This window comes from Lutra lutra, chromosome 2, assembly GCF_902655055.1.
Source record: "Lutra lutra chromosome 2, mLutLut1.2, whole genome shotgun sequence".
Taxonomy (NCBI): Eukaryota; Metazoa; Chordata; class Mammalia; order Carnivora; family Mustelidae; genus Lutra; species Lutra lutra.
Genome location: NC_062279.1, coordinates 133,607,407 through 133,679,495, shown reverse-complemented (window position 1 = coordinate 133,679,495; position 72,089 = coordinate 133,607,407).

The window sequence follows — 72,089 nt, the reverse complement described above, 5'->3', positions numbered from 1 at the left end:
TTCATATTTCTATTTACTCATATATGTATTTTTCTTTCTTTATTCATATATTTAAAATAATGTACTACATATTTATCTTTTCTCAAATTGAAATAATACTTGAAAAATTAATAAAAGCCTTTGTTCTCTCCTCAAGGAAATTATAGTTTATTGAATAAAACCAATGAATAGATGATGAATCACAGAGCAACTTACAAAACTAATGAATAATACAGTATTTATGTGTTATTGAAGTTGCAAATAATATGGAATAATAGATCTACTTTGGGAAATTGAGAAAGAGTGCAGAGGAATTGGCATCACCCTGTCAATAAAAACTTAAGTCCCTGTTTGAGAATGAAAAATGAACTGGAGATATGTCCCCCTTTTAGAAGGGACAACACTAAATTAAGGAAAGCTTTGTTGACTGTTTCCTTTGCTGTGCAGAAGCTTTTGATCTTGATGAAGTCCCAAAAGTTCATTTTCACTTTTGATTCCTTTGCCTTTCGAGACATATCTTGAAAGAAGTTGCTGTGGTTGATATTGAAGAGGTTACTGCCTATGTTCTCCTCTAGGATTCTGATGGATTCCTGTCTCACGTTGAGGTCTTTTATCCATTTCAAGTTTATCTTTGTGTATGGTGTAAGAGAATGGTCGAGTTTCATCCTTCTACATATAGCTGTCCAGTTTTCCCAGCACGATTTATTGAAGAGACTGTTTTTTTTTTTTTTTTTTTTCCCCACTGTATATTCTTTCCTGTTTTGTCAAAGATTATTTGACCATAGAGTTGAGGGTCCAGATCTGGGCTCTCTACTCTGTTCCACTGGTCTATGTGTCTGTTTTTATGCCAGTACCATGCTGTCTTGGTGATCACAGCTTTGTAGTAAAGCCTGAAATCAGGTAACGTGATATCCCCAGTTTTATTTTTGTTTTTCAACATTTCCTTAGCAATTTGGGGTCTCTTCTGATTCCATACAAATTTTAGGATTATTTGCTCCAACAAAACAAAGAGGCAACCCACGGAATGGGAGAAGATATTTGTAAATGACAGTACATACAAAAGGTTGATATCCAGGGTCTATAAAGAACTCCTCAAACTCAACACACACAAAACAGATAATCATATCAAAAAATGGGCAGAAGATATGAACAGACACTTCTCCAATGAAGACATACAAATGGCTAACAGACACATGAAAAAATGTTCATCATCACTAGCCATCAGGGAGATTCAAATTAAAACCACATTGAGATATCACCTTTCACCAGTTAGAATAGCCAAAATTAGCAAGACAGGAAACAACATGTGTTGGAGAGGATGTGGAGAAAGGGGAACCCTCTTACACTGTTGGTGGGAATGCAAGTTGGTGCAGCCACTTTGGAGAACAGTGTGGTGATTCCTCAAGAAATTAAAAATAGAGCTTCCCTATGTCCCTGCAATTGCACTACTGGGTATTTACCCCAAAGATACAGATGTAGTGAAAAGAAGGGCCATCAGTGCCCCAATGTTTATAGCAGCAATGGCCACGGTCGCCAAACTGTGGAAAGAACCAAGATGCCCTTCAACGGACGAATGGATAAGGAAGATGTGGTCCATATACACTATGGAGTATTATGCCTCCATCAGAAAGGATGAATACCCAACTTTTGTAGCAACATGGACAGGACTGGAAGAGATTATGCTGAGTGAAATAAATCAAGCAGAGAGAGTCAATTATCATATGGTTTCACTTATTTGTGGAGCATAAGAAATAACATGGAGGACATGGGGAGATGGAGAGGAGAAGGGAGTTGGGGGAAATTGGAAGGGGAGGTGAACCATGAGAGACTATGGACTCTGAAAAACAACCTGAGGGTCTTGAAGGGGCGGGGGTGGGAGGTTGGGGGAACAAGGTGTTGGGTCTTAGGGAGGGCACGTATTGCATGGAGCACTGGGTGTGGTGCAAAAACAATGAATACTGTTACACTGAAAAGAAATTAAAAAAATGCAGAAGACATAAAATAATTAAGGAAAGCTATCACGAAGTACTCTTTTGAAACTTATATCATCTTTATTTATTAAAGAAAAGTATTTAACTTCCTTCTGTGAGCTAAAAAAGGCATTTATTACATTATAGGAAATACAGTTTCAATAATCAGTTTAAGAAAGTTTCTCTATGAGATTATATTTCATTAAACTCTTTTCTCTGTCATAAAGGACACATTTTGGTATTTCTATGCCTGAGTTTACTTTCCCTTCAATAGAAATGAATAAGAACTCTTGTTGTTGACTACTTTTATTACAGTGATTGACTTGTCTAGATTGTAAACATTTATATTTTTATGAATGTCAGAGCTTGTAAAATAAATTTTAATAGTTGTGGAATGCCATAAACCATGAAAAATGCAGTAAATAGTGACAGTTTATAAATGTAAACATTGTTACTCACTTCAAGTATAAATGAACTTGAAATGATTATTTTTTTTTTAGATGTTAGCACCTTACATTGAATTATTTTCCTACAGACATTATTAAAAGTCCCAAAGTGATTTATGGCATTTAAAACAGCTGCCCTTTCCTAAATTCCTTCTACACTGTTAAAAATAAATGGTCTTTGGGAAGTGTCAAAATCCAATTATGGATTTATATTTGTTTAAGTGCTTACTTGTTTTGCAATAGCCTCTTCCAAAAAAAAAAAAAAATTCTTAGCATAGACTAAGGGAGAAATAGATATAATATTAAAAACAACCCAGTCTCATCAGGTCCCTGGGTGGCTCAGTTGATAGTTGATTGAGCATCTGCCTTCAGATCAGCTCATAATCTCAGGGTCCTGGGATTGAACCCCATATCCAGCTCTCTACTTAGTGGGGAGCCTGCTCCTCCCTCTCTCTCTGTCTGTTTCTCTGCTTACTTATGATCTCTCTCTGTTTGTCAAATAAATAAATAAAATCTTTTAAAAAAAAGGAAAGAAAAACCTAATCTTTTTTTTTTTAAGATTTTATTTATTTATTTAACAGAGAGAGAGAGAGAGAGATCACAAGTAGGCAGAGAGGCAGGCAGAGAGAGAGGGGGGAAGCAGGCTCCCTGCTGAGCAGAGAGCCCGATGCGGGGCTCGATCCCAGGACCCTGGGATCATGACCTGAGCTGAAAGCAGAGGCTTTAACCCACTGAGCCACCCAGGCACCCCAAGAAAAACCTAATCTTAAGTGCTTTAAGAAGAATATGTTTGGCATGCAATGGTTGTAAGGAAATTAAGGAAATATATAATTCTTCCTTAATTTTTTTTTCTGAATTCATGGTAATATTCTTCTGTTTACTACTTAGAAACATCTTCAGTGAAGGGAACTGACTGCTCCTTGTAAGCTTGCAAATAGAGACATTAATTAAAGTCTATGAAAAGAACCCATGTCACTAGTTGAGCCCCTCAACTCCTTTTCTTTCCAGAGCCTGAGTTACTCAACTGCCTTGGTAGGTATCTGTGGACCTTAGTTTAGATAATGACCAAAAGATTTTAGCTTTAGCCTCATCTTTTTACAACTAATACTAACTCATTTTTGGATAACTTGACCATGACTGGGTAAAATGATATTGGTAACTCCTCTACTTGTTTCTTTAACCCCAGTCACCCATGATGAATTTATTCTTGTAATTGGGAGTTGGATTTGCATTTACTCATTTACATTTCTAAAATTGATAAAACTACATAAGTCACACTACATAAGATTGTGCCTTGTATATATTTTTTACTGCATACTTTGGCAACTTTCCTATTTTGCACTACTCACTGGTTAGACTGCTTTAATATCATCTTGATTTATACGAAGAACCATCATCTTACACCTAAGGGTAGCACTCCTGTCTAGGTTCCCAATGTCTTGAAGGTGAGAACCATATACCTTCTTCAACAAAGACTGTAGTACTTTTCTGGAAACTAGTGACTTCTGGACTCTTTAGTTCATACTATCTATTTGGCTTGGGATCACTTTCATGCACTTTGTCCCAGAATCCCTATTGTAATGTGCTGTTGAGATATCTTGTTGGTTTATGTTTAATTTTCCATAACAGATGATGTCTCTGAAAACTGACTAGAGTTCATGGCAACCATTAGACAAAGTGCTTTTCTATCACATTAAATGTAAAAAATGAATTAAATACAGATTATTTAATATGGAACAAAATAAAAAATGAAACTTGGAGCAATTTTTTTTATAAAAAAAAATTTACTCTCAGAAGTTCTTGAATCTAATCTATCATTTCTATGGTTAGGATTTGTGTGAAGTTCTCATATCCTAAAAACTAACATGTCCCTACTATAAATAACTGGCTAACCTGTCAAATCAGAAGGAATAATGATAGGATTTGGGCTAAAATCACAAAACAACATATGAAAAATAAACATGTAATTTTTATTTAAAAATAATATTTCAGAAGTTGTTCTATGTCCTAAACCTAACAAAGACTTCATTTATGTATTCCAATTATTATGTTAAATGCACATAAAATTTTAAAGTGGAATCATTAAAAACAAACAAAGAACCTTGTCTTTGAGAGATGCGACTAGTAAATACTAAAATAATATAATTCACTAAGCCAGCAGCTCATAAAAGCAAGAATTATAATGATGGGATAAATTATTTTCAAGAGCCAAGTAAATTTTTATATGTTACATTTAAGACACTGGCTGTTTGGAAACAGATGGAAAATTTACGTGTGTTGAAGTAGAAGTGATTATTCTTTTATAAATCTTATAGCTGGGTATTTTCCCAATCTCTCTTATTTTTCTGATAATGTGTGTCTTGAGTTTTCCTATCATAGCTATCATATTTTCCTGGAAAAATTATATTCCTTTTATGTCCTTTCTAATCTTTATGCCATTAATTTATTCTCCTTGTTTATTATGCTAACAGTAATATCAGTACAATGGTATAAAAATAAGCTGTTGTGAGGATCTTTGCATTATTCCTTATTTTAAAAGAATTTTCCCAAGATTTCTCAGTTTTTCAAGATTGATGTTATTCTATAAGAGTTTTGTAAGTAATCTTTTTTTTTTTCTTTTTAAGATTTATTTCTTTGTTTTAGAGAAAGACAGAGAGACAGAGAGCATAGGCATGAAGGGCAAAGGGAAAAGGAGAGAGATTCTCAAGCAGATTCCATGCTGAGTACAGGGCCGACCATGGGACTGATACTCAAGACCCGGAAATCAGGACCTGAGCCAAAACTGAGAATTGGGCACTTAACCAACTGTGCCACCCAGGTACCCCTGTATTAATCTTCAACATATTACAGAAATTCTTTGTTTTCTGTTTTTATAAGTTTTTTTTTATTATAAAGACATCAGATGTTGCTACTTATTCTGAATCTGTCATGTGTGCTCTTTATTATTCTTATTCCCTTAATATACTGATTAGTATTTATAGATTTGATTAGTGCATCTGCCTTTGCACATTCCTAGGATAAAATCAATGTTTCATGTTGAATTAAATATGACCAATATTGATAGAACTTAACATGAATAGCTTGTTAAAGATTTTGGAACTTTTCCTCAGGAAGAAATTGTAATATTTCCATCAGATGATATTTCTGTCTCTTTCAGAATGAAGGTAATCTGCCTCCATTGAATGACATGGAGAGTATTTCCTCTTTACATTGTCTTAAAAGCTTTGGATACCATTGGAAAGGTATGATCCAGAAAAATCTTGTAACTTTTAACTTTAACAATCACCTGGGCCTTTTGTTTCATTTGTTAGTTTCATAATGAATCTTTCAATATTCCAATTTATTTAGAATTTATAGGAAGATTCAGACATTTTGTGATTCAGAAATCTTGGTATTTCATCAAAATCCCCAATATATTACTATAATAGTTATTTTCATAAGTGGCTGTCTCTGTGGTATTATTGTTATTATCTTTATGCCTGACCATTCCTCTTTTTTTCTTGCTCAATTTAGACAGATTTTTCTTTTACTTTAATTTTTTAAGAACAAACATTGCATTTATGTTTCTTCTTTATTATGTTTGTTTTTCTGTATATTACATTTGTTTTCTATGTTTTTGCTTTCTAATTTTATCTGTATGATCTCTTTTGTTCTTTGTCTTTCTGAGATAAATTATTTCCAGATACTGCAAATACATCACTCAGTATACTAATTCTTTCTTTGCCAATACAATTCTAGAATAAAGTAAAAATATATTTTATTTCTAGAAAGTCTATTTTTAGCTCAAATTTGTCTTTTTATATCTAAAAATCCTTGTCAATTGGTGAATTCTGTGATTGTATTATGTACTTTATTTACACTTGTTTAATTAAATTAATTATAATTTTATTTACAGTATTACTTTCTTGGATTTTTTTACCTCATTATTCAGCCTTTATTAGCATATAAATATAAATATACATATAAATATATGTATATTTATTCCCTTTAAATATGAATATTTCATATTAAGAATGTACTCCAGCCTATCGAGATTATTTTGGATTATGGGTTTCTCTTATTTATTTATGTATGTATGTATGCTTGTATTTATTTATTTTAGAGAGAGAGAGAGCAGGGGGAGAGGAAGAAGGAGAAGGAGAGAATATTAAGCAGACTCCATGCTGAAATCAGGACCTGACCCAAAACCAAGATTTAGTTGTTTAACTGACTGAGCCATCCAGGCAATCCTGGATTATGGGTCTCTTATCCAGAGTATAAAATTTTTGATATCTGGGTACTGACTAAAATGTCCCTTAAAATGGGGCACCTGGGTGGCTCACTGGGTTAAGACTCTGCCTCCAGCTCAGGTCATGATCTCAGGGTCCTCGAATCGAGCCCCACATCGGGCTCTCTGCTCACTGGGGAGCCCGCTTCCTCCCACCTCCACTCTGCCTGCCTCTCTGCCTACTTGTGATCTCTGCCTATCAAATAAATAAATAAATAATCTTTTTTAAAAAGTCCTTTAAATTATTGATAATAATTTAAGAAGTATAAAAGTGAAGAAAAAGTTTTTACAAATGCTAAAGACATCAATTCTTTTATTTTTTATGTATGGTCACTCAATAACATTACATATAACTCATATTTCTCTTCAGAAGTTACCTCAAAAACATTCAAAGTTGATTCTAGAATACTATTGTTTTAAGAAAATCAGTGTGAGTGGTATATGTATGTGTACATGGGGTAGAGAGAGAGTTAATACATTTCCAGAGTTGTTATTGAAAACTATAGGAACTATTAATCATCTACTTTGATTTTTTACAATTGCATATTAGAAATTCATAACTCACGCTTTTTTAAAGATTTTATTTATTTATTTGATAGATCATAAATAGGCAGAGAGGCGACAGAGGTGGGGGGGCGGTGAAGCAGGCTCCCTGCTGAGCAGAGAGCCCGAGGTGTGGCTCAATCCCAGGACCCTGAGATCATGACCTGAGCTGGAGGCAGAGACTTTACCCACTGAGCCAGTTGCCCCAATAATTCACAACTTTTAATTTCATCTAGTTATTTTATAATGTTTGAAAAGTTTAAAGAAAAATAAATAGTATACTCTTTACAAATATCACAATCATTTTATCATTTTATCTCTATTCAATTCCTTTATATCTGTCACTTTACATTTCTTCAAATATCTGCTGAATACCGCTTATAAAGGTAAGGTCATATCCCAAGAAGAGATACAGTGAGAGAATGAGAGAATGTATTGTCCACCTCGCTCTGTGAGTGTAAAGATGTGACTTCTAACTACTTGTTCAAATAAGCATTTGTGATATTCCTGAAGTTAGAATGACTGGATGAATTATCAAAAGGAAAAATATTACTTAAGGTTAAAGAAGAGGAAAAACACAAGATTTAAGTGGAGGAAAAAGAATTAACTTTACTATAAAGGCACAAACCGTTGCTGTCTCTTGAGTGTGTGTGTACCTCTGTGTGTGTGTATATGCATAATTTTAGGATAAATGATGGGAATTTGAAATATTTTAAATGCAAACATAGTGAAGGCAAATGTAATTTATTCCAGTGAAATAACTGATTATTGATAGAAGGCAATTATTTTCTTAGTAAACTATTTATTAAAATATATAATTTTTCAAAATAAATTAATAAACCCTGGTTATGCATTTCTTGTTGCAACATAAATGTGGATAGTAATGAGAAATGGTAAAAATGTGTCTGTCACTACTAGTAGATTTGAACTTTCTTCCTGGTTAATTTGGTTCTTTATTGTTGTTAGCAAATTTCCTTAAGGTTGACTTTGTGTTTATGCATTTCAAAATATAACTTTGACTAATTTAAATGGAGCAGAAGAACAGTGCACTCACCTACATTAAACTGACATTAAATAGCAATAGTAAGAGTAAGCCCTAATAGTATTTGCCTCTAATCCACTGAATGGTTTGACCCTAATGGCCAAGAGCATTTCAATTAAGTTTCATTGTTCTTCATTACATTTCCTCAATATATGTCTCTGATGTGATCGTTTCTGCTCCCTCACAAGACAAGGAAACTTTTTATAAGGGTTAGGGGTAAATTCGGTTTTTATATCATTTAATTCTAATGGGATATCTCTTTAGAGTTTTTAGAAATAGCAATTCAGCGGTATTATTCCTTCTTTGAATTATTATTGTTTCCCAGTCTTGCATAGAATACTCAATTAATTTAATTGTTCATTTTACTCTCTATGGTAGCTATGTTTCTATAACTCAGGAATGTACAATGATTGCTTTTTGTGACAAAAACAGAGAAAGAGAAATGGCAGAGACCCAGATTAATAAGGTTATATTCAAATGGTCTCTCATATCTTATGAAGATTTTTGTGCTAAAGCTTTCTAAGATTCAATTAGAGAGAAATATATTTATTTCATATATATCAGAGGTTTTGAGACTTAGAAATAAATCCTCAAGGCAAATGTTATTGGTGAGCAGATATTATACTATATGTTACATTGTACAACAGAGGGGCCAGATGATGAAGATTTAAAAGACATACACATATTCTGGAGCACCTGGATGGCTCAGTCATTTGAGTGCCCTGCTCTCAATTTTAGCTCAGGTCATGATCTCAGGGTGGTGGGATTGAGTCCCACATCAGGCTCCACACTCAGTGGGGAATCTGCTTGAGATTCTGTCTCTCTCTGCCCCTGCCCCATTCTCTCTTTTCTCTACCTCTCAAATAAACAAATAAATAAATCTTTTAAAAAACACATATTCCTGCCCGATAGTGATAAAAATGTCAGCAACAAGAATAGAGATGAACAGCTGGTGTAAATGACGTCAATGTGCACACACATATACACACACACAAATCAAAACCTTCAGAAGTAATGCACATCTTGGTAAATAATGCTTTTAGATGCTATGGCACAATGTTAAATACCAGGAGATAGGTAGGGAACTATATTAGTCCCTTGTGAGGAACCCAAAACAGTAATTGGGTAGGTTACTGACTGTTTCTAGGTTGTAGAATCAAGCTCAAGTGACTCTATTAATGAGTACAAGCAGGGACTAGAATTTTCATTAAATATTATGTGATTTATTTTTAACATGCCACATGTAGTAGAAACTAGAAAAGATGTAGAGAAATATAAAATGTTCATTTATATGTAGTTATAAAGTAACATAACTTCATAGAATTACCATTTTACATATTATATGTTTTTTTCTCAACTAGTTTTTAAATTTTTATGCAAAAATTATTTTTAAGACTCATTTATGTTGATAAGAATAGTTCCAGTTACAGAGGAATGTAATAAAATATAAAGAAATGCAAGAGGAGAGTACAAAACCAAAATTTTAAACACCTCTGTGTTGAAGAGGAATATAGTCAGTGAAAGTTTATAGGGAAGATTTAACTTACTTAAATTTTGTTTATTAGTAGTAGCAGTAGAATATTTTTATATTCTTTATATATACATATATATATACATATGTATATATGTATATATAATATATATAAAATATATGTGTACATATATGTACATATATATATACATATGTGTGTATATATATGTATATATAAAATACTTCAAAATGAATGTAAGCTTTCTCCAAAATTTTTGACAATGTGACCTAAGTGGTATATTTCATAGTTACTTGAGGATAGAAATGGAGCAGGAATACCATTAAGTAGAATTTGAGAAGGATCTGATAGACCTGAGGGCCCTGAACCATGCCTGCATACAGCTTTGCCTATATTGAGTATTTTTTCCTTCCATCTTGGTCAGAGCCCAAATCTTTCACAATAAGATTTTCACAATGAAAAGTACCTGAACTGAGAAGGTTCAACATCAATGTATGTTAAATAAATGTTAGTAATGTACGTATTCTAGTAATTTTTACACCAAAACTTCTCTCACAGGTCTTTCATGATTTTTCAGTGCAGCTGAATGTGTATTTGTATAAGCCTTCCAAATACAAAAGTATGTATTTAGTTATTATGTGTATAGGATTGTGTAAACAAACATACTTCTGCCACTTGGTTTTGTGCATGCTTGATTTATATCTCCTTCTGAATTAATGGCTTTACTTTTTTTAACCCAATTATCTCTAATAAATAGAGGTCCAGAATAGAATGTCACTATGTTTTATTGTCCTTGTGAAGAAAATAGAGTATGAGGTGGCTTTTAGATTACAATGTACTATAATTTTGTGTACATTTGGGGCAGTCTATAAGGACAATTCAGTGTGTGGTGGAAAAAGCACTTAACTTGAATCAGATCAAGATTTAAATCCTTCCTCCATTATCTGTGTCATTTTGGAAACTTCTGTTAATTTCCTTGGTCTTTATGTTTTATGCTTCCTTATGGTATGAATATTTTATCATCAATTCTTATCAATAAAGATGATTGAAAAGAAAATGATAAAGTTAGTAGGAGATATAAAGATTTGGTTATCATATGATATTGAGGCAGCATTCTTAATTTTTCCCATTATTCTTACTTACATAGTTACCAAATTAAAATCCATGTAATTAATACACAATTTTTGGTTAAAATTAAATAAAGTATGAACTTCCAAACTCCATTCTTCAAAGTTATCAGTACATATCCTTTAATTTTTAAATGCATTGCTGAGGGAGACACAAATGTTCCTTTCAAAGTTTGAGATACAATATTTAAGTGAATTTTCTGTCAACCAATTTGCAGCTATGTAACCAGAGTTAGGTTAGTCAGATAAAAATTCCACCATAGATTACTGCTGTCATTACTAAAACCCAGCCTAACTGGATGAAGCAATAAGACCCTGAGTGTGAAAATCTTAAAGAAAAAGTTATCAGTCCAAGGACTACCTAGTTTAGTTTAACTTTAGTATAAATTAGCAAATATTTATTTTTCTGCCTCCATTATATTACATGTGCATGCGTCCACAATTTCTGGATGCTTAGTACTTTAAATGCTTCTGAAGAAAAATATATTTAGTTGAAAACCAGCAAGGAATTTACCATCTGTTTTCAGAGCAGCAATGTCAAGGAAAAGTGCTAATCTGCGGTACATGTCCAAAACCCTAACAAAAATATTCAAAGTGCATATGCTTGCAAATGTGGTTTTAAAATCAGAAGTCAATTAGTGTGTTCAATGTTTCCAAACCCAATCTGAGTTTGCATTACTTACAAATAAAGAAACTGTACTCTCAAAGAATTAAAAATAATTACTTCAAGGTAGAACCCAGCACTTGTTCTTAATAATAGTAAGCACATTCATTAACACCTACAAATTTTAAGGGTCAGATCTCCCTTTAAAGCATTAGTCGTGGGTTAGGTTTTTTGCTAGTTATAACACTTTTTTATTTATCTCTATCTTGAGTTGTTGAAAGGATTAAACTTATAATAATGAACTAGGAGTTTCTCAGCACATATTATAAACTCAATGAAAAGATCATTATTATTGCATATTATTGATATTATTACTTATCTGGTCTAGGATATAGATCCTGGCACTTAATAAAAGTAATAAACCAATTGTCAAAACTCAGTGAAATTGAAATTTCTGTCAGGCATTCAGCTAAGTACTTAACTTTTATTAACTCATTTAAATCTATATCCTTATGGATATGCATTATTAGTATACCCATTTCAGAGATGAGGGAATTGAGGTTGAGAGATCTTAAGTAAATGGTTCAAGAGACTGCAGCTAGTGAGCGCTAAACCTGGGGTTGAATCCTGAGTCTGGCAGACTCCAGGACTTCTTCTCAGAAGTATTAAATATACAGCCATGGAAGTAGAATATCACTTTAGAAATTCAGTAACTGAAAAAATCAGTGTTAAACAATTTTCAGTTCTTGCCTTCCTGGGGACTTAATTATATCTAGTTTTTAATATTTTGCTGATGCTGTCTTCACTCTATGATATGTAAGAGATCCTATCTTCTTTTCCACTTCCCATTTTCCCAGGTGTTAGGGTTAGAACAGTACAGTTTCTCTCCTATAAGTACATCTGAAGAACCCCAAACTAGTTCTAGATCCAAGTGAGCCCAGGATTCAACCTCCACTTACTTGGGATTGCCTGCCTTTTGTCTGTGACCTTTAGCCATGTGCATCACTGCCAATTACTGATAGCTCTCAGCTTCTAGGTTTTCTTAAGAAAACAGAAAACTTATAGTTATCCAATGTTTACAAGGCCAAATTGACTTTCAAGTGTGAGAGAATGAAACACTCATCACAGAGAGGTTTTAGTGTAAGTATTTTCATATATGAATACACATGTATACATGTATAAACATACATGTATACATACATATGTATATATTTTTAAATTTTGACCATATTTTAGTATAGTGAATAAAACTAAAACAATAAAAATTGAAAATTCTATTCAAACTTGTGAACATCCTGTTACACATGCCTTATTTCAAAGCAGTAAGAAAAAACCTGTTAGATTGTTGAAAATAAAAATCAATCATATTATTATGTATTATATTTCCCTGGAATTAAAAAAAAATCTTTTTAGCATATAAACATTGGAAAGAAATAAATTAATGTCATTTTCTTTGACATTATGCTTATGTTTTCAATTTATACATGAAAGTTTGAAAACAGAGAAATAAATTATGTGGCTGCCTCATATTAGTGTGAAAACTCCTCTGACACTGTAAAAATAACAACAGCATTAAGTTACTTAAATAATTTGTGGTGTTTGAAGAAAGCTCATTAGCACTTTGTAAATGTTCACATAGCCCGTGTTATAACTTCATTTTCAGAAGAGCTATCATAGCACAAAAACAAATCCCATGTGCAGTTAATAACTGGAAGATTCTCTGAATAGAAGACACTACATAATAGGGAATAAATTCTTAACTTGGTATGTAGGGCTGAAACATTTATATTAAGAGTTATACAAGTGGAAGTTATTCTTCCCTTTTCTTTTTCCAATCTGTCTATCCACTTGTGAAGATACATTCTATACTTGAATTTCTACAATTTAGTAGACAATTCTATTGGAAGTAAAGTCAGATTATTTATGATTTGGTATCATTTTCTTCTAAAAATTCAATGCATTATTTTTCTGCAAATATGGATTTTTGCTAGTTTATTCTTTGACATAACTACTATAAAAGAGTATTTCAAGACTCAATATATGCCATCAATAGTATAATTCAAAATTCAACAGATAAATGAGTTTATTGGGAAGAGAAGGAATTTCTTTTACTTATGTAACTACACTTTTACTCATGTAAACACAGGCTGAGCAGAATTTCTGCTGTGGAAGTTAGGACCCAGAGCTAATAGCAAGAGATGATGTGCCTCCACTTCTAAAGAAGACCCTTAAGAACTTGCAAGGAGGGGCACCTGGGTGGCTCAGTCCTTAGCGTCTGCCTTGGGCTCAGGTCATGATCCCAGGGTCCAGGGATCAAGCCCCTCATCTGGGTTCCTGCTCAGCAAGAAGCCTGCTCCTCCTTCTACCACTCTCCCTGCTTGTGTTCTCTCTCTCGCTGTCTCTCTCTCTGTCAAATAAATAAATAAAAGTCTTAAAAAAATAACAAGGAGACAACATAATTTATCTCTATGACAACCACCATTTCACAGATCTGGCTCTCCAGTGCTCATGGCCACACTTCATAGAAGATGGCTGGGAGGTAGAGTGGGAGTCAGAGCCAAGAGCCACTGGCATTGGCATCGTAGCACTTTTGGGGGGACACACTTGGAAAGCTACTCTCATGCAGACAAGCCAGGGGACCTCAAAAGTGCAATTCACAGAGAATAGAGATGTTGAGATCTTGCTCCCCCCCATCACCTTGCCTATCTGCAGAATCTTCAGGACTACCCTCCCACCACATTCACTGCTGAAAATAGTTTGGTGAGAGAAAACTTGGAAAGACATGGCATATGTCTATGGGGTTTGAATGTATATGTGAAAAGAGACACTAATGATTTCTAATCCATTTCAGGGGGATTTTAGATTAAAAAGTGGTTGGAACACAATAAAGTCTCTGGATTATATAGAAGAGTATCAATTTGACCTCTAATCAAAGATTCTTGAATAGAACTTAAAAAGTGATATATCACAATGAGTGAATCACAATTACTTATATATATATATATATATATATATATATATATATATTTATATATATATACACATACACACATATACATGTATATAATATATGTAATATGTATACACACATATAATTGAATATGCAATACTACTGCATATATATATATACATACATATATATAATTATATAATATTATACACACACATATATGAGAAATCAAAAAGAAAAATCTTGTAGTGGAATAAGATATTCTTAACATGTAAACTAATAGGAGGCTTATACTCAGAATATGTAAAAACCTGCTCCAAATCAATAGGGAAAAGACAGATGATTCAATAGAAGTAAATTAACAAATTTTTAAGAGAATTGTATCAGCAAGAACTGTGCCAACTTTGCCTGAAAGAAACCGTGAAAACTGAAAAGAGGTCTTTGGAAAGCTAAACTTCACAGAGTAAAAGTAGGTGAGAAAATGACTTGGTTGCAAATATAGGCTATGTTACGAGATTAGGAAGGATGACTCAGGGTGAAATCAGGAATTCTGAAATCCAGAGAGCAAAGCCAAAAATCATGGAGATTCTCATTAGTCCACGATATGTATATGACTGAGTCTTGAAAGAAGACATTGCAACATTTGCCTGGCAGGATTTCAGAAATATGAGGACAGTGTAATTCCTGTGTGCCTCTCACCTCTCACACCCCTTTACAAGGAAATGTTTGTAATGGTATCCTAGGACTGTTTCATTAGAATGTATTGTATGTATTCTAGGGGAGACAGAGAGGTTGTCTCTTTAATTCACAGGTCTTAAGATTGAGAAGAATTTTACTAGAAGGGCTATATCTAAAACCTAATGTGGATGATAAGATTCTAGAATTTTTATGGGATGAGACTTTTCAAGGCTTGAGAAAGGGTGAATATGGTTGGCATATGGAATGTATTTTGCACATAAATCTTTGGCGATCAAGGGTCAGTGCTGTAGCTGGCTTCTGAGGTGGCTCCCAGTGGCTACCCCTTCCTGGTACGCAGCAAAGAAATTGAATCAGTAATGAAAAGTCTCCCAACAGGGATGCCTACGGGGCTCAGTCAATTAAGTGTCTGCCTTTGGCTCTGGTCAAGATTCCAGGATCCTGGAATGGAGTCCCACATCGGGCTCCTTGCTCTTCCAATGAATAGGGTTGACTTATATGGTCAATAGGATATTGCAAGATTTACAAAGTATGAATGCTCATAGTTTCATGAAAGTCCTGAATTGTTCCTATCCCACAAAAAAATGAGGACATATAAAGAGGGTTTTTGAAGAGGATTTCTTATATAGGTGCTATGAAACCTTATCCTTCCTCACTGGCAAGATTCATCTTCACACAAAAGAGAAATTTCTTATAGAGATCACTTGAAGAGCTCAATAAAATACAATGAAGTTTAGACGACAAAGTGAATTGGTATCTAATTCATGAATAATAATCAAAATGTTAAGTAAGAGATGAACAAAAATCCAGGAATACCTGGATTTTCAGTCAGAACAAAAATTCATGAGTTTTCCCATGCACCAGATGTAGGCTGTAACACACATACAATATTGACTGTGTTGTTTTAAGACCTCTCCAACAGAACCTCCTTAAGTGTGAACAAATTGTAACAACAAAAAAGAAGATATAAGCCCAGATTTCTAGGGGCTGCTGAAGTAATGAGTGGGCAGCCAGAATAGAAATGCATTCTTCTTCCTCAATGAAATTGTAAGTTAAATATTGCCAGTGATGTGGAATAGCAAGGGAAGCAAGGAATTTTAAATAAAAACTCCAAGCCTAGTGAGTACTGATGCTAAAACTCCACCACCAGTTCATGGCATTGTCAACCAGGTAAGACATTTATTGACTCAGTTTGCTGTTCTTCTTCCTACATGCCAATCCAGGAATGGTCAGAATATTCAATTAACAGAAATAGCAACACCGTGCAAGAAAGAGAGGAGGGGCTCTTGGGTGGTTCAGTCTGTTAAGCATCTGCCTTTGGCTCAGGTCATGATCTCAGGGTCCTGGAATCCAGCCCCACATTAGGCTCTCAGCTCAGCAGAGAACCTGCATTTTGCAGAGAGCCTGCATCTCCCTCTTACTCCCACTTGTGCTCTCTTCTCTTTCTGTCAAAAAAAAAAAAAAAAAAAGAGAGAGAGAGAGAGAGAGAAGAAGCCAATCACATAGTCTCCCCTGGCAGTACCTTTTTTCCCTACAACATGCCTGTTTTGGGTGAGGGTCCATTTTAAATCAAATTTGGAATTCTTAATATTTTAATACTGTAATTGTTTTCCGAAGTAGCAGTAGTGTTTTGTTGTTGTTATTCTTAGTTTTGGCTTAAGAACAGGAAAATTTATAAGGAGCACCTAAGATTTCATTTATCAGCTGTGAAAATCTGATATGCACTGAGTAAATTTCTAAAAAGGCAAAAATAAAATTATTTTATGATAATGTTCTTACAACTGTGGTTTTTCAAAATGCTGGTTCAAACAGCAGCTTCTTTCTCTACATGAGCTAAAACATTGTGCTGTGGTACTCATTGGGAATCAGATACTTCAAACATCCCAATTCCTTCATATATGTCCCTGTCCATTTCTTCCCCGACACTCATCTTCATCACTTGAAGGAATATCTGTTTCTTCAGCCAAAAGATAAAATTATAAAATAAGCACGGTAAAATTCAATTTTATCTCTTATGATGCCAAATTAGGTAATAAGGTTTTGGGATGGGGTGGGGGTGTTTTTACCCATTGGGTTCTATAGCTTATGCACTCTGGATATGCCCTGGCTGTAACAATGTGATAGAAACCAAATCCATGTGATGTGGAATGAATGTAAAATACAATTACCCATTTTGGGGGTGATCATTTTAAAACTGTGATAGGAAGGAACAATTGTCTAGTTCTTTCTTTCAAACATGGTTTTAAGGGCTTTATCTATATTGACACATTTAATCTTCATAGACACAATAATCTTCATTGTCTCTATATGGTAGGTAATATTAACTATTCTGTGATAGGAAATTGAAGAATATAGAGTTAAGTAAATTGAAGTTTCAGAAGTAGTAAGTGACAGAGGTCAATTGTAAACCCAGGTATTATGGCTTTATAATCTGTGTCATTATCCACTACACTGTATCACCTCTAATTCTAAAATTATACTTTGTAAGTCTAATTTGAGCCAAGCTATATCTTTTTTCTAATATATTTTATTTATTTATTAATTTATTTATTTACTTATTTATTTATTTATTTGACAGACAGAGATCACAAGTAGGCAGAGAGGCAGGCAGAGAGAGAGGAGGAAGCAGGCTTCCTGCTGAGCAGAGAGCCCGATGCGGGGCTGGATCCCAGGACTCTGGGATCATGACCTGAGCCAAAGGCAGAGGTTTTAACCCACAGAGCCACCCAGGTGCCCCGACCCAAGCTATATCTTAAAGAGAAAACAACAGATAAAATTTTATCAAACTCAGGTAATTGTCATAATCATAATAATGAAAGAATATGTTACTGTTTTTATTTCTCAAGTTAAGATTTTTAAACATGTTTGAATATCCAATTACTTGTAAATGATGTATCATTAGATGTTAAAAAAAAGTCACACTTGGGGGTCCTGGGTGGTCCCATTGGTTGAGTGTCCAACTTCCAGTTTCAGTTCAGGTTGTGATCTCAGTTTCATGGGATAGAGTCCCACATGGAACTCTTTGCTCAGCATGGAGTCTGCTTGAGAGTCTCTCTCCCTCTTTCTCTGCCCATCCTGCTCATACTCTCTGTATATCTAAAATAAATGAATCTTTAAAAAATGCTTATCTAATTATTTTTATTATCTAAATACTAATCTAATTATTGATTATGAAGTACTATGCTTTAAGATCATTCAATTAATTTAATTTTATTTTTTTAAGATTTATTTATTTACTTATTGACAGAGATCATAGGTAGGCAGAGAGGCAGGCAGAGAGAGAGGAAGGGAAGCAGGCTCCCTGCTGAGCAGAGAACCCAATGCGGGACTCGATCCCAGGACCCTGGCCTCAAGACCTGAGCCAAAGGCAGAGGCCTTAACCCACTGAACCACCCAGGTGCCCCAAGATCATTCAATTAATTTTAAATAATTTTCCTGGAAATTAAAATCAGCAAAGAATTAACATTTTAGAAGAATTCAAAATTGTCTCTCTTATAGTATCTATTTTGTTCATTTGTCTTCCTTTATACATACATAGCACACATAGCATCATTGAAATGCATGTGTTTCTTCTAAGTGCCTGCAGACTTAGAAGCATCACTTTCAATTTACATTATGAAAGATTTTGATCCATGAGAAGAAAATATCTCATTGAATTTCAAAAAGTAATATTAACAGGTAAAATAGTTCTTTGTTGTTATGAGAATGTAAAGATTTAAAATTTTTAGAAAGATAATGGAACTTCTATAATTGATTTAATATTATTTTTAAAATTTTCTTTATCATGTATTGCATATAGCACTGAAGATAAAAACAAAAGGATGGGTCAAGTCACTGTACTATGGGGTTACCAGAATTGACATTCTGATATTTCTTTTCTCAAATTTTTATTAAAATATTTACAATTGCAATCCTATCAGTAGTACCTAAAAGTTCCCTTCTTTCCACACTCACACGAGCATTTATTTCCTCTCTTTTTGATGATGTCCCTTCTCATAGATGTGAAGCAATATCTTATTATAATTATAATTTTCAGTTCCCTAGTGACTAGAGATGTTAAACATCTTTTCATGTACCTGTTGACCTTTGTATATTTTCTTTGGAAAAATGTCTATTCAGGTCCTTTGCCCATTTTTTAAAAATTGGATTATTTGGGGGGGTGCTATTAAATTGTATAAATTCTTTTTTTTTTTAGATTTCATTTATTTATTTGCAAGAGAGAGAGAGAGGGAAAGAACAGAGGGAGAGTGAGAGGCAGAAACAGACTCCCTGCTGAACAAATTGCGATGTGGGGTTGGATCCAAGGACTCTGAGATCATGACCTGAGCCGAAGGCAGACATTTAACTGACTGAGCCACCCAGGTGCCCCTGCACATTCTTTATATATATTTTTATATTAAATATTTACCAGATATATGGTTTGCAAATATTTTTTCTTATTCCATTGGTATCTTTTCACTTTGTTAATGATTTCTTTTGCTGTGTAAAAATTTTTAACTTGGTACAGCCACTGTGAGAAACAATATGGAGAATCCTCAAAAAATTAGAAATAGAATTGTCATAACATCCAGCAATGCCACTTCTGGGAATATATCCAAAGGAAAGAAAAACATCAACTTGAAAAGAAATTTGTACCTCCATGTCCATAGCAGCATCATTTATTAATGTCAAGACATGGGAATAACCCAAGTGGCCATCAATGGTTGATGGATAAAGAACTTGTGAGATACACACACACACACACACACACACACACACACACACACACACAGGAATATTACATAAAAAACTGAGGAAATACTACTATTTGTGAAAAGATGGATGGAACTTGAAAGCATTGTGCTATGTGAAGTAAGTCAGAAACAGAAAGACAAATACTGTCTGATCTCATTTATATGTGGGATCTAAAAACAAATAAACAAAAACAACCCATAGGAAAAGACCAGACATGGGTTAACCAGAGACAGAATGTTGAGGGAGGGAAAATTAGAGGAAGATAAATGAATGTATAAATTTCCAGTTATAAGATAAATAAGTGTTAAGGATATAAAGCACAACATGATAACGATAGTTAACACTAACCTTATGATACATAGGAAAACTTTTAAGAGAGTAAATCCTATTTTTTTTCTTTTTTTCTCTAGTATTCTTTCTTTTATTTTTATTTTATCAATATGAGATAATGGATGTTAGCTGAAATTACTGGAATAATCATTTCATAATATATATCAATAATATAATGAATAATAATAAGATAATGAAATAATCATTTCATAATTATTTTAATTATATTACATAATATATTAATCAAATTATTTATAATATATGAATATTATAAAGTATAAAATTATGTAAATACATAAATATATAATTATATGATATAATATAAAAGAATGATACTGTATAGTATAAACAGTTTTATAGTATAGTATATTAATATATCATATAATAATCAATAATATTGATATATTACAATAAATATTATTCAAACCGTCATTCTGTATACCTTAAACTTATGCAGTGGTATATGTCAATTATTTCTCAATAAAACTGGGAAAAATGATTTTTATACTATAAATACATCAACTAGTGAAATAGGTTTGCTTTAAAATTTTTTCAAAAATTTTTATTATGAAATAACACAAACAAAAACCATAAAGCATAGCAAACATATTTGTACTTACAATCCAGTTTAATAAAATAAATCAAATTCATTTTTAAATTAAAAACAATATTCACACCAGACAATTAGAGAAAGAAAATCCAGTATACAAAGTTCATTAGCTTCATGAACTCTTACTCAAATTATACCCTCAGAACAAGTTCAGAAAAAGAAAGGCCCAAGGAAAAAGGTGACATACATTAAATTAATCCACTTTTGCATCCCTAAATCTAAGTTGTGAGGCTACACCAAACCAACAACAGGGATCTATCTCATTGCTCACTTTCATTAAGCCAGACAGGATGAATCTGCCACTGTTTTCTGGGATATTTGGTCACCCAAGGAAAATAATTGCAAGGAATGCTGACTGTACACACATACAGATTATCTTTAAAACTAGAGAATACTCTTATATTATTAGAATGTGCAAAGAATAGGCAATCTGGGGCATCTTGGTGGCTTAGCCAGTTAAGCATCTACACTTGATTTCAGTCAGATCATGTTTTCAGGGTGGGGAGATCCAGCCTCTTGTCAGGCTCTACACTGGGCATGTAGCCTGCTTAAGATTCTCTTTCTCCCTCTTCTACTGCCCCTCCCCGCCATCCTCTTTCTAAAATAAAGTGAACTGTGAGAGAAGCAATTGTGTGTATTCACATCACACAATTCCCAGTGTCTGCGCTGAAGCTTCCCTGCTTTGTGTGGTGAAAGGGAACAATTAGCTAGATCCAACATTAATCTCAGCCTTTCATTATAGGACCTCTCCCTTCATCAGGGTTCTGTGTTTTTTTGTTTTGGGGAAATACTTACAAGTTGCCTTTCAGAAAATGGCAAGTTTTAAAGTGTTGCACTTTTGCCTGCATCATCACTCCTTATGGTGAACTGGAGAAGGGCCATCCTCCTCTCTGTATCCTGCTGGAGATATATGGCCTATCCCATTCCCAGTCACTAACTAGAGGCCCACTGTGTTAGAGACTTAGCATGGGTAAAACACACAAAAATTTAAGAAGATCAGGAGGTAAAGTTTGTAGCACATGAAAAGTACTCTGGTATTAATTGAAAGACATATGTGTTTTTCTTTTGGGGGACACCACAGATGAGTACCAGAAGCTTAAACAAGCATAGCAGGAATCTAATCAGAGAAGATAGATACTGAAGGGCATATTAGTTCTGATGGCATCACGAGAGAGTTTCGTTGGTTTATGAGGTTTGTACAATATATTAGGCCAATGTGAAAACTAAAGATAACAAAGGCAAAAGATTTCTAAAAATGAGTTGTAGGAATCAGGTGAAGAAAATCACAATATTAAAAAGTGTTAAAAATTAATATATACTCTCAGATTCCTGGTTTACTACAAAAATCAAACTTTTGGGATATTGTACAATAATTAAGCACACATAAAGTTAATAATGTAAATCTTGTTTAAACATTACACATTATTGGTGTCATTTTTATGCATGGATAATTCACAAAGGTTTGGTATGTGAGAAAAGGATGGGACAGTGAGCTATATAAGGGTAGGCTCTAAGTATGCCACAGAGCACCGTCTTCTCCCTCGATGTTTCTGGGCCAGCCATAAGTCTTCTTGTCCGATCCACCATTACAATATTGTAGCTGTTTAAGAACGAAAATTTGGTGAATTATAAGTCAATTATACTTTTTTGTGTTAACCCCCAAAGAATTGAAAACATGTTCATACAAAATCCATTATGCTATATTTATAACAGCATTTATAACCCCATTTATAACAAATTTCCCAAACTTAGAATTAGCCAAGACGTCCATCAATAGATAAATGGATAAACAAACCAAGATATATCCATACAATGGAAGATTATTCATTGATTTAAGAAGTGAATTCTTAAACCATAAAAGAACAGGAAGAAATCTTAAATACATCTTATTAATTGAAAGAAGCTAATCTGAAAAAGCTACATACTGTGTCTTTCAACTCTATGACATTCTAGAAAAAGCAAAGCTTCTGCACAGCAAAGGAAACAGTCAAGAAAACAAAGAGGCAACCCACGGAATGGGAGAAGATATTTGCAAATGACAGTACAGACAAAAGGTTGATATCCAGGGTCTATAAAGAACTCCTCAAACTCAACACACACAAAACAGATAATCATATCAAAAAATGGGCAGAAGATATGAACAGACACTTCTCCAATGAAGACATACAAATGGCTAACAGACACATGAAAAAATGTTCATCATCACTAGCCATCAGGGAGATTCAAATTAAAACCACATTGAGATATCACCTTTCACCAGTTAGAATGGCCAAAATTAGCAAGACAGGAAACAACATGTGTTGGAGAGGATGTGGAGAAAGGGGAACCCTCTTACACTGTTGGTGGGAATGCAAGTTGGTGCAGCCACTTTGGAGAACAGTGTGGTGATTCCTCAAGAAATTAAAAATAGAGCTTCCCTATGACCCTGCAATTGCACTACTGGGTATTTACCCCAAAGATACAGATGTAGTGAAAAGAAGGGCCATCAGTGCCCCAATGTTTATAGCAGCAATGGCCACGGTCGCCAAACTGTGGAAAGAACCAAGATGCCCTTCAACGGACGAATGGATAAGGAAGATGTGGTCCATGGAGTATTATGCCTCCATCAGACAGGATGAATACCCAACTTTGTAGCAACATGGACAGGACTGGAAGAGATTATGCTGAGTGAAATAAGTCAAGCAGAGAGAGTCAATTATCATATGGTTTCACTTATTTGTGGAGCATAACAAATAGTATGGAGGACAAGGGGAGTTAGAGAGGAGAAGGGAGTTGAGGGAAATTGGAAAGGGAGGTGCACCATGAGAGGCTGTGGATTCTGAAAAACAATCTGAGAGGTTTGAAGTGGTGGGGGTGGGAGGTTGGGGGAACCAGGTGGTTGGTATTAGAGAGGGCACAGATTGCATGGAGCACTGGGTGTGGTGCAAAAACAAGGAACACTGTTATGCTGAAAATAAAAAAAAAAATTAAAAAAAATTTTTAAAAATAAAAAAAATCTTAAATAAATAAATAAATAAATAAATAAATAAATGAAATATTTTTAAAAATCAGTGTTTGCCAGGGATTCAGGTTCGTGAGAGGGAGGGAGGGATGGTTAGATGAGGCATAGAATATTTAGAGCAGGAAACTATTCTGTAGGATACTGAAATGGTAGTCACATGCCATTATATAATTTCAAAGCCTACAGAATGTACAACATGCAGTGATCCCATCCCCAATGTAAACTATGAACTATGGTTGATAATACTGTATCAATGTTGACTCATCAATTGAAACAAATGTGACACACTAGTGCAATATGGTAATAACCCAGAAGGAATGGGAGAGGGGAAATTTTGAGGAGTTATATCTAAAGTCATTACATCATGCTCAATCTGTTCAATATTTTAGCAAACATAAATTTACTTTAAAAAATCTCTTTTAAAGTTTGTATGTCATAGTAACTGGTCTGGGTTTCTACAGAACGCTGCTTGGAGGCAGCAGGACTAGAAAGTTAAAACCAAATGAAGAGTGGAAAATTCAAAGATCTCTGCATCTTGTATGTGCAGACGAAAACTTCTGGAGTTGATATCACTATGTGGATAATGCCACTTTTAACCAACATAGACCAACATCTAAGAGTTTTGAGGTTCTCCCCCACCCAATCTACCCTCATGCAACCTTGCCTTCTTACTGGGCACACCTGAACCCCAGGAATACCTAGGACTTCACCTTTTTACAGGATTACCTAGGACTCCACCTGCAGAGAGCAGATTATATCAAGAATGACTGCGATGAACTTTATCATATGTTTGGAAAGCAAGGGGACTTAAAAATGAAAATTTGTTTTTAATAACAAAAATAAGGGGCTTCTGAACTTGAGCACTGGGATTGTTATCTCGTTTCAAGCTTTTATCAAAATATATGAAATCATACTCTTTCTATCCTCAACCACAGCAAGTTGTGCTTAACAGCCAATTAACTACAATTTGAATGTACACCAGCACTTCTTTGAAATCGGAAAATGGAAGACAGGTGCAGCAGGAGAGTCAGTGGACTTCGACCAAGAAAATTGTCATTATGCCAAAGGTAGAAAACCACTCTTATATATGTGACAGTATGCATTAAAGCAACATGCATTCATCTTTTGTATTACCTGTGCGAATATGTGTGTGTGTAAAATTTCTGGCTCCAACAAGCCTCTCAAGGCTTGTCATTCAATTAAGTTCAATCCTGGTTTTCTCATGATTACATAATCATGTGCAACATGGTCATCATTCTATTTGTTTGCACAGTCCACTCCTTTTCACCTGCTAACTCTTTTTCATTCATTACTTTGCATTTTCAATGGCACCTCTTTTATGAATGCTATAATATAGTCCCTCATTCACCAAGCAGACCTAATTCCAACTTTGAGCTTCCTCAGCATTTTGTTGGTACATCTGTTGATGAGTAGTAACACATTATTCTATTCACCTGTTAAAACATCACATTATCCATTAGAATATGAAAGCCGTGAGGAAGGGAGTTTTGTCTTCTAATCTTGTACCAGTAGTTCCCCAAAATGCATTTAAAAAGTGGACATCTGATGCATGAATGTTTCCATGTGGGAAGAGGCATTTCAAGTCATTATACTAAGCACTTGTTGCAATCTTCTTTTGAGGAAGATGCGTTTACCATCTTTATCATCACAGAAACAGACAGTCTGTGAGATGATGACCTCTTTATAATCACAAAGCTTTTAGTATCTATTCAGTATGTCCAACCCAGATCTTATTTTTATTGAAAAAGAGAGGGCAAGGCGGGATAATAGCACCATCGACTGTGAATATTTTTGTTGTTATTAACAATTATTGAATGTTTAACATCTACCATCCATTCTTCCTGTCTTTCGAAGTTTCATGTTATCTAAATCTTGAAACAAGTTATGAAGTAAATTCTACCCTGACCAAGAAGGACCTGAAAAACAGAGATTTCAAAAACATGCATATACCATTAAATTCATTAGGTCTAGAAAGTACTTAAGACAAAGATAAATAAAAATGTCATTTGCTAATATATCCCAATTATTTTATTAATGTCTTCAGGAATAAATATAATAATGCAAATATATAGGCCTCATTGTTTATGTCATTTAAACAAAATATATTGATATTTGTATAATGTGCTAAAAATATTGACAGTCTTCATTAAATTGATTTTGTTCCTAACACCTGAAAGTATAGTGCTAGAAAATCATTTCACCTTTGTTTTCTATATAAGTAAATTTAAGTTAAGAGGTATGAACTAAATTGCATAAAAATACAGGTGCTTTCAAAATGAAAATAGTTTTCTCCTTTCTATTCATTAAATGAAAATAAGAATATGGAAAACAAGTATCAATGGCAAAGTGTAATCAAATATGAGGGAAAATAGAACTAGTCTATAGCTCTAATTTCAGATCCACTGATTTCTCTTGGAAAAAACAAATATTTTATTACAAATATGTTTTTCAAAACCAATTTTAATACAATATTATTATTATAATACTGTCAGTTCAATATGGTTTTTGACATATTTGAAGCTACATCAAAAAATGAAAGTTATTTATTTTAATTCAAACCTCAGGATTTAAGAAGGGAAAACAATTTTAATATGCCTTCATAATAAAAGAGAAAAATATATTAATTAGATTAACTTAAAGCTAAAGAACATTTTTTTATTTGCTGAGAGATATTCTGGGGAAATAATATAGAACCCAGTTCTAAGGACTCCAATGAAGTCTTATGTTTTCCTGTAGGAAGAATTTTTATGTGCAAAAACACGCAAGCACAGACACACATATGCAAATATGTCCCAGAGAAACGCCATAGGTGGTAACTTTTAAAGCTCATTTAATTCGGACATAGAAATATTGGAAAAATAACTTTGTTGTGTTGTGCTAAGCTCAGGATATAGGTACAACAGTTAATTTCTTTCTATAGAGATGTGTGTGGTGACTTCAGACTGACATTCTTATTTACCTTCTGAGAAAGATGCCACATAAGAGATATTTCCCCCATAAATGTGAGTCAAGACCGCTTTTGCTGGGTGCAAGTAGCTATAGTTTGGTTTACTAACAAAACTGAAACAAAATTGAGTTTGTTTGTTTGTTTGTTTGTTTTTCCTCTCCAAATCTTCAAGAGTCTGATTCAGGTGTCCTTCTGGATGGTCTGTAAGAACACAACCAATCACTGACACATATATAACTACTGAAAAAATACCATTTTTTCTATCAATGGAACACAACTATTATGTGAATTTCTGCCAACAACCATTCCCATGCAACTGGCTAGAAAATTTCTTTCTTTATTCAACTAGCAATTCTTTCTGCATGGACGTCATGGAAAAACCAATTCTATTCATGATATACACAAGTTCTTTCTTTCTTTCTTTTTTTCTTAACAGTTCTTTAGTTCAAGGAGGATAAATGTTTAAGGGGAAAAAATGTAGCGAACCAGCTCAGTGAAAGAAACAACACAGGTTTATGGACAGAGTATACAATTATATTTATGTAGATTCGGAAGGAAACTCAATCAGGAGGGGCCCCTCTTTTTTGGTTTAGTTTCATTATGACCTGCCTGTTTTTGGAAGTTCTAAAAGTTCCAATGCCTGTCACAATTTATTTTTATAATATACAATTATATTATTTTGTTTAATCTTATTTGTATGAAGGTGCTCTTAACCCACTGTTCAAAATTTTTAAAAAAATTAAAATGTAGAAAATGCAGTAAGATGTAGACTGTGGATACAAAATCATATATATGTATAATTTTATATTCAGATCTTCTTAATAATACCTTCATCAGCTCTCTGATAACAAATATTATTGAGAAACATTATTTTAATGGCATAGCAAAAATTATAATGATGATAATAATAACCAGCATTTAGTAATGATAATAAAAACTTATTTGTTGCCATGCTTGGACCTAAGTATTTTATATAGGTTATTCCTATATAAAAGTTTGTTTGTTTTAAAATTGAGGTATAATTAACATCTAATCTTATACTAGTTTCAGGCGTATGACATAATCATTTGCTACATATGTACACTGCAAAATGATCAGCACAATAAATCTAGTTATTATCTGTCACCATACATAGTCATACATTTTTTTCTTGTGATGAGAACATTTAAGATCGACTCTTAGCAACTTTCAAATATACAATACAGTATTGATAACTGTAGTCACCGTGCTGTATATTACGTCTCCAATATAACAGTTTTTGTATGTTGATATAACAACATCTCCTAGTTGAAAGGCAGCATTGCATAACTGTTGGGAGTTTTGATAACTTGAGCTAGACAGCTAGAATTTATGTCCTAGAACTTCCAAACAGGTTAATTTACCTGTTTGAAATTCAGTTTTCTCAGATTAGATAGAGATTAGACAGAGAAGTGTTGTTGTGAGTATTAAGTAAGTTAACATATTTAAATCTTTTAGAAGAGTACCAAGGACATAGTAATTACCCACTAAAAGTAATTGTGATTCTTTTTTTTTTTGCCATAATAAATAAAGCACACTAGTGCACAATGAAGAATTTTAGTACACATTTTATAAATACTTTAAACAAAGTGCTAAAAATGAAATCACTGGAACATACATTTTAAATATTCTCATGACTTTTGATTTATACTGCTAAAATTCTTCCCCAAATTTCTGCTCTAATAATTTCCATTCAGTGTAGAGAAATCATATTGGAGTTTTCTTTTGTTAGAATCATTGGATTTGGGCGCCTGGGTGGCTCAGGGGGTTAAGCCACTGCCTTCGGCTCAGGTCATGATCTCAGGGTCCTGGGATCGAGTCCCGCATCGGGCTCTCTGCTCGGCAGTGAGCCTGCTTCCCTCTCTCTCTCTCTCTGTCTACTTGTGATCTCTCTCTCTGTCAAATAAATAAATAAAATCTTTAAAAAAAAAAAAGAATCATTGGATTCTATGTAATTTCAAATTCAAAAACCAATAGTTTAAAAATAGTCTATTGGCAATTTTTTATTCTGCTTATTTTTCTAGTGAAGTCCTAGTGATTTGGCCATCAATTTGAATAAATATTTCATCTTCAGGCCATTACACTTTGTTGGTTTATTATAATTTTTTTCACACTGTATTTTTTTTAAGATTTTTTTATTTATTTATTTGACAGACAGAGATCACAAGTAGGCAGAGAGGCAGGCAGAGAGAGGAGGAAGCAGGCTCCCTGCTGAGCAGAGACCCCAATGTGGGACTCGATCCCAGGACCCTGGGATCATGACCTGAGCCGAAGGCAGAGGCTTTAACCCACTGAGCCACCCAGGCGCCCATTCACACTGTATTTTGACTTATATCAATGTATTGTGTGTAGAATGACTAACAGAAAGTTTTGAGGGTTTTTTGTAGTCAAATTTATTAATAATAACATTGTGATTTTTAAAATTCTGTTCTTGGAAATGAAATTATAACACATGCCATAGAAATATGGTGTGTATATATATATATATATATATAATATTGTACATATTATATATATAATATAAATCACATGATATATATCATATATATTGCATATATATATTGCATATATATATCGTGTTTATATATATATATATATCGCATGAAAATGCCATATACTTATGTAGTGTGTGTGTGTGACTATCTCAAAAATATCATTTAGAGTGCTATATTCTCTTCAATATTCTTCAATATTCAGTAGCAACACAGTATAGATAAAAATAAACTCCAAAATTCTATCTCACATATAAAACAGCAAAATATAGAAAAATCTCACTTTAATATATTCCAATCAAAATAGGAGCCTATAAAACATTCTTATAAAAAAAAGAGCAGGTTATTTCTGAAAGCATTATAATTTTTGAGTTTTTTTGTGCCTGAACCTATTTAGATTAATCCAGTAAGAATTACAGTTTTGTTAAAGTGCAGGCTTTCTTATGTGATGGTCACATTCTGTAGATCATTGTGTTGCCTTTGTGTTGGTCAAATTCTGTAGATCATTTCCTCTGGATTAAAGAGATGTACTAACATGAGTGAATTAAATACTTAGATATAAAGGATCATTGTATGCTAAAAAAACAATAAATATAGTGCATTTTGTGGTATATCTAAATTTTGCTTTGTAAACATAAAAAGGAAACACAGAAATAAAATGTTCTTGTTTCTCTTGGAGCACAAACAAGAACAATTTAGCTGGGCCAAAGCACTGTTCCTCTGCCTCTGTAAACCTATCAGATGCTTCATTCAAGTGCATAATTATTATTTATTAAAACTTAGGCATCAAGAATAGTTCTACTTAGTGTAGTTGACCAATTTAAGTTGTTTGTTTTGTTTCTTGCTCCTTTTCTTACTGATGTATACTTGACATAATATATTAATTTCAGGTGTACACTGTAGTGATTTCACCATTCGATTCATTTTGCTATCTCACCATGGATGGACCTAGGGGATATTATGCTAAGTGAAAGAAGTCAGACAGACAAATACCATATGATTTTACTTCTACGCGGAATCTAAAATAAAGAATAAACTGGTGGGTTTTGCTCTTGTTTTTGCTGTTGTCTTTTGTTTTTCACCAAAGAATTAAGCCATTACCTTGACTTAGCTAAAATAAATGCCTCCTATTAGGTGGAAACATCTGCTACAGTACCCATGCTGGAGTTCAGACCTTATTCAAGTCTTTGAAATCTTAAAACTTTTCTTCTCTTTTTCTTAAAACTGCAAAACCAGAAGATACTGGCCTGATATCTTAGTAATGTGTCAGTGAGAAATTATATCAGACCTCACCCATGACATATTTGCTACCTCAAAAGGATGCTAATATTGGAAAGTTAAGGCACTATAAACAGTTCCCAGTGAACTGTCATATCACCCAGGGTGCAGATATTTGGCACTGACATTTCATTGGCTTCTTAAGTTATATCAAGAGTCTGCTAACCATCCTGCATATCAAGAAGCAGAAAAATTTGAAAAAAGTTATTGTATGGCAGCTTTGTATTGGCCTATAAAGCAAGAATACAATCCATGGATAGAGGAGAAGTCTTTTAAATATACACCACAGGTCTCGGGAATCTTTGCATTAAAAAAGTCAATATTAAATACTACATGAAAAATAAGAACTTGAGGGCATTGGAAATTGTAGGTATCTCTGATGTTTAATTTTAAATCCTAAATGAAAAGTTCAATTGCTTAAAATATTTTGTTATTTTTCTGAATAAATAATGAGTATGGATATATCATAACTTAGAATTATACACATTGTTCATATTTGATATTTTAAATACTACATGCTTATAAATTCTAAAGGAATATTTTGACTCCTAAAAAAACTTACATTAAAAAAAAAAAAAACTCACATTAGGGGAATTATTTTCTCTTATTCATGAATCATGCCTTAATCTGTTATGGATATTTAGAAAAAAGAAAGAAAAGGAATAGAAAATGATAACTCAGTAGGAAATAAAATGTCTCTGTTAAGCGTATTCCCCAACAATTTCTCCATTTTCTTCATATTAGTGATATGTAGAAAGATTATTAGGGGGATGAAATTTCTCCATCAATAGAGATTATAACTTGATACCTATAAAAGCATATCTACAAGTTATCTATCCCACCATGAGCAAGGGGCTCTATGCTATTTCATAGATGCTACCTGCCATGTCACTTTTATTTGAGTAATAAAATATTTCCTGTTTAAAAAAAGAACACATAACCAAATTAAAAATGCTTGGAAGTGAAGTCATTGATAATATATATTGAAGTCAGTATGTCGTAATGAACTGATGTATTCTTTTTTTTTTTTTAAAGATTTTATTTGTTTATTTGACAGAGAGAGATCACAAGTAGACAGAGAGGCAGGCAGAGAGAAAGAGAGAGAGAGGGAAGCAGGCTCCCCGCTGAGCAGAGAGCCCGATGCGGGACTCGATCCCAGGACCCCGAGATCATGACCTGAGCTGAAGGCAGTGGCTAAACCCACTGAGCCACCCAGGCACCCTGAACTGATGTATTCTTTGGTCAGACTCTGCACTTCATAGAAACGAGATTTTTTGAAAAAGATGTAAATGTAGATCAACTTCTGAACATGCCCTCTGCCAAATACTCTGCATGATTATATTCAGCTATTTATACATTTGGTTGATAATATTTGAAAACCTGCTGCGTACCAGAAATGTATTATAAAATGAAATAATACACTTTCACATGTGGTGATATACTATAACTTTATAGGTGGCTCTGATCTTTACTTGGTAATACATAGATATTACTCTTACTCCAACTCCTACAACTCAAATCATAAGCACTCACTTACCTACTTTGCTAAGGAATTTTACCAATTTCAACTTTTCTTTCATTACTACCCACAACTAATCATCTAACTTAAATATATTAAGCATATTAAAATATATTAAATACATATTTTTAAGAAAGAGTCTCATTTACACCTAAAGCACTAACACTCCTTAAGGTTATAGTTTGAAACAGTAAGTATAATAAACCCAATTATAATGTAAATTATAATTAATTTTATTATTATAATTATAATGTAAATTATATTGTAAATGACTTATAATGATATAATGAATTATAATGTAAATGACTTTTACAATAGGAAATAGTGAGAGGCAGTGCCTGGGTGGCTCAGTCAGTTAAGTACCTGACTCTTAATTTCAGCTCAGGTCATGATCTCAAGGTCTTGAGATCAAGCCCCACATCTGGCCTCAGGCTCCCAGGGGGACTCTAATTGAGATTCTCTCTCCCTCTCCCTCTACCCCTCCCTCCCATTCTCTCTCTCTCTCAAATAATAAATAAATAAATCATTTTAAAAAAGGAATAGTAAGAGATGAGCCAGTGGTGTATGCCTTTTTATTCTTTGCTTTTAAGAATTCATATTCAGCTTCAGGACTTATAAATGTATATAGTCTCTGTGGCAGGCTTCAGGTTAGATACTGAACCTAACACAGGTAAAACTTCTACAAAAAGATAAAATTATTTTCAATATATCTGTGTCATAGTCACTAACACAGAATTTATTATAATTGTTTAAAAAGATTTTATTTATTTATTTGACAGAGAAAGAGAGTGAGAGAGGGAACACAAGTAGGGGGAATGAGGGAAGGAAAAGCAGGCTTCCCGCCAAGCAGGGAGCCCAATGTTGGGCTCAATTCCAAGAGCCAAAGGCAGACCCTTAATGACTGAGCCACACAGGTACCCCTATTATTGAGAACTGTTGTGAACATTGCCTACTTTTCTACCCTCAAATTATAAAAGTCAGAATTAGAACTATGAAATATATAAAATAAAACAGCAAAAGCTTAATAGAATTTTCAAAGAATTATGGCTTTAAAAATGGGTAAATAATGTACAACTCCAAGAGTGAACTCTTAGGTAAACTGTTGACTTCAGTGATAATGATGTGTCAGTTTAAGTTCATCAGTTGTGACAAATGCACCACTCTGGAGATTGAGGCTGATAATGGGAGAGGTTAGACAGGTGTGGGGGCACTGGGTATATTAGAAATATCTTTATCTTCTCCATTTCTCTGTGAACCTAAAACCCTAAAAAAGTAGTATTTTTTTAATGGTTAAATATAATGGAACAATAGCTTTGTGAAAATGAAATCATCTTATTTTCTCTCTTCATTGAGATTTCTATTTACATTCAATATAAAATTATTTTAATCAAAATTTTCACAAAGTTTGCTAATATCTCAGGATTATTGCCATAGGTAATTATGTATGTTTAACAAAATCAACCTAAGAAAATGCAGATTTCGTAACCTGCTGTATGTTCTTTATTCATGAATTACTAAAATATGTAAATACAAACTGATACCCAACACAGTAATAGGTAGTGATTTTGTCTTTGAATAGAATACTGTTTCTGTCTTAAAAATAATGTGAAAAATTACCAGAAAGCTCATATATAACATGGAACTTCAATTCCTTTACATTGAAATATGACATTGGTGAATAAACCAAAAAACCTGTCAGTTGCCTTTCTTTGAAATATAGATTGCATAAGGGAATGAAAGCATTACTAACACTGAATAAAATTTCTGTCCAAAAGTCTCTGAGGCAGAGAGATGTAATTCCACTCAGTCCATGAATTATGATACAGGAGGGGGCAAGGAAATGATGGGAAATCTGAGATTAATCATCAGGAAGATAAAATTGAACAGAATCTGTTAATAAACAAAACTAACTGCTTTGCTTTCTAGTATGTATTCCCAATCATGTCATTGTAGAATTGCATTTTACCTTTGTTCCACGGAACTTCAGAAAGTGGCTCAGTGTTTCTCAACACTCCACTATGATATGATAAAATTTAAATAATCACAAAAAGTTTATTCAAATTTCCATCACATGAATATGAGGCAGGCAGGGTAGGTTCAATTAGCCTTATTTTACTGATAGTGCAACCAAGAAATAAGAAGTTTAAATACCTCAGTGTAAGCTGCATGGCAGGGAAGTGAAGTGCTAAGGCTAGATACTCAGTATTTATTCTATGATCTTTAAAATGCTCCTTTAATTAGAAATTTTATAAAGGCAACTGACATTTACAGAGGACTTAATGACAATCCTCAAAGTGCACTAGGTTGCTTGTGTTTGCTAAGCTATTTCTATTTCACAAATGTCTTGTGTTCATGAGAAGACTGAGGGCAGCTACTAATGCTGGTTGGTGCTAAATTTAATGTGCTGGTAGTGTTTAATGGGCAGTTGGAGGTGGGGGGCAAACATTCTTAACAACAAGGTCAAAACATTCTAAAAAGAGCATAAATTCTAAGAATAAAAAAACATTGAAGATGCAAAAAATCTTAATGTAAAAAGAAATAGTAATACAAAGTTAAGGCAATAAAGTATAGATTCCAAAAAAAATACCTTTTCATTCATGTTGTGAGGTATAAACACATTTGGTTTCAGTTTCTCTTTCCTTTCCATCCTACCTACCTTTCCCTGATTTTCTCTTCATTACGGATTAGCCTTTCTAACACTACAATAGCTGAGCACACAGATTTTTATCCCAAATGAGTTGCTTACTCCAAGTAGGAATTTAATAATAAATGGGTAAAATGAGGTTTTGAAAATAGTAAGCATTATTGAACTCAAAATTTAATTGATGAAGTTATTATTTTTTTAAAGATTTTATTTATTTGTTTGACACAGATACCATAAGAGAGGGAACAGAAGCAGGGGAGCAGCAGGAGAGGGAGAAGCAAGACCTCCAGCCGAGCAGGGAACCCAATATGGGGTTCGATTCCAGGACCCTGAGATCATGACCAAAGCCAAAGGCAGACACTTAAGGACTGAGCCACCCAGGGGCCCCTTGATTAATTTATTAAATAGCTTTTTATTCAAGGCATTATGCTCAACACTACAGAAGTGCATAATACATGGTAATATGTGGGCTTTTCCTCTAACAGAGTCTCTTAAATATAAATGTAAGTGTAATTGTTAGTTTTCACTTCTAAATTTATTCTGTGATTATTTCCCTATTCCATCCTGATTTTTTTTTAATTTCCCTTATTTCCTTCTATAGAAGAATCTTTTAGTGGTTTCTTTTTATGATGTTCTGTCAAAGATAATGTATCAAACACACATCAAGGCAGGTGCTGGGATCCACTCTTCTTGCTGCCTGTCAAGACAAACTTCATACCTAAGTTCCTTTTGCTTATTAAAACTGCCACCTACTAACATGGAGTGGCCAACCTTTTTCTCTGGCCTCTCCCTGCCCTCTGAGTATGGGGGTCAAATTCAGATTATACCTTCAAAGCGCCTGAAGTGTGTGCACACCAAAAATTGGTGATCCATCCAGGAGACTTAGGAAAGGAGCATCTGTGGGGGAAATTCTGAGCTGGCCATCAGCTTCTGTGTGAGGAAGGGTGGCCCACATGTTAGATGCTTGTGGAAGACTGTGTGACTATAGGGATGCTCCAAAAATATCAGTCCTTCTAATGTGCTTTTTGGAGGATTTGCACCTAGGACACCACAGCAGAGAAGGACAGCTCATGGTTGCTACCACAGGCTGGCCTCTACTGTGGGCAATTCTGCTGGCCACCAATACCCAAGTGCAGGTTGATGCATGGAGTAGGAAATTAAAAAGATGAACTGGAATTAGAGAAGGATGAATGGGTTTCCATTAACCTGCATGCCTCAGGGCTGGCAGACAAGGTGGGAGAACAGGTTAAAAATTAGGGACCTTAGCATGCTGATTTGCAAAGTTAGGAAGGCAAAACCCATGGCAGATCAAGGTCTAAGCACTTGTGACTCAGCCTAATGGGGACACTAAGACTTGAAATCCCTGGGAGAGTGGTAAGTATGAAAAGGAGGAAATCATGGAGATTAACAGTGACATAAACAAAATGTCCCATACTATCTGTCCCTACGCAAAGGAAAATGAAAGTAGAGCAACAACAACCCCATCAGGACAGCCCCCAGTTCTGGAAATACCCCTACTAAGAGAATTACTCCCATTGAGCTGACATAGATGCTAAATTATACCAAAAGTCCAGAGGAAGTGTCTAGGCTAGGTTAGTACAACTATGGGATACAAGAGGTGATACATTTCTCTGACTAGGAGGAAGAAAAAAAATAAAAAAGGAACAACATCACCAAACACACTGCCATTCAGCAGTGCCTACATGATGCTCAAGAGGTTCAAGGTACTCACTCACTCCCTTATATACTGGATCATTCTATCCTACAGGAAGACTTTATCTAATGAGGAGCTCTCTCTAGGGTATAGGATCCTGACATTCTATAAGGGAGATGCATCTAGTTCCTAGGGAACTGGGAATGAGATAGGTCATCCACACTCTTGACTTTGAAGGCCCTGATCAGGCCACATTCAGTGCAGGAATGAAAACTAAGATACTCTGTTTTACTCTTAACACCTGGTAGGAAAACACTGATAGCCATGCTGAACCTAGTTTTGAGACAGGATATTTATGATATTAGGAAATATATTGCTGATCTGGAGGAAACTGACAAATCCCAGGAACAACTAAGAGCTGTGGGAAAGCCTGGAGATAAAAGGGAATCTTGGAAAGCCAAAAGGTGATCTCCACAGGGTGTGAAGGGTCCAGTAAAAATAACCTGGAAGCAAATGTGTTATGACCCCAATGCTGCAGAATCCAGGCTGAAGGGGAGATAGAATGATTACCCAATACTGCATTGGTTAGTAGAAAGCCTTAAAACCTGAATAACAGTTCAGACCTGCCTCATCTGCCCCTACCCTCCCTCAGACCTCACTTGCTCCAACAGAGGCCTCAGGGATACAGTCCTATAGAGGTGGATGTTTCTCGTATCTCAGCTATAGGATGCAGGCCAATATTGTCTCCAGGTGAGGGCCACTGAGAGGACTGGAAGCATCATGTTGAGCTCACTATTTGTTGTTCCTCTGAAAACAAGCAAGGTGACAGCTCTGGTAGACAATGGAAATGAATGTACTCTAATACATGGTAAACTTCAGAAGTTTCCAGGCCCTCTCAGTGCTATCTATAGCTATGGAAGACAGTTATGTTTAGGCGGTTTCTTTTGACCTTGCAAATTAGGCATTCTCTACACTTCCCTCAACCTGCCCCCTCTGGAGCATGAGGTTTTATCTCTCCAATACCAAGAACATATCAGGCGTTGATCTTATAAGGTCAAACTCTGAAAGCTTTTCTCAGTGAAATTCACCTCCACATTAGAAGAGAAACACCAACTGGGAATTTATAATCCTGTCCCCCTAGGAAGAGTGATCACTCTTGGCCAGCAGTGTGCCTGAGGGGCATAAGGAGAAACTATCCAAGAACTCTACCCAGTAGATATGTATGCCCTTCCCATGGTGCTTTCAATATCCAACATGGTCTGAGTAAAGTAAAAAAGTCAGATGGCTCACAAGGGAAGATAGTGGGTTACCAGGAACTAAACAAGGTAGTATCTCCCATCAATGAGGTTATTTCCAACATTGCCACCATCTTAGATATCTTCTCTGTGGTACTAGGTATATGCAATGTTTTTTTCAGTATAGTTCTTGTCATTGAATCACAAAGTTTATTTGCCTTCACATGGGAGGAACAACAATGGACCCTTCAAGTTCTCCCTAAGATTACTTGCATAGCCTTACCATATGTCATGGATGATAGCCCAGACCTGTCCCTGTTTTCCTTTCCAGCACTAGTAAAAGAGACAAATTATGCTGATGATATAATGCTAACATATAAAATTTGCTTCTGCTGCAGGAAATGCTTCAGGCTTGGCTGAAGCATCTGGAAAGGAGAGCAAAAACCCCAAAGAAAATTTAAGACCCAGGCACCCCGGTAAGGTTTTGGAGAGTCATCCTGTTGGGTAAAGCCCATATGTCCCAGACACTATGATGGCTAAGATGCAAGCTCGTCCATCCCCTAAAAATATGAAAGAGATGCAACTTTTGTAGGAATTTGGGAGTTTTGGAGGACTTTCATTCCTCATCTGGAATAGTGCCTCCATTCCTTATAACACCTGGTAATAAAAGGATACATATGAGAATGGGGGTCAGAGAAACAAGTCTTTGAGAAGGCAAAAATTCTAGCATAACAGATTAAAGTTCTGGGCATCTCCCAAACAGGGCACCATTTGAGTCAGATGTGTCTATGCTTCAGAAGATGTGGTTTGGATCCAATGGCAGAAACAACAGAAGGAGAGTCTCAGTTTGAAAGAGGGCGAAAAACTGATATACTCCCATAGAGCAATAGCTCCTGGCAATGTACGCAGCACTCCTCCAGGGAAAGCTTCTCCCTAAGGAACAATGTATTATGGTAAGAACCTCCCTGACTATCAAAGGGTGGGTTGAGGTTATGTTTCATCAACCCACCTCTGTCATGGCTCAAAATTCCATTAAGTGCCATGCTTATTTGCAGCAGAGGATCATCCTGTCTACCAGCCCAATGTCTAGACATATGGATGCTACCAGGTCGTGTGGAGTACAGATTCTCCACATACCCTTGCCCCTTTTCCTGTGGTGGCCTCTGCATCCTGCAAAGAGGAGGATGGGGGAAATTCCTATGGATGCCTGTATACAGATAAGTCTAGTAAAGGAAATCTGTCCAAATTAACTGCGGTTGCTGTTTAGCCCATTGTTAACACCATCTGGATGGAAGCAGGAACAAACCGTAGCAGGCAGGAGGCTAAGCTCATAGTCTGGCTAGTGATTACTGGAGGCCTGGACATTATCCCTTTGTACTGATGATTGGGCTGTTCTGAAAGTTATGGCTGCACTGTGGAAGTAGAGGGAAGAATGACAATGAATAAGCCTTTAAAGGGTCAGGGGTGTGAAAAGACATTTGGATCCATTTGCAAGAACCTGAGGCAGTCATCATTGTTTTCCAAGTCTCAAGCTCATAAGGCACTGACATACCCTGGCAATGAAGAGGCTGATGGCTTAGCTAGGGTACAAGCTACTGACCCTTTTGTACGTATAGCAGATTGGGTGCAGAGGAAGAATGTCCACCACAATGTCTGAATGGAATGTCCTATTGCCAAGAATGCTGGGTTGCCCTTGAGATAGAATGACTTGCTTAATACAATAACAATAGCATGTTCTGTGTATTCTAAACAGTACTGAAGACAGTTGCCAAAGGAATCTGAGGCCATCCACCAAAATTCCAGAGTGGTAAGGATTAGCATATTGATTATATTGGCCTCTTCCCTCTGAATGAGGGTTCTAAACATGCCTTGGGTTGTGTGGACACTGTACCTGGCCTAATCCAAGGTTTCACTTTCCACTACACAAATCAGGCTGCCACCATTAGGGGATTAGAAAAGCTGAATACCATGTATTGATAGCCTCATCAATTAGACTGTCATTGGTGTGTTACATTTCAAAAATCGAGACATGCAAGATTGAGCAATAGAACAGAACAATGAACGGAGATTCCATCTCCCCTATAATTGACAAGCAACAGGATTGGTAGAAAGAAAAATGGAATATTAATACAACAGATTAAATTATTAATAAGTAAAATCACCTTGGCTGGATAGACTAAAGTACTGTCCCAGATTTTAATATATTTGAATGATCAACCACTGGGCCTGTTGTCCATATGCCAGACTGAGGACACTGCCAAAGCACCCTATACTATAAAGGAATGGGAGTTGTGGGAAATAGCCATTGTCCTGATACTCACCATTGATCAAGATGTTATATTGTTGGTTCCTATCACAATTGTGAAATAAATTATCTATTGGAATATTCAGTGAGACATCACCCAGGATGGGAGAGTTACTTCACACCCCTGGATGAAGGGGAACTACTCAATGTCCACTGGGATCTACTTATCTTGCTTCAGGCTGGACCTGTCGAATGTACCACACATGACATGGAACATGCACCATCAAAAGAGGCGAGAAGAAGAGAATCTTCATTTGTCAAATCCTACCCCCAGCCCATCTCCTCATGTCTGACAGTGCTGCTTTCCCTGGCCAGCATGCATAGTATCATGTCTCTAATAGCCAGGTGGACACGTATCTGTTTTCTGGTGATATGATCACTTGACTTGTGTCTTTGTTTCCTCGGTCAGCCTGGAGGATGTTCTAGTACACATAAAAGCCCTGACTAGATTCACTCAGCAAGCCCTGAATGATAGCCAACAAAGCTGCTCCTTACTGAGCACCAAAATGTCTCTGATAAGAAAGCCTGTCTTTTAAAATAGAATAGCCCTTGACATTATTATGCTGAAAGGAGGCACCTGTGCCATTATCCAAATAGAATGCTGTGTGTTCCTACCGGATGAGTCTGCTAATGTTGCCATATTCATTAAGAAATATGAGGACATAAGTGAATACCATGAGTGATTCAACCTACAGATTAGAGGATGCCCCAGCTAGAGGATAGCTGCAAAAAAGAACCCCTTTCATACCAGTGAACTACTCAGGGCCCACTGCGGAAGAAGAAGAGGCACGTGATATTGTATGAGGGGATAATGAGGGGTGGTGTTGGGGAGGTCATCAAAAAATATGTGACAGCCTTTTGGCCCATGAGAGGACTCTGGACAATCAGAGGCTGTTCACCCTCTCCCTTGACCTTGGAACTGGGTCACCTGAATGATACCTGTGGCTGAACCTATTTAAGGCTTCTATATAGACTTTATTTGGCAGATGAATGCTGGGATCCACTTGTTTTGTTGCCACCCAAGGTAGGCTTCATATGTTCCCTTTGCTTATTAAAACTGCCACCTACCGGGGTGCCTGGGCTAAGTATCTGCCTTAATTTCGGGTCATGATCCTGGACTCCCTGGATTGAGTCCCATGTTGGGCTCCCTGCTGAACAGGGAGTCTGCTTCTCCCTCTGCTCACCTTGCTTGTGCTCTCTCTCTCTGAAATATAAATAAAATCTTAAAAACAAAAACAAAGAACTGCTACCCACCAACCTGGAGTAGCCTGCCTCTCTTTTTTTTTTTTTTTTTTTAAAGATTTTTATTTATTTGTCAGAGAGAGAGAGAGAGCAAGCACAGGCAGACAGAATGGCAGACAGAGGCAGAGGGAGAAGCAGGCTCCCTGCCAAGCAAGGAGCCTGATGTGGGACTCGATCCCAGGACGCTGGGATCATGACCTGAGCCGAAGGCAGCTGCTCAACCAACTGAGCCACCTAGGCGTCCCTGCCTCTCTTTTTTGGCCCTTCTCAGATTATATCTGAGAAGCTCCTGAGGAGCTTGCAAACCAGCAAATAGTTCAAATGAAATACTTTATAAATAAAGGTGCAGCGTTTTTATTTCTAATTGTATCTCAATCTTGAGGAAACTCTTTTTTACAAAATTGTTAAAAATATGTAGATTTTTCTTTGATATGAACTAAAATATTGAAGGAAATTATTTCATATGGGATATAAAATTTAAAATAAAAAACATGATTATTTAACTTGGTTGTAAGAAATTTATGATTTTTTAAAATATATATAACAAGCAAATTGATTTTGATATATTAAAATGTATTTTAATATAATTTAAAATGTGTAAGAATTTTTACAATATCATCTGTTTATGAATAAGAATATATAAATATAGGCATTATTTTAATCATTAATAAAAAAGAAAGGATATTTCCTAATATCTGTGAAGTAGCATATGGGCATCCAATGCTTGTTTTTGTTTTGTTTGGATATCAAAATGTTTGCTTTGTTTTCCTTTTGAATATACGCCTGGACAAGATTTCTCAGAGGTATATTACAAGTCTGTACTTCTTGCTATGGAGATAGGGAACCTGAAGGAATCCATAAAAATATGCTTTTTGATAAAACAAAACAACCATCCTCCTTGTTTGTTTTGTTTTGTTTTGTTTTTGTTTTTTGCTCCTTTTCCTACTTATATTCTTCCTAGGACTTGCACCCCCACATTACACATGCCTTGTAGTATGTCCTCCCTGTAAAAAGTCAAGGAATTAATGGTTTCTTTCAAGTTTTCCAGCACAATAGATAACATCTAAGCAAGGAGTGGGCAAGAATGATCAGACAAAGCCATCATATGTATATTCCAGGCCACCGGCATTAGGCATTTGATGCCAAGCCCCCCCTGCTCTAAGGAATAAGTGACTTACAAAGGACACCTGGACCTTTGTCCTTGTTCCAAGTGATTTATGGATGCTTGAGAGAATACATATACCAGACCAAAATCCTCAATAAAAACCCTGACCCTAATCAAGGATGAGACTCTCTGAGACTCCCAGACACTCAGTTTATACCTGCACTCTCTTTATACCCTCAATAAACTCTGCTCTCACTTCCTACTGGCTCATGTTTGATTTCTATCTTGCACATAGCCGAGGACCCTCTTGGCTGGTCCTACTAGATGCCCTCTGTGTTCTCAGACCCAGCCTACCTGCATCACTGTTAAATCCTCTTTCTAAAGCCATTCCATTCTTTCACTTCTACTTTGCTACATAATCATGTGATCCAACGAGTTCAAAGTTGCTGTACAGAATGAGGGATATTATATATATGGATATTTGTCTATTTATAACAGAAAAATCTCAGGAAGAAATCCTTAAGATTTTGAGGCAAAGGGGCACCTGGGTGGTTCAGTGGGTTAAGATTTTGCCTTCGGTTCAGGTCATGATCTCAGGGTCCTGGGATCGAGCCCTGCATTGGGCTTTCTGCTCAGCAGGGAGCCTGCTCCCCCCTCCCCCTCTCTCTGCCTCTTTGCCTACTTGTGATCTCTCTCTCTCTGTCAAATAAATAAATAAATAAATCCTTAAAAAAAAAAAAAAGATTTTGGAGCAAAGCCAAGAGTATAAGTACTGTATCCATTCAAATGTATTGGTGGTTAAAATTCCATAAACTGAAGATTGTATGACACATAGTTCTATCACAGTTAATTAACAATTCTCCAACTAAACCCGAATATAAAATAAGACATATGAAGGGCATAGGAACAAACCTGTCAGATAAATCATAGAGACAAATACAGAATAGCTTACCTGATCACAGGAAGTTGTCACTAAAATCCCTTCTTCTTTGGGTTTACAAAATACAGTTTTGCAAAGAAGAGAGAAATTTCAGTAGTAGCAATTCAGGATACTGGTATAGTCCTTTGAGATTTATTTACCAAAATTTGCTTTTGAAGAAGTGGTTGAATTTCATAGCCATACGTAAAATGGCTGTGTAGTCAATAATGCAGAATCCAAAACCAGTTCATTAAGCTCCAGGACTCCAGGGAAGGAAGCTTTTCTGGTTTTGTGTGGGGTAGCTCAGCTGGCACCTGGTTCTCTTCTAAGACAGAACTGAGGCCAGGGATTAGAGGGTAGCTTTGGAAAACATGATAGGAGATTAGGTTCTGGTGCCAGCATTTGGTTCTCACAACAGACTATCTGCCTGTCTGAGTCTAGTGCTCACTCCAGGATTAGTTTTGCTCCAGGAATTCTTTGTCCTTTCACTTCACTAAATGTGGTCATATCCAGTGATAGGAAATAAAACTGTCACCTATCAGGTGAAACTGTTATTGAACTAACATGAGTTCACTGCTTGGTGAGTCACAGACAGAAATTATACTATATGGAGTTGTTTACACAAAGTAAACTTCATTTTCAACAAAACTTATGAGGAATAATTCCAATACTGTGATTCCCCAATCAAACGTAAATAAGGTTTTTTGTTTTGTTTTGTTTTGTTTTGTCTTGTTTCTTTGGCTTGTTTGGTTTTAGAGTTAGAATGAATGTTTAGATAGATAAGGGAGCCTTGTTATTGTACGTTGAGGTAGCATAAGTTTGCACATACATCTCAAGAAAACATACCTGTACATACATTTTGTGTTTGTAAATGAGGCCTGTGCTTCTCCTGGGGTGGAAATTTTAACATTATAGTGAAGTAAGGGTAACCAATGGTCACTCTGTGGGTCACTCCATAGTCCATCTGCACAGGTGTGAGTGGGTAGTTTAACTCAGACTGGTCTGGACTATCTGGTCCAGCTGGAATTCTTTGTCAGGGCAGTTGTTATTTCTGGGAGGATAGTTTGGTTTGGTTTCCATCTTGGGATTCTATGCCCATACAGTCTTTTGCCTGAGTCAGAAGATAGGCTGGCAAGAAGAGCGTAAGGAAAAATGTGGGACAAAGGTGGGTGGGCACAAGAGTGTGAGCAGTAAATGTCAGGTATTGGGGTATAGCTGGTGACAAAGCTAACTAAAACTTCTACCTCTTAAACTAGTACTTGGCACATATCAGAGAGCTTGAGTAATAGAGAAACATGTTAAAGAGAGACAGCAAAATTTCATTTTCTTGAAGACAGGTGGCAATCTGTCTGACCTCACTACACCCAACATTAACTCAGGTCTGGCTTGTCCCAGTGCTCTTACTGGAGATTAATTAACTTTTTCCACAACTCCCTTCACCAATACATGATTTAAAAAAAAAACTGATTCTAGCTTTGCCACAAAAATTAACATGCCCTACTTTCTTTGATAGAAATACACAGTTTAGTGAACTTACTACTATTAGTTTCTGCCCTATAGATCTACCTTATAGTTACTGGGTACGCATTCATTAGCAAAAGCATCGTTTGCTTCTGGCATCTTATCTCCACTCTCCTTCCCCCAGTCTCCATTAAAGCATATATATATATATATATATATATATATATATATATTTTTTTTTTTTTTTTTAATTTTGAGTTGCCATTCTTGAGGAGGAAGGCATTTTCCCCTGTCCAAGGTTCTTCTAGCAGGGGTTAAGAATTAAATTTACACGAGAAAGATTAACAGGAGAAAATAAAATTTAATATAATAGTTATGGGAAATCCACACAAACATGGAATTCTGAAGACAGCCAACATGAGCCTCAAATGACGTCAGAACTAAGGAGTAAGGGTCTGAGGATACAAAGAAGAGGAAGGCTATTAGCAAGAAAGTGAGAGATGTTTGGAAAACAGAGCTTTCCCTGTTATGTAGATAAGTTTTTTAAGAAAAAGAAATCTCTGTGTCAATAATTATTCCTGGTATAGTCTCTCCTTTCCAATGTAGATTTAGGTAATTGAGAGGAAGTTAAAGAGATTTTCCTCAATCTGCTAGGTTTTGATCACTTTCAGCTCAAAAAATCTTTATACCAAATTCATCCATCTGAGGGTGTCCTGCCCTTACCTTCTACCCCATGCACAGGATGTGAAATCAATTAAGTTGGTCACTATATAGATTTGAAGTGAATAGAAAAGAAAATAAAAGAATACAACACACAGTCTAAGCACTGTTTCCTTCAAAGTGCTTCTAGCTAGACTAAGAATCAAATTGATAAGAGAAAATTAACAGGAGAGTATCATATTTAATTTTGTACATGTGAGGAATCCACAAAGATGTGAAGTTCCAAGAACAGGGAAGTGTTATGATGCTTATATGGGCTAAGGAGAGGGACATAGTTCAAGGATACAAAGAGGGGAAGATCATCAGCAGGAGGGTGAGAGGAGATGTTTAGAAAACAAGACTTGCCTTATTACACAGATAAATTTCTTAGTTTAAGAGGAATCTATGATGATAGGAATCTATGATTCCTGGCATAGGCAGGAATTTGAGGGAGAGGTAAAGGACTTTTCCTTAATCTGTTGGGTTTTGGAGGTTTTAAAAACAAAACTATCTTTAGGTCAGTTTGGTTCATCTTAGGGCTGCCTGTCCTTTGCCCCTACAAAATAAAGGTCTCACTTCCTTCTCTGAATCACACTTCTTTTCCCTAATTATTATTTTTTTTCTTTTGAGAAGAATAAGGTGGGAAGGATTATGCACCACTTTCTATAAGGAATCTTTCCCCAGTATCTTCTTCACAATATTTCCTGTGGTAATTTCCTAAAGAAGTTCCCATATATAAGCATAGTACTAGCTTTTGCTTAAAGCATTTTTTTTTACACTTCATGTGCATCTATTGGTAGCAGATAAGTAAGAGTTATGGTATAAAATAATCCACCTACCCCACCCTGTGCCCCCCAAGCAGAAATGGCAAGACAAAGGTGTAACAGAAAGGGTTTGGAAGGAACATTTGGTTGTGAAGACATGGTAAAGAAGGCAAATGGAAATACAAGGTGAGATCGTAATGAGAAATTGAAGTGTCCCTGATGAATATGGATACAAAAATTCTCAATAAAATACTAGCAAACTGAATCCAACAATACATTAAAAAAAATCATTTACCATGGTCAAGTAGGATTTATTTCTAGGTTGCTGTAGTGGCTTAATATTTCCAAATCCATCAATATGATCCATCACATTAATAAAAGAGAGGTAAGAATGATATAATCATTTTAATAGATACAAAAAAAAAAACCAACATTTGACACAATATAGAATCCACTCACTATAAAAACTGTTAACAAAATAGGTTTTCAGGGAACATACCTCAACATAACAAAGGCCATATAATAAACATACCTCCACATAATAAAGGCCATAATAAAGGCCATGAATGTGGATTCCTTGTATGCACAAAATTAAGTAGCCATATATTCACAGCTAATATCATCCTCAGTGGGGAAAATCTGAAAGCTATTTCTCTACTGTCAGGAGCAAGACAAGAATGTCCAATCTCACCGTTATTATTTAACATAGTACTGGAAGTCCCAACAACAGCAGGCAAATAAAAATAAATAAAAGGCATCCAAATATTCAAGGAAGAAGTACAACTTTCACTCTTTGCAAATGACATGATACTACCCATAGGAAACACAAAAGACTACACCAAAAAATTGCTAGAACTGATACAGTAAACTTTCAGGATACAAAATCAGTGTACAGAAATCTGTTGCATTTCTATACATAATGATAAAACAACACAAAGAGAAATCAAGGAATCAATCCCACTTAAAATTGCTCCCAAGATAATATGATACCTAGGAAAAACCTAATTAAAGATGTGACAGATATGTACTTTGAAAACTATAAAACACTGATAAAAGATATTAAAGAGGACACAAAGAAATGGAAAGACATTCAATGCTTAGGGATTAAAATAACAAATATTGTTAAAATGTCTATATTATCCAAAACAATCTATACATTTAATGCAATCCCCATTAAAATAACAACAGCATTATTCACAGAGCTAGAGCAAACAATCCTAAAATTTGTAGAGAGCTGCAAAAGACCCCAAATAGCCAAAGGATTCTTGAAAAAGAAAGGCAAAGCTGAAGGTATAATTGCAGACTTCAAGTTATATCACAAAGCTCTAGCGATCAAGCAGTATAGTACTGGCCCCAAAATGGACATATTTTTAGGTCAGTGGAACAGAACAGAAAACCCAGAAATAGACCCACAACTATATGGTCAACTAACCTTTTTTTTTTTTTTTTTAACAATTTTATTTATTTACTTGAGAGAGAGAAAGAGACAGAGGGAGAAAGAGCAAAAGCAGGGGGAGGGCAGGCAGAGGGAGGGGGATAAACAGGCTCCCCATAGAGCAGGGAGTCTGATACAGAGCTTGATCCCAGCGTCCTGGAATCATAACCTGAGCTGAAGGCAGACACCCCTATGGTCAACTAATGTTTGACAAAGCAGGAAAAGAATATCCCATGAGAAAAAGACGGTTTCTTTAATAAAATGGTGTTGGGAAAACTGGACAGCAACATGCTGAAGAATGAAATTGGACCACTTTCTTACACCATACACAAAAATAAATTCAAAATGGATAAAAGACCTAAATGTTAGACAGGAAACCATCAAAATCCTAGAGGATAACACAGGCAGTATAAAGTCTTTAATTAGAGTGTTCTTTCTAGATAAGTCTCCTGAAGAATGGGAAACAAAAGCAAAATAAACTATTGGGACTTCATCAAAATAAAATCTTTTGCACAGCAAAGGAAACAATCAATCAACAAAACCAAAAGGCAAGCTAGGGAATGGGAGAAGATATTTGCAAATGATATACCTGATAAAGGGTTAGTATCCAAAATATGTAAAGAACTTATAAAACTCTACACCCAAAAAAGGAATAGTTAAAGAAATGGACAGAAGACATGATTAGACATTCTTCTGAAAAAGATATACAGATGGGGACACCTGGGTGGCTCAGTGTGTTAAAGCCTCTGCCTTCGGCTCAGGTCATGATCCCACGGTCTTAGGATTGAGCCCCTCATGGGGCTTTCTGCTCAGCAGGGAGCCTGCTTCCTCCTCTCTCTCTTCCTGCTTCTCTGCCTACTTGTGATCTCTGTCCGTCTAATAAATAAATAAAATCTTAAAAACAACAACAACAACATTAAAAAAAATGAAGATATATAGATGGCCAACAGACACATGAAAAGATGTTCAACATCACTTATCATTGGGGAAATTCATATCAAAACTACAATGAGATGTCACCTCACAGCTGTCAGAATGGCTAAAATCAATAACATAAGAAACAATATATGTTGGCGAGGATGTGCAGAAATGGGAACCCTCTTGCACCATTGATGGGAATGCAAACTGGTGCCACTCTGGAAAACTGTATGTAGTGTCTTCAAAAAGTTAAAAAATAGAACTACCCTATGATCGAGCAATTGCACTACAAGGTATTTGCCCAAATAATACAAAAATACTAATTCAGAGAGATAAATGCACCCTGACGTTTCCATGATTAGACATTTTTCTGAAACCTAACCCTAACCCTAACTTGTTTCTCAAGTTTTATTACTTGGCATTACCTATGATAGCCAAATTATGGAAACAACCTAAGTATCCAACAACTGATGAATGGATAAAGAAGTGATATACATGTGTACCATGGAATATTACCCATAAGAAGAATGAAATCTTGTCATTTGCAAAGACGTGGATGGGGAATCATAATAGAGAATATTGTGCTAAGTGAAATAAATCAGAGAAAGATAAATACTATATGATTTCACTAATATACGGAATTTAAGAAACAAAACAATCATAGGAGGTAAAAAAGGGAGAGGGAGGCAAACCAAGAAACAGACTCTTAACTACAGAGAACAAACTGATGGTTATCAGAGGGGACGTTGTGGGGGGAGCAATCAGTAAATTAGGTGATGGGGATTAAGGAGGACACTTGCTGTGATGAGCACCAGATGTTGTATGGAAGTGCTGAATCCCTCTATTGTACACCTGAAACTAGTATTACACTGTATGTTAACTGGACTTTAAGTAAAATCTTAAAACAAAACAAAACAAACAAAAAACCCAAAAAAACTTATGTGTACTTGGAAAAAAAATTGAAGTGGAAAAGTACAGTCCTGACCATAATTAGAGGATGGATGACATTCTTTCAAGAAAATTAGGAATCCAGGGGTATCTGAGTGAGTCAGTTAAGCATCCAGCTCTTGATTTTGGCTCAGGTCTTGATCTCAGTGCTGTGAGATCAAGCCATCCCTTCAGCCTCATGCTGAGTGTGGAGACTGCTTAAAATTCTCTCTGTCCCTCTCACTCTGTCCCTCCCCACCCCTGAGTTCTCTCTCTCTCCCCCTTGCAAATACATACATACATACATACTTACATATGTACATAAATAAGGAAAACAAGGAATCCATGTATGAGATGAGTTAAATACAGGTCTCTCTCATTGAAAAATCATGTTCTCAGAACATTTTATAGGCAGATTTCAGTAAGTGCAATGCTTTACTTTCAATTGGTAACTCTATGCTTATTTGAAAAGAGGAAATTTAACGTGATGTTTTACATCAGAAGAACAAAATTTAAAAAAAAAAGAAACCAAAGCAAATGTGATATTCGCCCATTATTATCTCCACTATACATTTTCTATTGAGATTTCACCTACTTAATCTAACGGTATCATTAATTTAAAATAAATTTAGGCTATTATAAGTTGTATATCAATTTCAAATCACATTTTTTTTTTCTGCTGAGTTAAAAAAAGGCAAACAGAAACAGTGGAAAGAAGACTATGAAAAAAAAAAAAACAGTGAAAATCTCTCTGGTATTTTGTCAGCTTGGCATTCAGTAATCCTTAGGGGAAACTTGACTTCTGAATTCAACTTAATAGAAAAGCCCCTATGAACCCTGTCATGGGAATAACTATTATAGAATTTGACACAAGTGTAGACAAGCAGGATCATTGTAGCAGAAATACCTATAGCAATAAACCAAAATTTTTCTTGACGTAAGAAATCTAAGTTTGGTGACTATCAATTAGGCAGCTAGAGAAAGCTGATGGGATAGTAAGCTGATGGGACAGTAAAACTAATTCTACTGGAGGGTGGAAGTAATGGAAAACTTTCCATTTTCGGTGAACAATTTGAAACATATGTAAGAGCAATTATTATTATTAGACTATTCAAATCATTATTCCAGCTTACTGCAATAATCATTTGCGTGATTAAAATGGATAATAAGTTGGAAAAACAATCAATATATTCATTTAAAATATTTAGAAGCATGACATTATCTGGATAATGCATTATGAAGCTAAATAATAATGCTTAGTAATAATTTTAAGCAATGTTAAAAGTAAAGATAACATACATAGAATCTATAGATTGTTCAAATAAAATACTTTTTTTAAAATACTAAAGTTTTTTATTTAAATTCCAGTTAACATGAAGTTAGTATTACCCTCAGGTGTACTATAAAGTGATTCTACACTTCCTTATAACACCAGGTGCTCATCACAAGTGCACTCCTTTTTTTTTTTTTAAGATTTTTATTTATTTATTTGACAGAGAAAGAGAGATCACAAGTAGGCATAGAATCAAGCAAAGAGAGAGGGGGAAGCAGGCTCCCCGCTGAGCAGAGAGCCAGATGTGGGATTCGATCCCAAGACCCTGAGATCATGATCTGAGCCAACGTCAGAGGCTTAACCCATTGAGCCACTCAGGCACCCTTCAAATAATCCTTTTACGTGAAGAAATTAAAGTAGTGAATATGTTGGTCTGGCATATAAATAGGCAATGATCAGACTATCAATTCCCCTGATACCTAAAATATGGAAAATAACATCATGCTGAAATTTATTTTGACAAAATAAATTGTTTACTTGTAAGAGAAAAAAATCCACTTAATTTTTCATACTATAGGCAATTAAAAAACAAATTTCTAGAATTAGAAACTTATACTCGTTAAAAACTAACAGGTCTGAGTTTTTATTCTACATGTAAGCTAATGAGTTTCTCAATCCCAGGTTCATAGATGCTGGTAGAAGACGCGAGACGCTGGGATCAAAGAAAAAAAAAAAAGTTTTATTACTTACAGCAATGGCAGAAGGTACAAAATCAGGAATTTCTCAAATGATACCAATTTCTTGTGCCCCAATATCTACATAGTGAACCAAGATGACCAGGTAACACTTGCACATGCAGTGGGCTGCAGGACAGGAGAGACTTGAAGCCAGTATGTTGACCCACTGCTTCCAGTGATGACTCTCTCTATCCCAAGGCTGTTCACTATATATTATTGAAAAGGTAGAAAAAAAAATAGTCCACTTCTGCTCACAAGTCATGGGAAACTGTGAAGACCCATGGAGAACTGTCTACCAACAACACTTGTATTTTATTCACTAGTATATTATTCATGTTGGATAAATAATAAAAACAAAACTTTTGCCTTTCATAAGTCCACTTCTAGAAATTTACTATTTCTTTACTTTGCTTTGTGTTACACCATTGGTCTTAAATTTTTTTCATTATCACTCTACTTCCTGGGTGCCTTTTAGGACATTTTTATTAACATAGAATTCATCAAATTTTAATACCACAGATATGCTGTACATCTGCTTAGGTATTATATATATTTGTGCTTTCTACCTAAAGAAAGTAAGATATTTTACACCTCAAAAACCAATTTTGCTGCCTTGTGGGTGATATTAACCTTGAGAATGCATGTGTTACACTAATAAAAATCACTGATCATATTGTGTTGTACTAATAAAAATTAATAATGATCACTTCAGGGAATTTCCATTTAATTCTATATAAATTCTAATCCTTATCCAAAGAATTATGTTATTCATGAGGAACTTCTATAAAGTTAATAAAGAAAATATATTATTTCACTGACTCTTGACAATAACTGTTTCAGTTAGAGAATATTATTACCATTGTTATTATTTCACAGATGAAGAAACTAAGGTATAGACAAATTCTATATATTCCATTTCCCCATCCCTAGGAAGTAGATAAGTAAGAAGTAGGATATAACCCAAAAGGCTGTGACAGATCCCCTAATTCTTAATTTATATAATTGATCATGCAAATGTAATCTTTAGATTTTTTTCACACCCAAGTTAAATCTCAATTTGATATATCTGCAAACAAACATATTATATTCATATAATAATTATTTTAGAGTAGCTAAAATGACAAATAATAACATACAAAGAGTAAGAGTGAAAGAGCAAAAGCAAAAGAGAAGCAAAAGTCAAGCCTTACTGGCTTTAATTTCAGATTATTTTTTCTTTCTTTTTTTTTTTTTTTAAAGATTTTATTTATTTATTTGACAGAGAGAAATCACAAGTAAGCAGAGAGGCAGGCAGAGAGAGAGGAGGAAGCAGGCTCCCTGCTGAGCAGAAAGCCCGATGCGGGGCTCGAACCCAGGACCTGGGATCATGACCTGAGCCGAAGGCAGCGGCTTAACCCACTGAGCCACCCAGGCGCCCTCAGATTATTTTTTCAATTTACTTAACATGCCATATCATACTGTATTCTCTTATCCCTTAGGAGGGAATCTTTTTGATATAATTTTCTCTAGCTTCCTTTCTGCTATTTATATGTCTTTCTCAAAAGAATTTACCCTTCTTTGTAAATACTGGCATTATTTCTTGAACAAGATTTACTTTGTTCTTTTTTAACCTCAAAATGTTATCAAGAATAAAATTCTGACTAAATAATACTACATACCATGAAAAAGAGAGATACCTATGTTCACTTAGCAAACATATAATATAGTACATGCCTTTTAATATATTTGATAGTTTTAATGCTAAATTCAACATTTCATAGTTTTTATATTATTTCCAAATATTTCAATATCTTTGTTTTGAAATATTAACACATAAAAATGAATATAGCCAATATGAACATTTAGAGATTAGCAATAATTTTTCTACTTATAATTATCTGAATGCTAAAATAAATAGAAATCCATATTATCAAGACATTATTATATGAGGAAAATAGCCCAGGAAAGCATTTCCTCTCCCCTACCTCAGATGTACACAGAAGTTTTTCACACATCCCTAATAATGATTGTTTATTCTTTTCTTCCAGCTTGATTTTTTTTTTTAAGAAATAAGAGAAGAGGCAAAAAAGAAACAGTTTAAACAAAGAATCAGCATAGGAAAAGATGAAAAAGCCATGGAGAAAAATCTGACAGGAACTACTGTTAAAAAGTGTCTAAGCTGTCAGAGCTGACAGTGTTGAGAATCCCTACAGAGTACTGCATCCTCAGGAATGTCTAATAAAGGTGATGGTGCTGGGCCTATCAGGATTGTTGTGCTTTTCCCCATGGCTATAAGCCTAGTTAATGCACCTTTTTAAAGTGTGCATTAAATTCCTTTTATTAAATTGTGAAAGGTATTGTACATATAAAATAAAGAATACAGAGTATATGTGTAGGGAGAGAACACAAATAAATACTCATTTACTCATCACCCAGCTGAAGAAATAGAGCATCATCAATATCTTTAAAGTCCTTTATGTTTATAAGACCCTCATAAAGTAATACATCTGGAAGATTACTTTGGAGAAAGAGCCATAGCATTTATTAACTTAACTCTATCTCATTCTATTGTTTACCTAAAAATCTCAAGGTCACAAGTTTGTAGTAAGTTAGTATAAATAAATCTTTAAAATTATGGCAAACCCTTTGATAGATGGGAGGTAATAATTCCATAAAGTCTTAGATGGAGACTGAAATGGCATGGAGTTACTATGGCATTGGTCCACATTTTGTATATAAAATATAGATCTCAGTTAAACAAAAGAGATAATACCGTTAGATCCTACAGTCATAGCTCTCATGACGCCATATTTAGTAAAAGAAGGATTTGCAGATAGTGAGTCAGGTCCTTCAAAGTGAAGAATACAGACAACAGCCTAGTGTCAATTGTTGAGACTGCACCCAAGCAATTTTGGATTCCAGAAACTTGAAACTGTTTGTCCTGTGGAGATAATAAATGTTTTTCTCTTCAGAGACTGTTTTAGAGATACCACTACTCTGTAAGCAGAGAAAAATCATTCTCTATAAAAAGAAGAAACTATGCCCAATTCATTAAGTCTAATGTAGAAGAATATGGTATTCTGGAGTACAGGTAGAGATCCACACACACACTAAGAAGAGAAAGTGATATAAAGGAGGCAAAGACTGGATTGATGCAGCTGGAGCCAAGGAATGCCAGAAGTTGCCAGAAACAAGAACATATTCTCCCCTTGAGCCTCCAGATCAAGTGTGGTCCTGCCAACACCTTGACTTTGCCTATCGATCCTGATTCCTAACTTCTGGTCTCCAGAACTATGATGGAACATGCTTCTACTGTTTTGAATCCATCCATTTGGTGGTAATTTGTTAAAGCAGCCACAAGAAATAAACATGCATTTGGCATTGGGTATAGATCCAGAAGAATGGCAGAAATGTGCGCTGCTTTCACCTGAAACATTCAGGATACAGAACAATGTTGACTGAGACAACTTGTTAGAAGTATTTCTTTTCTAATGAAGTGTATATCATTTTGTCTTATAGAAACGAAGGATCAGAACCTAGCTAATGCATTTGATAGCTAAACACTTTAGTCGTCATTATAGCCACATCATGTCAGATATCAGAAAGATTCCACAGCGTTAGTGAGTCTATGGGTAAAATTTCAGTTTGAAACCCATTTCTCTTGTTCATTGTGATGAGAGAGATTTTGAGGCTTCATTGCTATGGAACTATTTCATGGACAGGTATCAAAAACTAAAGCATTCTTATCATTGCCAATGATAATTCAAGGAGATGAGTTAATTCAACCCAGTGAAGACTTATGGCAGTGGAGAATTGATTTAGCTGGGAAGCAATTAACATTATCAGGAGAAAAAGTTGCTTGTCTTTGATTTGCCTGGATTGAATAATGTGAGAATCCAAAACAGACTTGCTAATACCCAGACTTCAGAGGTCAAGGAGTAAAACAACATATCCTGGGAAATAAGTAACTTTAGAGTAATTACATTGAGGCACGGGATGAAGGTGATTGGAAAGAGGAAAGGCAGAGAGACTTGGGAGAGAATTTCTGCAAGACTCTACAAGACATACTATACCAATTGGAAGGTCACATATCAAGAACTGTAAGTTACTGGTTGTTCCTTCCTAGGGAAGTTTACATGTATATTTGAATTTAACAGATCCTGATACAGAGTCTGATTTATATCCTTAATTTTCAAGACCACCATGTTCATATATTATGTCTTGCTCTAAATTTGTTTTTTAATAGTGAAACTTCTACACTTCCTAAAATGGCAAACTTATTTCAAAGAGAGTGACATATATTCATTCATTTAGTGATTTACTCAACAAATATTTAATGGGTGACTACTCAATAAGCAGTAGCTGACATTCTACCATGTCTCTGAAATCTATACAAATCACACACACACACACACACACACACACACACACACACACACACACCAGATGTGGATAAGTGCTAAGGAGGAAAAGAAAGTAGGGTGAGTGGGGGTGAGAGGGGGGGCATTAGGTAGCAGGCAACATTACTCCCTTAAAAAGCATACAAAAGAAACTTCTTCCTTGAGAGATGGCAGTTAAACCTATCCCTGAAGGAATATGCTGCTCTCTGAGGGGACTATTCCAGCCAGGAGAGTATAATTAAAAGGACTGTTGAGAGAAAGCACTGAGTCTGAAGGGAGAGCAGGGAGATCGGAAGGATGGATTAGAGAGAGCAAGTGGGAAGAGGAAACAGGTTAAGTCAGAGATGCAGGAGGCCAAGCCTGTGAATATTGTAGGGCTTTGGCTTTGATTCTGAATGACAGTCCCTAGTGGAGTTTTTGACCAAGGAATGGCATGGTATCATCAGAGAAGGTAAAATTGTTTTCTCCATTTGGTCAGACCTAGAACTACAATAAAAATGCAAAATGTGCTAACTACATCACCCATTGGTTCACACTGGAACATACTTCTTTAAACAATCATTTTTGTTTTGGTTTTGTCTTTCCTTCCATTTTTTATTTTAGTTGTTATTTGTGTTTATTTTTACTTTATAGAATATTTAGTCCATGAGACACATGCTCATACTTTTCATCACTTGAATATAGTATAACCAAGTTATGCTGTTTTGGTACTATTATTTCAATATACAAACAGTGAGCATTTTAATACCATTTTACAGTAAATCATTCCTAAAACTGAGGTGAAACTCTCAATACATGTCTCCGCCATTAGTTTTATACTTAAACACTAAGACCACTTAAATTTTTTTGATTTCATAAAATATTCAAACTTTGTTTATTGAAGACATAGTTGTTATATAATAAAAAGAAAAAGAAGTCACATAAGTAAATACTCAATAGTTTTTGAGTGGCACTCAGCAGTTTTTGCTGCTCTGGCATGGTATCATATGTTGATATAAGTGAAGTGCTAACTAAAGAATTAGTCACATAGGAATCTCAAACTAATTTGAGATCATGTTTTAATTTGATCATGTTTTTGTTCAAAGAAAGAAATCATAAAGAGTAATCAGGCAGTTGGTGTATTTTGCATAGAAATTAACCTTGTTTGAAGTTCTGATTCATTTTCATAGTTTATAAGATGTGTTTGGAGTAAATAAAGTTTTCTATCAAAACAAATCCCCAGGCCAAAATAAAACCCAGTGTTCACTTGTCAGGAAGACATCCATTCCTATGAGAAAAACTGCTGAATTTTCAATGTGCTTGATTGTACTATTTTCAGATCACACATTGACAAGCATTTTGCCCTGAAGATGGTATGGTCAAGCCTGTTTAAAATTCATAGATATTTTTCTCCTTACCAAGATGAATAGCTCAGCACTGAACATTTTATGTAGGTTAAAGCACCCCTCCCCACATTTTAAATGTTCCTGGCACTCTTCTTATCATGCAACCTGAACAACTTTGACATTTCTCTATTTACTCGAATCTCATTACTACTAAGGTATACCATTTAATTTCAGATTTGCAGACAGTGTTGTTCTCATGCACGTAAACTCTTACTTTCCCTGTAAACTTTGGAGTGAGATTCATTGATTTAAAGTTAATCTTTTATGCTTCCCTATAAATATGTACATTATAAAACATTGATCCAGAATATTGATCTCTAAGTATTCAAATTCAATTGTCATAAAGTATAAGCCTTTCATCATATAGATAATGTTATCTTCCAAACTTATTAGTGGAAATTCTTATTTTAAAACTTAACATGGAAAATGCTGTGTAAGAAGTATTGTTTAGCTGGTTTTGTAGGCCGTATACAAAGGAAAACCCTTTTCATTTGTAGTGAAATAAGGGTCACTAACTTAGGCTATGACAAAACTTGAGACTTTTGGAGATTACTAAAATTTATGATTTAAACTTTTGGATTGCAGTCTGGAAATAGAACTTTGTGGACCATGTAGATTTAAATACTTATTAATAAGCATTCACATATACACCTCAAAAAAGATATACAATGGATTGCTACAATGAATGTTTTTCTCCATCTGTAAAGAAAAAGATAAGAATCCCTGGTCAGTATGGTTTAGAGAAAAAAGGAAAACTCAAATATTTACATGTTTAAATAAATGAGATGTCCAGGGTGGAACTGTGACAAATTGCTGTGATCATGTTTCTGCGAAAGTGAGCGGCCTAATATGCCGTGCAGAAAAATGTTCCGATTTTCCAGATTTTTAAATTCTTCACGTAAAGCCAAATTAAATAAGATTATTGCATTAGTTTTGTATTGCTGTGTGAGAAATTACCACATAACTTAGTGCCTTAAACAACATCCATTTGATGGTTTGCAGTTCTGTAAGCCAGAAGTCAGTTGACATTAACATTTTCTGCCTATGGTCCCATCAGGCTGAAATGAAGGTGTTGATTAGACTGGACTCTTACATGGAGGTTGTGGGAAAGAATTTGCTACAGGGCGTTTAAATTTTTGTTAAAATTCATTTCCTTGTGGCCACAGTATGTAGTTCCTGTTTCCTTTCTGGCTGTCAGCTGGGGATTATAGGAAACACCTAGGGGTCACCCACATTCCTCATTTATATGTGAGCCCTCTCTTTCTGTAAGTGAGCAACATCAGGTCAAATCTTTTTCACCCTTGTAATCTCTCTGACTTTCCCTTCTGCTACCAGCTGGAGAAAATCAGAATGTGGGACATTCCTCTTAGAGGGTTCTTTTGATTAAACTGTGCCCACCCAGATAATCTCCTTATTGATTAACTGAAAATTAACCGGCTAGGTCAAGTTAATTACATCTGAAAAATTCCTCACATCAGAAAACTCTCTTTTCCCATTTAAGGTAACTTATAATCATGGTTGTGATAACTGTCAAACTTTGGAATTAGGGATATTCCTAATTAGGGATGGAAGGAAATCTTGGTAGAGGGGTCCTATTTTAGAATTCTGCCTACCACAATTCCCTAAGACACTTTGTGAGCTGATTTTTATTTTTACTTATTTTATTTATTTATTTTTGTAGAATATAGAGAGTCTGAGGGCAGAATTTTTGCCCTTTTGTCCAACCTGTATCTTACTTATTGTAGGGATGCCCTGGTATCTGTTACTAGTCCTCTGGGATGTTATATTATTCTTGCCCAACATCCTCGATCTTTACAATTTGCTTGGATATTTGATTTTTCAGTTTATGATCTTTAAATCTTCAAATATTAATGACCACATATGTTTCTTAAGTATAGCATTTCTTTTTATACCAATTATTATCCTGTGATATGCTCTACAAAGATCTGGCTGCCTGAATCTTTGGAAATTCTGGGAATGGCTGTGGCCTCTTCTTTAGTTTTCTAGCGTTCTTTCTGGTAAAGAAACAATTATTTTATTTGTGTTTTCTGCCTTGTTGGTTCCTTCTTCTTCTGGAGTAACTAGGAGTTTTATATTATACTTGCATTTTAATGTGATTGGCTACTTCTCCTTTAACGTTTAAGTAAAAGTAGATTCCTTTCTCCCTCAATCTCCTATAACCTTCATCATCTGTAGATGCCTTCGTCTATTATTTCAAAGAAAATGAAAGAAAGGTAAGATTCCATTAGTTAGAAAAGCCACGAACTGGCTTCCCATGAATCTGTTTCTTCCTACATTCCACACTTATAATGAAGGACTCTTGTGTGTCAGGTACAGTTCTAGTTTATGGATATAAAACTGTGGCCTAAGATGTAAGACTCCTTTCACTCCTTCAGTGGTTGCTGAACACGGCAGACATGTAAAGAAAATTGGTGTATAATGTTGGGGTAGCTAAATATATGGAGAAAAAAGATAATACAGTAGGAAGAGGAAGAGAAAATAGTATCACGGCCGGATGGGGAGAGTTGTTCTCTTAAATTTGATGTTTAGGCAATGACTTGGGAGAAGACTTGAAGGTGATGAGGAAACAAACAATAAATAAACAAACAGGATTTCTGAGGAAAGCAGCTGCAACCAGAGAGCAGCAAGCCCAAAGCTCTGACACTCAAGCATGTCTGCTCTATTGGAAGAAACGTTCGGGCATCCATGTGGCTACAATGAAGGGTGAAGAGAGAAAAACAGAGTAACACCTGGATTATTTCAGGACCTGTCTGTTTTGGTAAAGACTAGCTTTTAATTCTGAATGAAATAGGGAGTCATTGGAAGATTTTGATCAGAAGGTAATATGAGCTGATGTCATTCATTTTTAAAGGATCACTCTGACAGCTTTTCGAAACACGTTATAGGAGGAAAGAAGTAGAAGCAGGGAGGTCAGTTGGGCTCTACAGCAATTATCCAGACAATGTGCTGGTCTGTATTGCTATCCTATTCTTGCTTTTGTTTTTATTGTTGTTGTCTTGTTTTAAATTTTAATTTCAGTGTAGGTAGCATACAGTGTTATATCAGTTTCAGGTGTACAATGTAGTGATTCAACAATTCCTTACATTACGCAGGGCTTATCGTCGTACTTGTACTCTTAATCTTTCTAGGCTCTGAACTATTGCCCTATTTAAAATCCTTAAGAACCTTTCTGGTCCTCTCCATGTAAACTTTGAACCCCTTAAAATGATGTACATAATCATTCAATCGTTCATGATCTGCTCACTGTACTTCTTCATGGATAATTTTATAATCCTTTATACTTTCTCTGAGAGTACCTATTATAATAAAATAAATCATTTTCTATGTTTTAATTTCTGCTCATGTATATGCTCATGACTAAAGTGTATTAGGCATATTATAGTGATTTTGGCCAGACCAAAATCATTGGTTTATATTGATATATGTATATAATCAAATAAGTATTTATAATTATCTATATTCTAATTCAGTGAATATATAATTAGTATTCGTTTAAATTGACTCTAATTACTCTTCCAGCTCTTTATATTATAAAAATACATACTTGTTTCAAACTGAATACTTAATCTGTTAGAGAAAATACTAAATTGAAAGTAAGTGCACTTTCATGTATCCTGGGTTGAAAGATATGTACACTGAACACTGATTCTCATATTGTTCACTATAAAATGAACAATATGTATTTGATCCCCTTTAGATCACATTTAGGAAGATAGGTTACTGAGATAACAAATTGCCATCATTATAGTTTGGCTTCATCTATAAGGCGGTTCCATGCTGGTATTTGGAAGACGGCTTTAAAACCTTGTGTACTTTCTAATGCATTGAAAACCACTGTGGGATTTATTTTTTCAGAGACATTGCTCAAGTCCATGAAGCTTCATGTCATGAAGCGAGCATAGCTGAGCTTACTTTATTACAGAGCCTTGAAATAAATTGTTGTGACCCACATAACTTGCATTCTCTTTCAGAAATGTATATAATTTCTCAAGGGATCTTGTGAAATGCTGCAGAGTGCCAAACAGTATTATATGTTAGGCGATAAAGCCTATAGATTCATACAGAAAAAAAAAAATGATACAGATAATATGGGAAGGGGAAATTGGGTTTTTGAGGTCACTTTGGTGTGATGAGAATGCTGAGATGAGTAGCTATGTGAGCCATATCTGAAGGTGTACCATATGATACTTTGTCTTCATCTGAAATGAAAAGGTTGGCCTTGTTATCTTGGAATTAACCAAATACCACATAGCCAGAGATTCAGGATTAAAACTTGGAAATCAGAAAAAAAAAATAGAGTATTATTTGATTTTGTACATATTATGAGCAAAAAATATCTTTCCTTAAACCTATGTGCTGATTTTGAGAGAAATTGATGAGTAGAAAATGTAATCATTTGGATCTCATATTTTAAGTTGTAACTTTGTACAAAATTATATATCATCTTTTTCTCTAAAACCATCTTTTCAAATGTAGCATCAGGAAATGGGTCTTTTCCTTTTTGTCCTTATCAATTATATTGAATATATAACCAATATTGAATATATAATCAATTATATTGAATATATAACCATTAACTTGGTTAGTTATACATATTTTGCATTATATGTCATCATAGGTTGGCTTGTTATCCATCCATTTAAATAAATAGACATATAGTCTACATAGTCTATGTACAAAGACTATGTACAAAGATGCATAAAGAGTCTAATTTCATAGATATATCATGGATAGATGATAGATTGGGTAAAGGGTAACTACAAAACTATGGTATTTCACTTTGAATTCTCTCCATGTTCCAAGATGGCTCACCACTATATTCACCAGCCAGATAGCAGGAAGGAGGAAAAGGAAAATGTGAAAAGCATTTTTATTCTGTTTAAGTAAAGATCTTTCAAAGTTTGATCATCAGTTCTCATTTCTCAGGAGACAGTTGTATGGCAAAAGAGTCTGGGAAGTATAATCTTTACCTTCATAAACATAAGAGCAGCTAAATTTCAGGGTTGTGTTGGGGTGCCTTGGAGGTTCAGTGGGTTAAGTGTCAGCCTTCAGCTCAGGTCATGATCCCAGCCCAGCGTCCTGGGAGATCCCATTGTCCTGGGATCAAGCAAGCATCTGGCTTCATGGGTGTAGATCTCCCTGCTGTGTGGGGAGCCTGCTTCTCTCTCTCCCTCTGCTGCTTTCTCTGCTCATTTTCTCTCTACTCTTTCTCTCTCAGATAAATAAATAAAATCTTTAAAAAAGTAAATTTCAGGATCTTGTTGCTAAAGATGAAAAAAAGGATGAATTTGGGGAATATCTGGCAATCTTTGCACAGACAATGTGCACAGGTTGATGAAGACAGTGTGCCAAAGAATAATGATTATGGCAAAATACCAAATGTGGAACTTAAGGAATTTAAATAAAGTGGACGTGATCTAGAATCATTAAACTATTTATTTTAACAATCAATAGCCTCTTATTCCACTTCTCTCCTTAAGAATATCTATTGGAGGGGCGCCTGGGTGGCTCAGTGGGTTAAGCGGCTGCCTTCGGCTCAGGTCATGATCTCCGAGTCCTGGGATCGAGCCCCACATCAGGCTCTCTGCTCAGCGGTGAGCCTGCTTCCCCCTCTCTCTGACTGCCTCTCTGCCTACTTGTGATCTCTCTCTCTGTCAAGTGAATAAATAAAATCTTAAAAAAAAAAAAAAAGAATGTCTATTGGACATTCTTATGTCATTTGCAGGGTATGTCGTTAGTAGCATTTAATATTTCACTCACATTCTTTTTTTCTCTTTTTTTTCCCTTTTGTTCTGTGTTTTGGGGAAATCCTTAAGTTAGTTCTTCCAGTGAATGACTTTATTTTTCATCTTATGACTGTTATGTTCTTCAATCCACTGACTGGTGCAGTTTAAAAATGAGCATCATATGGTTAGACTATCAACTTTTGTACCACCCTGTTTTGTTTATTTTAATGAACATAATTCTTTATTAACCATTTTAGCTAACACAATAAATCAAAGAATTCCCAGGGATTAATTTTGTTGACTTCAGAGTTTTCTAACTGCTGATTTTCCTGAAATAATTGCTCACCATATTTTTAAAAGGGTCAGTTAAACCAGATTGGGAAATTTGAGTCTGATTTCTCAATCCAAGTAAGAACCCCTGTTTGCATGAAAGTCAATGCTGAATTTGATTACAGGCACTTTGCTTCCAGAGTGTGTGTAAGTACAAAAGTCAAGTCTGAAAACACGATCAAGGGATGGTATTTTGGGCCCTGTCAAACATCTCTAGTGTTAGCATTATCTCTGCATTTGTGGGGCCTCTCTTGACAGAGTTCTATCTAGGGTCTGCCTCTGGTCTAAGTGTCTTGGTGAACTCAGCTACTTCAAAATGGGAGAAAATGCTTAGTGGTTTTTATTGTCCTATGATTAATGTCCTAGTAGAAAACATTCAATTTTCCCAGCATTGAGTTTCTTACTATGGGGCAGGATTTTTCAGCTTCAGTAATGTTGATATTTTGGGCCAGATAATTCTTTGCTATGAAAGGCTGTTCTGGAAATTATAGGATATTTAGTGTCATCCTTGCCTCTGTTGTCTATATGCCAGAAACACCCAGTACCCCTAATTCAATGCCAACTCATTACAACCAAAAATGTCTTTAGACATTGCCAGATATCTTTTGGGTGGTGAGGGGGAGTTGAAAACAACTGCTTTAGGATTATATGGTGGCGGGGGGGAGATTTCTCAAAAAAAAAAGCATGTTGTGGCAAGATACATTGTTGTCACTCTGGGATTCTGGACACTTCTAATTTTGTGTGGTTGTTATGTTGTTTTCAGGAAATTCTAATACATCTTCCTACTGAGAACCACTGTTTCTGAGGTTTCTGATTATGTTCTTTTACTTAACTATGTACCACCATTTTATAATACTAGCCAAACCTTTTCTTAGAATTCTCTTTTCCCTTGAATTCAGGACAACACTATCTCCTCGTTTTTCTTCTACCTCATTTGTTCTTTGCTCCCAGTGTTTCCCCATTCTGACACTCTAGTTCAGCTCTGGTAATATACCACCTTGTGTCTATATACTTAGAGCACAGGTTATGGAATAAAACAGCCTGGGTGGAAAATGTCTGGCTTTCAGCTATCTAAGCTGAATTGTCTTAAGACTCATTTTTGCTTCTGTAAGGTGTGGACTAGTAACAGGTACCTCATGATGGTAATTTTTTTAAATGATATATACAATTCAGTTAATACTTTTAACACAGATCCTGATACACAGTAAGTACTCCATAAATGTTGAACTGTGTTTGCATAGTACACATTATTTTTTATTGAAATTGAAGATTTGCTTGAAAGCTAGATTCTCAGTTCTTTGAGGGCCAAGATTTCAGTTTTTAAGATGGGTTATTCCAAATTACTAACATACTGTCTGGTCCATAAGAATATGTTGAGTAATATATGTGCATGCATATATGTGTGTGTGTGCATGTATACATATGAAGGAATTATGTAAGACTGTACTTAAAAATAATTAAGATAATTAAGAATATAAAACTTATTATTTTTTAAATATTTTATTTATTTATTAGACACAGAGAGAGAGATCACAAGTAGGCAGAGAGGCAGGCAGAGAGAGAGGGGGAAGCAGACCCCCTGCTGAGCAGAGAGCCCGACGTGGGGCTTGATTCTAGGACCCTGGGATCACAACCCGAGCCAAAAGCAGAGGCCCAACCCACTGAGCCACCGAGGTGCCCCTAAAAATTATTTTGTATGTCACCAGTATTTAACTTTTCTAGCACTGTCATTGATAAGTCAATTAATATGTGTACAATATACAGAATTAAACTAATCAATGTTCCTTCCTTTGGATTGTTATATTTCTAACATTTGGTAAAAAATGCCTACTATTTTAACTACCTAATAGAAAAATATTTAAACATTTAACAAAAATTTGATAATTTTTGAGATCTTCACAACATCAATTTAAGAAGGCTTTTAAATGCAAAACAATATTATAGTAGTGATATTAGTAATGTAGTAAATTTATTTTCAATTCTGTGCAATAATAATCAGTTGCAAGAGATACACCTAGGATATGGAGCATTCAAATATGAGTCAGAGATGTCCCTTATTCTAAGTAGTTCACAATTTAGAAAAAATAAATCATTTATTTAAAAAAATGACCTCTAATTCAGGGTAGGTGGATTAGAAAGGAATATCTTTGGGATACGAAGAAAAAAGAGATTAATTTAACCTTAGAGAATCGGATGTCTCAGGTAAACTTAATAATGTCAATTTGACTCATTTGACAAATGGCAAAATATTTCCTAGAAATAAAAGCACATCAATTACAAGAAATAACTTGAGTAAAGTTATTGAGTTGTGGGAATGACGTTCATACCAATAAAAGTAGTTCAGTGTGGATGAGTGTAAAATTTGTGGAAAGAGAAGGCCAAAGAATTAGATTATAATCAGTTCCTACAAGACATTGAATTTAGCATACAAACTGGTTTAACCATTTTTACCTAAGTATTGCTGGCTTAGTGAGAGAATTATGAACAAGGGGATTGTGAGATATGAATCATCTGGATTTATACTTCTAAGTGTGATGCAGTGTGAAATCTGTGTCAATTGAAGAAAAAAATGGAGGAGGTAAGGAAACAAGAAATGATGGAGACCTCAGTCAAACTGTGTTCTAGAATGAGAGATCAGTAAGTAGAGAGAAACTTAATAGTTTACATATTGCATGCTGCTGGTGAAAGATTGCTGGCCATTACAAATGGCCATAACATTAATAGGAAGGGAAAAAAAGAAAAAAAATCATTATTAGGAGTAATTCTATAAAAATACCTTTAAGAAAATATTTTGATAGATTTTCCTAATCTTGTAGAGATAGGGATAAAGGGAGAGATGATTATGGTTAAGTGAAAAAGATTTTTGCAAAACATCAGAAACTTCTAATTATAACTTGCTATAGTAGAAGCCTATGGAAATGTGATAAGCTTTAAATGTCTATCAATAATGTTTTCCTAATGTTTCCTAATGTTTGTAAGTTTATCAACAACTTCTAGCAATCTGTATTGATGATGAATAAATATGAAAATAGCACAATCATCTTATAAAGCTCAGAACAACTTCCACTGTTTGTTGTTTTATTTGACACTGTGTCGTGAAGTTTGTATTAACATTAGTAATGCCAAACTTTTTTGCAGACAGATGAGATACCATTATGTATTTAATGATACCTTGATAGTATATTGATGATTGCATTACAACATTTATATAGGAAGATAAGCATTTTTAATCTGCTGTCAGATTAAACCAGTTGGAGAAAAATGTGCTTAAATGTTCCACTGTTACTTTCTGTCTTTGACATCAAGCTTTGGAACAGCAGAATTCAGTGAATTATAGCCTGTTATATTTTAGATGTTTGTAAAGAAATATGTGACTCAATTAAGTTTCCCAAAGCTTCTTTCTGTAGGCAAAATACATTATCAGTTGCTGGATGTCTGCTGACACAAATGTGAAGTTACAGTTATGGCTACATACTTATTTGCACAAACCAGCTCTTTTAAAAAATAGTCTTTACTTTTTAGAGAAGTTTTGAGTGCACATCAAAATTGAGCAGAAGGTACAGATATTTCCATATTCCCCTGCCCACACATGGTCATAGTCTCTCCCATTATCCAAACCACCCCCTGCCAGAGTGGGGAATTTGGTACAATCGATAAATCTATATCAACACATAATTATCACCCAGAGAACATAGTTTAGAGTTTTGAAGTTGTATATTCTGTAAGTTTGGACAAATGTATAATGACATGTATCCACCATTACAGTAACATACAGAATAGTTTCACTGCCCCAAAACTCCCCTGTGCTCCACTTCTTCATCCTCTGTCCTTTCTGTTAGCTGTCTTTAAGTGGTGTGAAAAAAACATGTTAAGCTTTCAGACAGAAATGATACAAAACTAAGAAAGGCATAATGGATACAATGAAGTAAATGCCTGTCACTTTTATTGAAGTGATTAATTAATTTTAGTTTAAAATAGTTAATTAAATATATTTTATAGATCAACATATTTTATGATGATTTCATGCTTTAATAAAATGGAGGTTCTAAAACTGTGACTCATGACTACTATTCATATTCCAGAACTATTCATATTCCAGAACTATAAAGAATCAAAATACACCTTGAAAAAAAAAATAGCACATCTATAGTGATGTATGCCTTGGTCATTTTAAAAATAGTGTCAGAATTTCAGGTATTTATATTTGTGAGTAAATGAACAAATAATTTGAAACATCAAAAGAATTAATTCAATTCCAAGTACTGTTGTCATTTATTTTACTTGGGAAATGAATATTTTTTTAATTTAAAATTTTTTTTTTATTTTCAGCATAACAGTATTCATTACTTTTGCACCACATCCAGTGCTCCATGCAATCCGTGCCCTAATACCCACCACTTGGTTCCCCCAACTCCCACCTCCCTGCCCCTTCAAAACCCTCAGATTGTTTTTCAGAGTCCATAGTCTCTCATGGTTCACCTCCCCTTCCAATTTCCCCCAACTCCCTTCTCCTCTCTAACTCCCCTTGTCCTCCATGCTATTTGTTATGCTCCACAAACAAGCGAAACCATATGATAATTGACTCTCTGTGCTTGACTTATTTCACTCAGCATAATCTCTTCCAGTCCCATCCATGTTGCTACAAAAGTTGGGTATTCATCCTTTCTGATGAAGGCATAATACTCCATAGTGTATATGGACCACATCTTCCTTATCCATTCATCCGTTGATGGGCATCTTGGTTCTTTCCACAGTTTGGTGACCGTGGCCATTGCTGCTATAAACATTGGGGTACAGATGGCCCTTCTTTTCACTACATCTGTATCTTTGGGGTAAATACCCAGTAGTGCAATTGCAGGGTCATAGGGAAGCTCTATTTTTAATTTCTTGAGGAATCTCCACACTGTTCTCCAAAGTGGCTGCACCAACTTGTTAAAATGTCTATACTGCTTAGAGCAATCTATACTTTTAATGCCATTCTGATCAAAATTCCACCGATATTTTTCAAAGAGCTGGAGCAAATAATCCAAAAATTTGTATGGAACCAGAAGAGACCCTGAATCGCTAAGGAAATGCTGAAAAACAAAAATAAAACTGGGGGCATCACGTTACCTGATTTCAAGCTTTACTACAAAGCTGTGATCACCAAGACAGCATGGTACTGGCATAAAAACAGACACATAGACCAGTGGAACAGAGTAGAGAACCCAGATGTGGACCCTCAACTCTATGGTCAAATAATCTTCAACAAAACAGGAAAAAATATACAGTGGAAAAAAGACAGTCTCTTCAATAAATGGTGCTGGGAAAACTGGACAGCTATATGTAGAAGAATGAAACTCGACCATTCTCTTACACCATACACAAAGATAAACTCAAAATGGATAAAAGACCTCAACGTGAGACAGGAATCCATCAGAATCCTAGAGGAGAACATAGGCAGTAACCTCTTCAATATCAGTCACAGCAACTTCTTTCAAGATATGTCTCCAAAGGCAAAGGAAACAAAAGTGAAAATAAACTTTTGGGACTTCATCAAAATCAAAAGCTTCTGCACAGCAAAGGAAACAGTCAACAAAACAAAGAGGCAACCCATGGAATGGGAGAAGATATTTGCAAATGACAGTACAGACAAAAGGTTGATATCCAGGGTCTATAAAGAACTCCTCAAACTCAACACACACAAAACAGATAATCATATCAAAAATGGGCAGAAGATATGAATAGACACTTCTCCAATGAAGACATACAAATGGCTATCAGACACATGAAAAAATGTTCATCATCACTAGCCATCAGGGAGATTCAAATTAAAACCACATTGAGAGGGGCGCCTGGGTGGCTCAGTGGGTTAAGCTGCTGCCTTCGGCTCGGGTCATGATCTCAGGGTCCTGGGATCGAGTCCCGCATTGGGCTCTCTGCTCGGCAGGGAGCCTACTTCCCTGTCTCTCTCTCTCTCTCTGCCTGCCTCTCCATCTACTTGTGATCTCTCTCTGTCAAATGAATAAATAAAATCTTAAAAAAAAAACCAAACACATTGAGATACCACCTTACACCAGTTAGAATGGCCAAAATTAGCAAGACAGGAAACAACATGTGTTGGAGAGGATGTGGAGAAAGGGGAACCCTCTTCCACTGTTGGTGGGAATGCAAGTTGATGAATATTTATTTTAATGTAGATTAGGATTAATTTTCATTTCTGTTTTAGTCATCCATAAAACCATGTATGACATATAGTAAAAAGAGAAAACAGAGTAACTTAATGTCATATAATCTGTCTCAAACAGATGCTATTTGTTTAAGTATATTTTCTTTAACTTTGCCATTAGAACAGAAGTCTGCCAAGACATAATTTTCCTCAAAACTTAATCACACTACTTTTGAACACCAGAATTCAAAATAACTGCTATTTTTTATATTCATTTTGGTCTCCTTGAATTCCATGAAGGCTTTATTGTAGTTTACCATACAATTATAACAAAAACTTTTTAAAAATATATACCATATAAAAATCTGAAAAAGAAACACAGTCCTAAGATTGAAAATTCAGAAAAAAAAAAAGGTAAATTCAATTCTGAGCCCCATTAAACGTAAAATTTGAGCAGCAATGTTTTATTCTCTTCTTTTGAGCTTTTAAACCAAAACATGAATCACAATAATTTACATGATTAATGCTGAATAAAACTAAAGTCATGTCAATTCCCAAGAAAGGGACCTTCGAAGCACATCTCTAATTTAAAGAATTTTGTTCTCTTTCTCTATCTCACAGACACAAATCACCAACATCTTGCATCTGGACTAATAAAGTATTTTCCAGATTGGTCCTCTTCCACTTTTTACTGTTCTCCTGCACACAGATGGTATGTTCTCCACACACAAATGTGATCCTTTAATAATGATCAATTGTTACATCATTTCTTCCAGAAAACCCCAAGTGGTTATCTAAAACCCTAAGAATGATGTGTAAACTTTTTTATTCTGACTTGTATATTCACATGTTATGCACTGAACATCAGTATGGCTTATCTAACACTTTTTCCATCTCTTCCATTCCAGTCACGCTGGAATGTGTGTTCTACCATTGTTCTACCATTCTAGAACACTGCACAAAAGCTCTTAAAACAAGGACTTGACATGTGCTATAACCGAAACATGAAATGCTCTTAATTCTTAAATGCAAACATCTGGTTCCCTTGTTTCATGCCTGAAAGGTCAGGTGTCCTTCCTTACAAAGCTGTATTTTAAAAAAGTAACTTCACTGAGTCTTGTGCAAATGTCACCTTAGTGAAGACTTCTCTGACCACCCTGGCAAGCCCTCTCAAATTTCTTTGATTTATAGTTTTCCATAAAATTCACTTCCTTCTAATATACTATCTTACACTGTTTCTGTTTTTGTCTCTCTGTCCTAGAATGAAAGCTTCTGGTGGGAAAGAATTTTTGTTTTCTTTGTTCATTGCAGTAACCCCAGTGCCTAGAATAGTGTATAGCACCTTGTAGGTGCTGAATAAACATTTCTAGGCTGAATGAATACTATGAATTAATGTTTTTAAAAAGCAAACCTAGTCTTTATCTGACTTATTTCTTACCTTATTTATCTTGTCTACGTAACTTTTAATATTAACCATTATTGTTATATGCTTACTGATGTTTATGTGTCTGCATTGTAATTTAGCCCTGTAAGCTGAGGTACTGTTTTGGTCTGTTTTAATGAGACCACAGGGCACAATGTAGTATTCAATACATATAGAGAAGTCAATAAAATTTTAGCAAACAATGCAAGAGTTCATAATTGACACAAAACTGGCACTTAAAACTGAGAGAATTTTTTTGAAGAGTTCTCATAAAAGGGAATGCAATGTTGGTCAATATCTGTGACAATTTATCTAAATGATAGAACAGTTGGTCTTGTAGAATTTTACAAATGTAAGTCAAGCTTTAATTTCAAAACATAACTGAGGAAAAGCAATACTTTTAGGGTAAGGCATGAAGGAGGGACATGCAAAGCAATGTGACCTAAGCTGCAGCTTTGTGTATTTCCTGCTCAGTCCTTGTATAATAAATAAATTAGAAGAATCGTTGATGACGCCCTTCAGATGCTGTCCGTAAGTTTCTCTTAAAGGGGCTTTTGATCAAAGTTTGGCAATAAAAATCTGATGTTATATTTTGCACATGGACTTGGAACTTTAAATATAGCATTAAACCCAAAACAAGAAGAAAATTGTTCATTAATCACTAACTATATATTGTTTAAAATATTTTCCATAATTTTGAAGTTTTCATTTAAACTTAAAAATGATTGCTGCCTTTTTAATTGTCTCCTGGGGTTGACAGCACTTCCTGTAGACCTGAGCTGGCTTTTCATCAGCAAAGACATCTTTCCATAAAAGACTAATATTAGTGTGGTGGTATGTCAGAATTTCTTTTATTCCATGTTGGTAACTGTTTCTGAATTTTTAGTCTAATTCTAAAAGCCCCTCAAGAGTCTATCTAAATGTCAAGTCTCTAAATATCTTAGTCTAGAAGTATGTTTTTTCAGTTCAAAATTTTACTATTAGAAAAACTAACATAAAATTAAAAGTTACAGATTTTATGAAAAAAAAAGATATTTTTCTCCTCCTTGTTCTTATACATTTATTCCTAATTCTTTTTAGTATAACAAAGCCCTGAAGGTCAGCATCATATTTATTATGCCTAATTTTCTTGTGAGAAATATATAAGAAAGTTGTCATTTTTTCCCAAATGGCCCATCACTAGATTGGCCAAAGGTGAGAAGATAAAACTTTGGAATTTATTCTGACAGTTAAAGTGGAAATGGTTTTATATCTGGATTAGATAGGAAATCCAAAGTTTTTCTTAGAGTGATTTA